Below are 72,089 nucleotides of genomic sequence, written 5' to 3'. Positions count from 1 at the left end.
TCCATAAGTAATGCCACAGTGTCCATATCTTTTATATTTGGCGTCACATTATGAAATACAATATACCAAAAGATGCACACATATAAATCTAATTAACATTGAAATTTTAATTCAACTAGTGCTAATTGTAACGGGGACCGTTACAGATGTTCCCCAAACGCTCCCCAATTCCCTTTTGGTGCCATATTCCTTGTAAGCTTCATTGAATAGGACAAACTCTATGCATTTGAGACTTTAACAACGTTTACACAGAAGTGTACCAAGTTCATTCAAATTTTAGCATTGCCATGCGCATGTGAATGCATGTGCGTAATGACCATATCATCTTGTCTACACAATCTATATATTTTAATTTACTAAATATTAAAGTATTTAATCCAAAAGTATTAAAAAAGACGCTCATTCAAAAGTATTTTTGATTTTACTCATTTCACGTGCACGCACGTGCATACATGAGCATGGTGACCATACCTTCTTGTAGAAGTCCATTACATCTATCCAAGTTCTAAATCCCACCCCGTTTGGTTGAAAACCAAGGGAGTTATAGCTGTTTAAAGTTTCAGCCAATCAGATTGCAGCGCACGTGCATGCACGTATTTTCATGATAATTGCTATAAATCATGTTGTAGGATATCCTAATGCATGGCTATTTTCAAAATATCAAAGGATTTCGTCAAAAAGCAAGGAAGATATTGAGACTTTAGTTTCAGCCAATCAGAGCGAAGCGCACGTGCATGCGCGTGAGATCTTGCTATTTTGACCAAGTCATATTGTCTATGCTACTAATATATCCTTATATTATGAGTTTCAAAGCATTTCATCAAAAAGGTAAAAAGTTACGCCTATATCAATTAAATCGATTATTTCAGGTATTGCACGTGCACGCTCTTGCAAGCACGTGCGCGCAAAATGACCTTCGTTCCGCAATTCTACATAACATGCCTACTGACCCTAAAAAGGTTGTACCTAAGTCGGATGTGTAGTTTGCAAGATCACTCCCGGACAAAAAAGTACCCAGGAAGAAGAAGAAGAAGAAGAAAAATAATAATAATAATAAGAAACAGAGTAAAAACAATATGTTCCCCAACTTCGTTTGGGGAACATAATAATGTTTATGAATTTATTTTATAGATGTTTAAAACATAGAGCATAGGGGATGTCGCCGCGTCACAACGGAACGTCACGTTTTAAAGTGTATTTTTTCTTAGAATAAAAAAATACAAACACATAAAAAAGATAATAAAAAAGTACCTAATCTCCCAATTTTTAAAAGACACAGTACTCGTCATTTTCTAGTCTTTAATTGAAATTAAATGACGGCATTGGTATTTGTGATCATAAACATTATTGTTTTACTCTGTTGAATTGAACAAATGGATTTTCGAAATGGGAAAAAAAGGCTCGACGAGTTGTAATGCATTTTTGCTTCAAAATATGGGAATCATCAAAATCGACAGATGCGTTAATTAATCAGATTTACAGAATAAGGAATGTAAACAAGAGACATCTTAATAGATGGTTTCAGCAATTTTGGGCGGGTGATTGGTCACTGAATGATCAGCAGAGGACAAGAAGACCGAAAGATAGGAGATCGGACGGAAAAGTTCAATAGTGTCTGACGTTGTCAAAAAGACAGACGTATAGAGTGACATGTGAATTTTTAAGTTTGTCTTATGCTTCAGTAAATACATTTTGACAGAGGGCTTACCTATGAAAAGAGTGAGTGTATTCTTAAAGGAAGAATTCTTAAAGAAAGTGGAATTGGTGCAGGGTTCGACACTAACATTTTTAGGCTTTGGTCCGACCGGACTAGTGCTTCTTTACTTTTACTAGTCCGCGGGCAATTTTATTAGTCCGTCAAAAATAAAAATAAATAAACAGAATTAATGTTTCGATGTACTTTTTTGAAATAAACAAAGCATGAAATGTTATACCAAGAATTTGTTGAAATCGCACAATCAGGAACTACGATCGTATTCCTACGATGGCCGATAGCGGCCGTCAGTTTGCACTAATGTCATGTGTGTAACGTGTACAGTATTTTCTACGAAACTAAATGACAAGTTAGACTTGAAACAAAAAGTGTACAAAGTGTACAGTGCCATTGCAAAATTCCATATACACTCTACACCAACTTTTGTGAGAAGTGTACATGGAAAGTTTCATGTACACTCTACATCGAAAGGTGGTATCAAGTAACAAAATAAAAAGAAAAATTCTTTTTCTTTCCCTTTTTCTTCCCCTACATTGGTACCACTCTCCTATTTTAATTGGTTCGTATAAAATATCTCTGTTTCAAGACATGCACGTGTTTCTTTTATTTTGCACTAAGCTTATGCGGCAAACTTGAAGATTCTGGAGGAAACACCGTAAGGGTAACATGTAAATTATAATAAATGATAAAATTTAATCAATATAATATCAAATTTATGCAGAATTGACAGGAAAGAAATAAATTGTCTTTTTGTTCTTTGTAGGTCCTTGTGCATTCCAATGCGTAATTCGGGGGATGATGTTGAAACAATTATTTTACTCGTAAAATTATTGGTGATTTGCTTAATTATACAAATGCTATTTTGCCACAATAGAAATTAAGGCGGGATCCCTGATGAAAGCAGGGCCATGATTTAGATTTTTAATACACCAATACGATAAACAAAATGTATATTCCCCATCTCATTCGTTTTTCTCTTTACATGATTACATCATCTAAACATCCAACATCTTTTTTTATTTATGTCATACTAAATCATGATCACTAAAATGTTTGATTTCATACCAATTAGTCCTAAAATTAAGGGCCGCCGAATTGACTCAGAATAACCTAACTTCCCGCCCAAAAGCTAGAAAGCTAAAAATAAATATGGGGTTTTCCAGAGAAAGTTGTCGAGAATTTGAACATCGGTAAATTCTTTTTTCTCCCAAGAAAACTTTATTAGTCCGTTCGGACTGATTAGCTACAATTTTTATAAGTCCGAATGAAAATGTATTAGTCTGAAACTAACGGACTAGTGTTAATGTCGAACCCTGTGGTGAAAATGATTTGCGATTCACATATATTTTTTTAATGAAATGAAGGGGAAATGCTTTATGTATACTTTCCAACATATCCGATACGTTGGAAAGTATACATCATATTAATTGGAATTTTTCTGGTCAGATTTGAAATAGATAGAGCTTCCATCATGTATAATTTTGTTGCTTTACGTCGATTTATAGCAATTTTATCAAAGTTGTGACATTACTTTTGGATCAACCCTCGTACATATGTGTAATTATAACTCCCCTGCTCTAACAGATATCATAATAATTATTTTTGATACTATTAGTGATTGATCTTTGTAACCGGTTAACCGATAACTCGGTCGGAACGATGGCAATCGATAAGAAAGTCTGCAATCGGTTAGTCGAAAAGAAATCAATTAACATGATTAAATTGAAAGCAAAATTCTTTAAAATACATTTTTACAAATAGAAAGTCCTCTTAAACATTCATATAATTCAGCGATCTGAAGGCGTGTGAACATATTTAAACCCCATGACCATTGCAAACTTATGCAAGAAGGTGACGCATCCCACTCTTATACGGAAGCGAACTATGATGTGACATCACCGGCAAAAGGATATAAAAGTTTTCTCAGCACTTTTCAGAATTTTATCTATGAAATCCAGCTATGCAAATGAAATCGCTAAACTCTGAACTCTTAGATATACTAAGTACCTGAAGATTCTTGTCTTATCTGCAACAGAACGTTCACAAACATTTAGGCCATCTGTCTTCATCAAGTGGGAAAATATTGATCTCGGACAGAACTCTCTGGTCTCCCTTAGCGAGACCTTTATATGTTCCCACTTGGAGCCCGATCTCTCTGCGTAAGAATCTCAACTTTTGATAATCCAGAATCTATACATGCTAAACTTCAAATATATTAGGGACGCAGCAGCGCACTTTTACAGCTATTCAATCTAAATAATCTGCTGGACTGCATTTTCATGCCTGATTTTTCACTTCAGTGTAACTTTTGTCCACGCAAATTAATCTCTTTTTAGCTCACCTGAGCCAAAGGCACATATTAAATCTTGACCCTTGACCGAGTTTTTTGGCCCGTTGGCATCATATGATATTGTAGATTATAAGAGCTAAAAGAAAATTTTGACTAAACTGTACATTTAACCGATGAGCAATTCTATATTCGATTGCCATCCCTAGCTACAAGATACTAGATCTTTTCCAGAGTTAGGGATATATATTAAATTCGGCATGTCTCACTGTTTTTCAGTCATCAAAACTTCTTCAGACCATAGTTTTCAAACCTCTTCTAGATTGATGCAATCTTTCAATGTTTAAAATTGTCATGTACGCTATACCCATTTTCATATCACAAACGTCAAAATTTTTTACTATACATAAAATGATTTCCGTCTGGTTCTTATGCAGACACATTGCAACAAAACGTGTTGGTACACGCATTATTTAAAACGATCGATTATTTTAAAAAATATATATATTTCTGTCGGAAATACCAAATGTCCTTCTAACAAGATTAGGTGTCAACCATAAGATATTCATTAGCAATGCAAGTATTTTATAAGCATTATATATTTCTGAAAATGGTAGATATACGAGGGTCGTTAAAAAATTAAGCGGACACTGCTATTATTTAATCTTACATACGTCATATAGTTTTGAAATTTCAATAGATTTTGGGCTAAAGAACCAGGGCGCTTTTGATTGGCATTCGGCAGGAATCTGGGCGTACTCGAAAAGTGAAAATTTTATCGACATGTCCCATGAAATTTAAACATAATTTTTATTTATCGGGTTCCTGTGCAATAGGAAAGGAAAATATTTTCCCGAAAGTGAATTTTGATTTGCTAAAAAATAACTTGAAAATCGGCTAGTTCAGACATTTGGTTAAAAATGGTACATTTTTAAACACGTTTGCTAAAATTTTTCTATCTCTGGGTCTTCTCTCCATGATTTTGAAACGTTATTTGTGTGCATTTTAATTCAAAGAAACGAATATACATGTGTAAAAAATGGAGAGAAGACCCAGAGACCATAAAAATGAACTTTTTCCAAAAAATGCAACTGTGTAAATCTCGTGCTTCTTTGTCTATATTTAAAGTCCATTTTATGTGAAACGGTGATAGCTCAGTAATATGCGTTACCTATTCAGTGCACTGGAAGTGAAATGTTTTTGGTTTGAACCTCGCATGGGGCGTTAATTATTTTTTTTTTAAATCCAAACAATCAATTATTTTTTCAGTCTCATTTTATGTATTGATATATTAAAATTTTGAATTAGATAAATTTTGGTTCAGTTTGATTCTAGAACGAAATCAATTCCAATCTTCTATTCTATGATGTACATGTTCACTTATCATCTATCCCTTAATCTAACAGGTGTTTAGTTTTTGGTGAAACATTACTGTGTAAATGTACCTTCTAAGAAAAACGGTCATAAATGTTACAAGAGCAAGAGCCACTTTGGGCCTTATTTGGCCCTGAGAATTTCTGAAAAATCAAAACCGCTAAGTTTAGGTTGTAAATGCAGTATTAATCACTTGGAGTGTTGGTGTCTACGTATCTATTAATCATGAAGTAATTTTCCCTCTAGTCAATGCATTATGACGTCCTAGAATGCGTCATTTTCCTCATATCCTGTAAATTCCTTTGAAATGGCCTAAAGTTTAAGTATTTTTTCAATATTTCATATAGAGCACAACTTCTGATCCAAATTATGCAAATACGTAATGAAAGATCTGTTTCTGAAGATTAAAGAACATTTTTTATTTTTTGGATCGAGAGCTGTGCTCATATTTTAATTCTTTGATGAAGGTAGTCAAATACGCATGTTTTCTGCAGATTTCGAGAACATTGCACTTTCTCAAAGCCTGTTTTCCAATATCTGGATTCTCAAAAAGAAATTTTATTATAGGAAATGAAAGCACCAAGCGTCTACTTTATTCTGATGTATGAAATGAGAAAAAGGGTGATAGTTAATTAATTGATATAAGTACAGGGCCATTTTATGCATAAAGTGAATCTAGCTCTTTGACGAGATATTTCAAACTAAATTTAAAAATCCTATGGTTGTGTTTGTAAAATCTGACCAGCTTTGTTCATCCAACCAAATCATGGACATTTAAACCATAAATATTGCGTACAAATGATTCCTGCAGATCATACGCCAAATACACCCATCTTCTTTCTGTTTTTTTAAAAACTTTCTCCTAAAATTATCGTTGTGTTGACATCGCTGATGGAGAGGTGCGGAGCACGACAAAAAATTTAAAACAAACGTATTCGGAATCCAAAATTTAACTCATTTATTTTCTATAATTTTCGACAATTTTCTCAAATGTATCTTTATATTGTTCTATTACTATGTATGTAGATTTCTGACGTGATATTTGAGGTACTCACAGAAATATAGTGCTTTTTTTCTCCGATGCGATTCCTGTGAAAACGACTGTGAAAATGACGTCTCCTGAATTGACGGAGCACCACAATTTTGTTAAATTCTGTGTAATGCTCGAGATATCGCCAACATAGATTCAAAATGTGCATAATAAGAGATGTAGTAAACTTGGGTATTAGTGACATTTGTCCACAAATAGCAAATTGGAATTTTAGACCGTTACACCTCTGTAAAAGGGCTATACGAGAGGGCGGAACGAATCTTATCGACGAAAACTTTATCTGGACTGTTAAGAACGTGATTGAGAGTGATCCATTGTCACACTATATCTCATAAGTACCTGTAGTCTTTGATTTAAAAACAAAAAGAATATGTTTTACATGTTTTGTAGATTGAAAAGAGAGAATAGGTAACTCAAACTGTACGTACAGGAACTCTTGGGAAAATGTTGAGAAAATGAAAGCTCATATTTTTTTTATAATGTTCGTAACGTCGAAGATTTTGCTGCTCCGTGATTTAATAATATGTCCTGATAAATCACCCAAAACTGATATCAATTTATAACATTTTGATATGAAATTTTGAAGACCATATAAGTAAAGATTCTTTTATATTATGTGTGACATTTTGCCCGAATATGCCGTCAAATATTTTTTCTGTCAAACATTTCCGTGTAATTTTTGAACGGTCCTCGTAGCTAGCATAGGTTTTTTTTTTTAGCTTTGTGAATGAAATACTTTGGAGACTAATATTATGCACACAGCAATATTGCACAGTTTTTTTACCTTTATATTATTAGGCAACAACACAATGTCTTTAGAAATGAAGTTGAAACGAGGTATTTTTACAGTTAAAAATGTTGTCTGTGTTGATACAAAATAACTCATAAACTTAAAATAATTCTTCATTTTATTGCGACAAAAAAATTTAAAATGATTTTACAGAAAAACGTCTTTTGCGTAAAGATATGCGCTGCCAAGGTTTTGTGTTTTGTTTTCTGACTTTCCCATGTTCCTTACATACTTCGTTTTCATCTGGCTTTGGTTCAGTTACAATATTAAGTTCTTTACATACAGCGCTATATACATCTGAAACATTTACATCACATTTGGCCGATGTTGTAAGATAGGTACAGCCCCAGTCAATAGAAACAACAGCATCAATGACTTTGTTATCGATACTGTCTTCTTGTACCAAGTCCGATTTGTTACCAACAACAATAATAGGAACTTCTTCTCGTTTCTCTTCAAGAATCAGTTGTCGTAAAGCTTCAATTTCTCTGAAAGTTTGCATGGCATTATCAAGGTCAAATACCAGTGCAAAAGCATGACTGGTCTTTACAACTTCTTTCAAGAGATCCAGGTACTCGAAGTCGCCTGCAGTGTCCAGAATCTCAAGTTTGGTGTATTTGTTCTTAGATGTGTGAATATCATACCGGAACATCCTCTCGGCGGTTGGGTCATCCTTTTCTCTGAAGCCTCTTTTCAGTATCTGCTTTATCAGGCATGTTTTACCGACCTTCCTGGCCCCGAGGACTGCAATGCGGAAACACTTCTCCATTATGGCTGGCATGTGCTATTGATTTTGTACAAGACAACCTTTTATTTCAGTTCAGCATGGATCTGGATTCTAGGAAAAGCTCTCTGTCTTTTATGCTGCCTTCCAATCTGTTTCTGCTTTCTTATTGGTTGAACTGTTCAGGAATCATTATCATCTTTTAGCACCTTTTGAAATTCATAGCGAATCAATTTAATAAAAGAAGTAACATTTTGAGATTTTTATTAGCTTGAAAATAATAATTAGCTTAGAAATCATTAATTAAATCCCTGAGAGATAGTCCAATGATATATTCTTTTTTTTTTTCATTTTTCAAAAATAATGAAAATATTTCATTTCAGTTTTTATATGAGCAATTTAGTCTGAAATGTATGAAGTCAAATTTTTGCACCAAAAACTTGTAATCTACTATTAAGGATATTTATACCCCCTGCTTGAAAAGTGGGAGGATATACATGCATAGTGATCGGGATGTCCTAACTTCTGTCTGTACGTCCGTCCGCCCGTCCGTCCGACTGTTAGCTTTGGGGTACCCATCTCTTATCTGCAATTCCTCTTATACCTCTGAATGAAATTTAATTAGACTTCCACAGAATCTTTATTACCTAAAGCCATTATATGCACTTCCTATTTAACTTTTTGATGATAACATAGTATGGGTTTCCCATAAGAAAACTTAGACACTGTCATTCTGTCTATAATATTGAAGGATACCCATCTCTTATCCGCAACTCCTTCGATGTGACTGAATAAAAATTTAATGATACTCTCGCAGCTTCTTTATTACATAATGCCATTGTACACCTCCTGTTGTACTTTTTGATCTGGCACTTTAATATTTCATGGTAAAAAGTATTGTAAAATAAACCATTGGTTAAGGAAGTTAAAGGAGTTTGAACACGTATTTGTGCTCAAGATCGCAATGAGCCATTATGAAGGCTCTTACATGGTAAAAACCCTGAGCTATAATATCAACATACCATCGAGTATTTTGTTTGACCTCTCACCTCTTTGATCAACTAAGAAAGTTCATGGCACATATTTTCTTTTTTAACCAACACTTAAAAGAAATTAATACATTTAATTTTAGAAAGTCCTACTGAATCCTGTGTGAACTACTAGTATTGGTCTTTTAAACGAAAAACGAGTCAAGAAATATTTTAAAAGTGAGAATCATGTCAGGAAAATTAGCGTTTCTTATTCTGGCCAGGGTTAGTATAATGCTAAAAAGATTGTCCTCTTTAGAGAAGATAAGGAAGCCATGAATATTGTAAAAGTCACTCAACTGACAAAATAACCTTGTCATTAAACTAGAGATACTTTATCACTGAGCTAAGAAAATGATACCACCCCCCCCCCCTCTCTTCCCATATGATTATAATGGCATAGTTCGTATTCTGCCAAGCGAGACACGAAATAAGTGTTAGATGAAAATGGATAAGAAGAGGTGCACAATGGCAATATGTAATAAAGAATTTTATTCAGTGGTATATATAGGAGGAGTTGCGGAAACCAGATGGGCACCATTCAATATTTAAGGAATCACTGTTTAGTTAGTACAGTATGTGATGTTCCTGGCATACTATACTAACTAGACAGTGATTCCGTACATTTCCATTTCATCGTGAAATAAAATTGTAGATTTAGATTTTAAAAATGTAGTCATAGATTTAAATTACTCGAGGACTCCCATGCCAATTTCAATAGTCCTCGTCCACTGACGTCAAACACAAAAACAGCTGCACGAGAATTACATGCATATTTGGCCTCCTTACCGTCAGACTCAGAGACAGATGCGCACGAGATTTGCTTGCTTATTATGCCTCCTTAGCTCCTGACCTATTGACTTGCCTAATTTACATTCCGGTAGAATTATCAAGAAATTAACTCCGCTAACTTTCAAATAGTTATCACAGAGAGAAAAATAGAAATGGAAATATTAAAGAAAAAATGACAGTGTCCAAGTTTGGCTATGGGAAACCCGAAATTATGTCCAATCAAAAAGTTAAAAAGGAAGTGCACAATGGCATTATGTAACAAAGATCCTGTGAAAGTCTCATCAAATTTCATTTTGTGGTAAAGGAGAAGTTGGGGATAAGAAATGGGTATTCCAAAGCGTACTTGACGGATGGACGTTCCCATCACTATAAATACCCCCTGCCTTTTCAAGTGGGGGTGCAATAACTATCTCTAGAAAAAAAAAACTGGCAGTGGAATTTCACATAAATAAGCTGCCCAATGTCTGTAAGTGCCGAGTATAGGACAAACTTTGTAGCCCTCCACTGGCAATTGGTAGCATCTCCATATGAGTGAAAAATTCTCGAGGGGGACGTTAAACAACTAACAAACAAACGCTGTGTCTCAAAAGAATACTAATATTCGCGAAAGAGAAACGAAACTTTAAGATATTATAAAGAAAGTCCTTTAAAATTAACATATTTGAAGAGTAAGATGTATTTTGAAACATACCTGTTTAGTTAATAAATAATATTGATTGTATTTTACACGAGTATTGTTCCTCTCATATTACTTTACAATCAGAATGATGCTGTATAACAACTAGCAAAAACAAAATGTACGAAATTAACATACAGAATCTTTAAAGTTTGAAAGATAAGTACATGTAGTTTTATTAATTGTCTAAATTGGTATTCCTTTTAAAGGGTTTATGGAATTTATTAATTTTTTATTTCCTTTTGTGGATTTGTGGAAATAAAAACTCGAAAAACGAACGTATATCTTTATGAAAATTTTCTATATTTAAAGTACAAGAAAGCTTTCCCATTGTAAACTTTAGACTTTTATTGCAATCTCAACCTGCTTCCAACGATTAATTTCTGCTGGAACATGGGTCTACACTCTGCACTGGAAAGCCCGCGTATTCGTCGGTTATTGCATTTTCTTGAGATTATAAAAACCTTATCTGTTATTGTACCGAGATTAAAGTTTATTTTTTTACTGGGTGTTTTGATATTTGTTTTGATATCTTTGAGTTTATACCGAGGTCTCATTCTCGTCCCATAAATAATGAGCTCTTGCCATTGATCTTTTTGAAGTTTCAACTGTTTTTCTCTTTAATTTCGAGGAGATGTCCATTTTAAGAAATCTTTCAACATTTGATAAGTAACGTCCCTGGATTGCATTAACGGTTTAGACTTTTGACTGATAACTTTAAACCTGTAAAATTTGAATCATAGAAAACAATCTTGTAATTCTTGCCACTACTCGTATTTCACTTTCAAAGACTTAACAAGATTTTACACCAAATATATACAATAAACTGTTTGTCAGTTGTGAACTTAGCCAGTACAAAATTATAAAAACACGACAAATTATACTAGTATCTGAAATAAATTCAGTTAGTCATTGCATATTTACATGAGTTTTAAACACGTATTGTTCAGTAAATGAATATCAAATATTTTTCATTAATAAAAATGAAGTTTTTTTTTTTTTTTAGGTATTTTCAATTGAAATAAAACCTTGTTAGTTACTACCAGTATTTATTATTAATGAAATGTGTATAATTGTGTTGATAGTAGAGAAAACGTTTCCAGAGTAAAGCACCTGAAGGACACTTTCAAGACGAGCAATGCAATGATTTGCAGATACATCTAACATTCCTTTAAGTATCCTCTTTATGAACCGTATTCATTTACCCCTGTGTGTTTTACTCCTTACCCAGTGATTTTGAATGATTTACAGAGTGTATTGGTCATCTTTATTCATAAAGGTATTTAAGGTTAGACATATTAAAGTTGGATATTTTAGTTCTTTACCTGAATAACGTGAAGTACGAATTATATCACGTGCAATTAATTTGGTCACACGTTAATTATTATATGATGAATAACATGCAATGTATCCGAGTGAAGAATTTCTATTGTTCCTTTTTGTTTTACTAGATAGACCAAGATTTTAAAACAGAATTTCTTTAAAATCAATGATGAAGAAATGATAACATATTTATTTTTTTCTAATATCTCTCTGGAGAGTGTTTTCTTGACACATGTAATTAATTCTTAATGATTGATTTGTTTATGTTGGCAAACAAATAAGCTTCATGTCCTAGATAACATTCGCTAATTTTTCTATTACCAGGTTTTTTTTGTCGAATGAGATTCTTGCTTCATGTTTTTTAATTAGATAGATCAATGAACATGATTTGTTTCTTGTTATCATTTGCTAGAAAACAAGGAAAGAAAATCAAAATTTCATTCTCAAGTTATTTTATACAAACTGTGAAAGGAAATAGAAAAATATATATCTTATTTTGCACCCCCTGGAATGTATTTATTTTTTATGTTATTTAGTTTATTACGGTATTAGTTTAAGTAAGACTACAGGTAAATAATTAGAAGATATTTAGCCATAAACATCAAAAGTCTTATTGCTTATATCATCATTTCTGATGAAAAATTTGCAAATACTTACCCTTTTGAAGCATAATTAGTAAAACAAAACATGAATTGATTATTGCCTACATGTATTTATGTGACAATATTCTGGGATTCTTGATTGGGAAAATAAATATTTATAACCATTTCAATCTTTATCATAATATTTTCCTCTCTGGGTCGAAACTGGAATATATGTTATAAATGTATTCTAGTTTCATCCTGATTTAGTATTTGACCTATTTTAGCGATATATTTATCTTAATTCCAAAAGCTATAATTATGATTATAAGAAAGCATATTCTGTAATTGAATACTTTCACCAGGGGGATACTTAGATTTAATAGATTTGATGGAATAACAGATTTTCTTAATTTTTATGATATAATTATCACCTTTTCATTAATTCTCAATTGCCATTCGTTTCTCATACTAATCATATATAAGAATTATGTTTTACAAAATTGAGTAGGTTGTTTGTAAATGAAGTAAACATATACAATATATAAGGTGTTAACAAAGATAGTATTGGTTTAAACATGTCACTTAATATAGAAAGTAGATTAATAATCACTTATTGTGCTATTAAGGGTTATCTGATGATTCACTGCGTTAATTGAGATGTCTTTTTTTCTTCAAGTTTTTATGTATGTCTTAAGTAAACAATTTCATTTCACGTTAAGCATTCATTCATTCATCTTTTATTTCCTCTGTTACAGAGATTTTTGACATGACAATGACATATAAATTATAACTCAATCACAATGTGAGAAAAAAAGAAATACATATTGTAAGTAATAAAAAAAATAGAACAAAAATACACAAAACTGAAAAAAGTAGAAAATATTACACATATGATACACTATTTTATGTAAAGGATAGCCATCCAAGCAGGGAGTGGGGACGGTGGGGGGTTATCCATTTACAAATCTGAGATTGCACTGTCTATTGTAGAGTGCACAAGAGGAGACGGTGTGTACGTAATTCAGTTTTCTAAACTGGATTTCTTTTTCTGCTGACAATATTGTAAGCGTTGGTCTTCCAAGAAGAATGTTGAATAACTCATCTTCAGGAAGACCACATAGTTCAGCTTCAAGGTGAACGTCAAACGATTCCGAGAGAGAGTTCCACCATATGTTATGTTGTGTGGACAGGATATTGTCGCATGTGAAAAAACGTCTGTAATAGGGTAACTGCATAACATACATGTAAACGGATTTTGAGCGGGTTTTGATGCAATAAGTTTGCAGATGAATTTAAAGCTTCGAATTTCGTTGAAAGAATCTGCAATTTTCCACATGTTGAAAGGTTTCGATGTACAAAATACAGCATTAAATCTGAGAAAATCTGGGTCAAACTCAGTTCGATCGTTGCGTTGGAGAGTGTGGCTTTTGTGAACAGCTGAACGCACTACAGATTTCCATGATGATTTTGATGGGAACGATCCAGAAGAGAGCCAGGTATTCAAGTAATGTGAGAGTTCATACGTCTGAAGAAGGAACAATGCATCCGGAATGAATCCCATTTGGTCTCCAGTTCCAGTTAGTTGATAGAGGAAGGAGAAAAGGCGTGATGTAAAGATAGTTGAGATCTAGTCTACAAAGTCTGCCAAAGAAAAGAAGTTTCCTGGTATCAATTTCCGCAGTGATTGGTAGAAGACCCATGAGTTGTTCACAAATATCTGATCTGGTAAGTTTAGGAAGGTTCAAAACTTGTTTGCATATTCCGTGTTGGAGTGTGTTGAGGCGTCTTATATCTTGGTTCACCATGTGGTTCCACAGTTCACAACCATAAAGCACCTGAAGGACACTTTCAAGACGAGCAATGCAATGATTTGCAGATACATCTAACATTCCTTTAAGTATCCTCTTTATGAACCGTATTCATTTACCCCTGTGTGTTTTACTCCTTACCCAGTGATTTTGAATGATTTACAGTGTATTGGTCATCTTTATTCATAAAGGTATTTAAGGTTAGACATATTAAAGTTGGATATTTTAGTTCTTTACCTGAATAATGTGAAGTACGAATTATATCACGTGCAATTAATTTGGTCACACGTTAATTATTATATGATGAATAACATGCAATGTATCCGAGTGAAGAATTTCTATTGTTCCTTTTTGTTTTACTAGATAGACCAAGATTTTAAAACAGAATTTCTTTAAAATCAATGATGAAGAAATGATAACATATTTATTTTTTTCTAATATCTCTCTGGAGAGTGTTTTCTTGACACATGTAATTAATTCTTAATGATGTTTGTTTATGTTGGCAAACAAATAAGCTTCATGTCCTAGATAACATTCGCTAATTTTTCTATTACCAGGTTTTTTTTGTCGAATGAGATTCTTGCTTCATGTTTTTTAATTAGATAGATCAATGAACATGATTTGTTTCTTGTTATCATTTGCTAGAAAACAAGGAAAGAAAATCAAAATTTCATTCTCAAGTTATTTTATACAAACTGTGAAAGGAAATAGAAAAATATATATCTTATTTTGCACCCCCTGGAATGTATTTATTTTTTATGTTATTTAGTTTATTACGGTATTAGTTTAAGTAAGACTACAGGTAAATAATTAGAAGATATTTAGCCATAAACATCAAAAGTCTTATTGCTTATATCATCATTTCTGATGAAAAATTTGCAAATACTTACTCTTTTGAAGCATAATTAGTAAAACAAAACATGAATTGATTATTGCCTACATGTATTTATGTGACAATATTCTGGGATTCTTGATTGGGAAAATAAATATTTATAACCATTTCAATCTTTATCATAATATTTTCCTCTCTGGGTTACACTGGAATATATGTTATAAATGTATTCTAGTTTCATCCTGATTTAGTATTTGACCTATTTTAGCGATATATTAATCTTAATTCCAAAAGCTATAATTATGATTATAAGAAAGCATATTCTGTAATTGAATACTTTCACCAGGGGGATACTTAGATTTAATAGATTTGATGGAATAACAGATTTTCTTAATTTTTATGATATAATTATCACCTTTTCATTAATTCTCAATTGCCATTCGTTTCTCATACTAATCATATATAAGAATTATGTTTTACAAAATTGAGTAGGTTGTTTGTAAATGAAGTAAACATATACAATATATAAGGTGTTAACAAAGATAGTATTGGTTTAAACATGTCACTTAATATAGAAAGTAGATTAATAATCACTTATTGTGCTATTAAGGGTTATCTGATGATTCACTGCGTTAATTGAGATGTCTTTTTTTCTTCAAGTTTTTATGTATGTCTTAAGTAAACAATTTCATTTCACGTTAAGCAGAAGTTGGCTTTTGTATAAAGGACTGCTACATATTTACTGAACCTAATTTTTAATTGTTTCATCTAAAATTCATAACCAAAAGAAATCTAATTTCACACTAAAATGATGTTTTGAAACTTTTAATCCCAGAATATTTTTTCCCAAGAAATTCAGTAATTTAGCAGACCTTTATTTATTTGTCCACACTTTTTGTGTGTGCTTTTAAGCATGTTGAAGTGTTTGGAGTAGGTAATCAAATTCCATTTGCCTTACGTCGCGGGTTCGAATATAACTGTGGGACGTGGAGACCGGTCCTTCGGATGAGACCGTATAGTTCCGTGTCGCAGTAGGTGCTGGCACTAAAAAAGATCACTCCCTGCTCAATGGCCCTAAGTGGCGAGTGTAGAACAAAATTTTCAGCTCTTCTACGGCAAGTGGTTGCGTCTCCATATGAGTAAAAATTCTCTAGAGGGACGTTAAACAACGATTAATCAATCAATCAAACGATATTTCTTGACCAAACCTTTTGGTCCCGAGGACTGCTATGCGAAAACACCTTTGCATTGAGACCGATGACGTAATGTTTTTTCGTCCCTTATATTTGTGTTTTCTTGTCAAATAATTTAGATCTAATTATGACATTTTAGCACCCTTTGAGAATAGCAGAAGCGTATCGATAGAAGTGACATTTTGAGATTTCTTTCAGGAAACCAAACAAATATGCAAATATCATGGTAGGTAAATAAATAATGTAATTTATTTTTCAGAACTAATAAAAATTCTGTGTGTTTTTCTTTTGAACAATTAGTCAAATACAAATCACAACTGTTGTAAATTACTGTAAACCAACTTTTATTGGCGACGACTTTATTTCGCGATTTACCGGAAGTAAACTAGTTCGCGGAGATTAATTTTCGCGACCAAGCCTCTTTTGAACTGTTTTAACAGAAAAAAGGCTTTAAAGACGGCGAGAAATATTCGCGATGACGAGGCTCTCGTGAACCTCGCGAAAATTTCTCGCATGCGAATAAAAGTTGGTTTACAGTATTACAATTTTTTTAAAGTTACATGTATATATTATATACATGCATGTGTTTTAGCCTTAGCATTCTATGAATTTTAAAAAATGCAATTTTCTGCGAATTCCAGGATACCTTAAGTTTTTAAAAAATCTTTTGGCTAAATTTTATTCGGTGGTAAATTTTTAATTTTAAAAATATACAAATGGTGCTTTTATTCGCATTTACGTTACGTAATATGATTTTAATATATGATGGATTATAAGGGAAAAAAACATGCAAATATTCATTTCTTTGTGAATTCAGAGCACAGGGACTTGTTTCTGCAATTATTTTTTTTAATCCCGAGCATAATAATAACACAAAGTATCCAACTTCAAATTACATAGAGTACCCCATCCTCTCCCCGGAATCTCAATTATTTACACTTTCACAGAACATTCTCCGGCATGTTGTTTATTACTTCACGATAATTTATCTACACATATATAGCATGCTCGTCTTTATGTTCTCTTATCACTATAGACAGAATCAAAACTCTTCTATCCGACGGAAAAAATTCGTCTCACAACACGAAACAGGGAACACTATTTATGCCATTTTATATTTACTATATGACTGATTTATGTAAAAATTACTGGTAAAAAAAAAATGTCCATTCTGTGAGACGGCCGTTAATTTTTAGCTCACCTGAGCCGAGTGCTCAAGTGAGCTTTTCTGATCACATTTTGTCCAGCGTCCGTCTGTCAGTCTAGCTGTCCTCTTTGTAAACTTTTCACATTTTTGACTTCTTCTCAAGAACCACTGGGCCAATTTCAACCAAACTTGCCACAAAGCATCCTTGGATAAAGGGCTTTCAAGTTTGTTCAAATGAAGGGACACGCCCTCATTCAAGGGGAGATAATTAGGGAATTAGTGAAAATTTGGTGACATGTTTTAAAAATCTTTTTCGCAAGAACCACTATGCCAGGAAAAATGAAACTTATGGGGAAACATCCTCAGGTAGTGTAGATTCAAATTTGCTCAAATCATTACCCACGGGGGTAGGGCGGGGCCACAATGGCCGATCAAAGTTTTACATAGAAATATATTGGAAAATTCTTTTAAAATCTTCTTCTCAAGAATAACAAAGCCACAGTTGATTATATTTAAATGGAAGCATCCTCAGGTATTATAGATTAAAGTTTTTTTCAAATCATGACCCCCAGGGGTAAGGACGGGGCCACAATGGCCGATCAAAGTTTTACATAGAAATATATAGGAAAATTCTTTTAAAATCTTCTTCTCAAGAATAGCAAAGCCATAATTGATTATATTTATATGGAAGCATCCTCAGGTAGTGTAGATTCAAGTTTGTTCAAATCATGACCCCCGGCGGTAGGGCGGAGCCACAATGGCAGATCAAAGTTTTACATAGAAATATATAGGAAAATTATTTAAAAATCTTCTTCTCAAGAATAGCAAAGGCATAATTGATCATATTTATATGGAAGCATCCTCATGTATTGTAGATTCAAGTTTGTTCATATAATGACCCCCGGTGGTAAGGCGGGGCCACAATGGCTGATCAAAATTTTACATAGAAATATATAGGAAAATTCTTTAAAATCTTCTTCTCAAGAATAGCAAAGCCATAATTGATCATATTTATATGGAAGCATCCTCAGGTAGTGTAGATTCAAGTTTGTTCAAATCATGATCCCCGGGGGTAAGGCTGGGCCACAATGGCCGATCAAAGTTTTACACAGACATATATAGGAAAATTCTTTGCCGATCAAAGTTTAACGTAGACATATATAGGAAAATTCTTTAAAAATCATCTTCTCAAGAATAACAAAGCCATGATAGGTCATGGGAATACTTTTGGATTTAAACTTTTCAATAATAAACCAATTTCTACTTTTTCTAAGCCACAATGCTCAGGTGAGCGATGTGGCCTATGGGCCTCTTGTTTTTTTCTTCTCACAGAATGGACAGTTTGAGGCCTATGACCTGTTGAAAACATATTCTCCATCATATTCTCTCTCAGAACCGTTTCACATTCATTGTTTTAATTGCAAATTGTCTACTAATTGGTCACTCTCAAGTAAGGATTGCTTAAAATCAAAATAGACTTACATTCATTTTAATTGTTTTAACCAAGTAGACAATTATAGGTAAGAGCTATTTTTAAGTAACTGAATAAAGAATATTTAACGTATCCCAAAGCACTGAACATCCCAAAGCATGAAATTGGAAGACCATTTCCTCTTGATTGTGGTAATTGAAAGCATGTCAGTGTCTTCTTCCGAGGGAGAAAGCATACCCGGTATTTCTGGCAGAAATGTAAGTTTACTTTTTATTAGCGCTACTGGTCCGAAGAGCTTATGCGATAGTAAGGTATCCGTCGTCCGTCTGTCTGTCTAGCTGTCCGTCTGTCTGTAAACAATTTTTCAAAATGCTACTCCTCCTATTTTGGTCCGATTTCAATATAATTTGGCTCACAAGAAGACTACACTAAGATACATGATTTAATGCATCAGTTTTTGATTTCGATGAACTATGTTGCCATGGTTGCTAAAAATAGAAATTTCTGTGAAATTCCTTTAAAACGCTACTCCTCCTACAGTTTTGGTCTGATTTCAATATAACCTGGCACACAAGTAGACCACATTAACATAATTTAGTGCATCGGTTTTTGATTTCGTTGTACGGTGTTGCCATGGTTACTAAAGATAGAATTTTTTGTGTAATTCCTTTAAAATGCTACTTCTCCTACAGTTTTGGTCTTATTTCAATTGAATTTGGCACACAAGTTGCTTCAAAAAGAGACGTAATCAAGGATCATTATTATATTTATTGCTGTTGTAAAGTCCAAATGGCTATTTTTCTTTTCCTTTGTTATAAGTACAAACCAGTAGAGCTACAGTCTCGACAGAGACTTCTGGTGTTCTCAACCGACAGAGAGAATGTTAGACGGTATTCAACACCTAACATTCTTACATTCCTTTAATAGAAGAAACAATGGATGGAAGAAACAACTGCTATAGTCAGAAAGAACCAAAGATTGATTCTCTGTAAGGAAGAAGGCATTAAAAGGAAGTGACATATCAACGTGTATAGTTTGTGCAAATTACAGTTTATGGGATTTAACCAATCAAGGTTAAAGCCATTTATCAAAGTGAAATACATGTACCTTATTTTTTATTTTGATCGGGTTCGGCTGACAGTGTATGTTAGCCAACCCGTATAGAATTATTCCTCTCTTTCCCGGGGTTATTAGTGTTACCTTAATAGAACATTTGACGTCACACCACGTTGTGTCATCAGTCGACGCTGAAAACTTTGAAAGGTAAGGGTGTGGTTTTGAATCAGCAAATCATTTTCATTGTTTTAGCTGGTCTATCTTATAAAAAAATATTTATCTTAGTTTTATAAGTTTTGGAAAAGGTTCTTAGCACATTTTTACGCTTCGATGCATAGATATTTGTTATAGTTTCAACGGATTGGTTCAAACAAAAAAAAAAAAAACAAAAAATCTAGGCAAACCATGCCGCCATGCGGCCATGCGGAGCAGCACGTGTTTATGTATATAATTTCTTAATAGCCTAATAATAACAGTCTTGATTCTAAACAGAATTATAATTACGGATGACTTGAGCTTTTGCTGTTTTGTAAAGGATATTTTCTATATTTTTAATGCGAGACGACTACAGATAGACAGAATGCCGAAGCGCAAAGCAGACAGCAATAGTCAGCTCACGCCAAGGAAAGGACAAAGGAGAGGACGGGGTCCTTGATCGGCGAATGCTGTTGCTGCAGCATCGGCTGTCCCCTCATTGCTGTTGGATCCTTCAGCACATGACCATTCTCAGCTACCAGTTAGCAGCCTTCCAGCATCTCCGCAACCAGCGGTGTTGACAGCAGACCAAATGAGACAGGTCATTGAAAGCGTAGCAGCTTTGTTAAAGGAATCACAGGGGGGTGTAGTAGAACCAGCATCCTCTCCTATTTTGGATGAAACCTCAGGTGATACAATTATTTCTAGTGCATGTAGGGCAGCTGTACCCAGCTATGACAATGAGTTAGGACATAACGTCCCAAATAATGTAAAAATAAAGATTGTCAATGGGGAGTACATAAATTAAGGTATACTGCTTAATAAAGTCCCAGAAATTGACCCCAATGATGACACCAAATATTTTTCGCTAAAAGACGGGAAACTTGCAGTCACGACTAAGCCTAAAGCAAAACCAATTACGGACATGCAAGTATGGACTGACGCTTTCCTTATCTTTTCTACGATTTATGCATCTGCTCATCCCCAAGCAGCAGTATCTTTGTTAAAATATATGCACACAATACGGTTAGGCGCCAGTCGTATTATGGGGTTAGGCTGGCGGGACTATGACATCCAGTTTCGACTTAAAAAAGAGCGTAATCCTGTATTATCATTTGCAGTAGTTGACCAAGAGTTGTGGTTGCTCTATATGTACAACAGACCTATGGCGGTGCAGACTGTGCAGGGATCAGAACCCAATCCCCCTACTCTCAAGTGTTATGATTTTAATTATAAAGGTGCATGTCCAAGACAACAATGTCAATACAGTCACACTTGTATCCTTTGCTCACAGCCACATCCTCACACTAAGCACAAAAATATAACTCGCTCTCCTTCAAATCTTATGTTGGCAAACACGCAGTCAGCAAGGTGCTCCTTGCCCTCAGAAACTCAAGCAGCCCCAAATACCTATAACAGACCCGCATCGAGTTCAACCCAGTCTTTTAGACCAATAGTATAGCTCACCCCCCCTTTAAAATTGCGAGCCTTGCAAAATGCTAAACAAATTATCCTCTCGACACATTTTGCACCTGAATTACTTGGAAGGTTTTCATTTTGCTTTTAAGCTCTGTTACAACTTAAAAGGGCCCTAGACAGTAGACAAGCAATCGATTATGAGAATTCTGAGTCTTTAAGGTATTTTATTGACGAAGCCATTCAGCTAGTTACATGTAATAAAGAAATAACCCTGGGAAGAGTGGCTGCCCCTTTTTGAAACCCCCCCCCCCCCGCTTAACCTAAAATTTGTCCAAAGATCAGGGCAGTGTCGCGAATTTCTTAATAAAGGCCGGGGGAGATTTATTCGGTACCCTGAGATCCGCCCCGATTGTCCGAAGTGGTTTTTAGGTGACAAGGTACAGTAACACCTTTTAGAATTAGGTAACAACTTTATATAGGTTACAGCAAGGGTTTCAGGCTTTCCTTTCATACCCGGAATTAAAGGTTTCACCTGCACAGGGAGAGTTTGGGCCATGGGTGCGCTATGACTAGTTATGGGGTCATAGTAGTCAGGCGGCATAGGCAACCTATTGTGCATTTTGTGATAAAAGCACCAAGTTTTGTACAAATATAGACATTTATTGTCTGAACAAATCTGGATATTGGGCCATCGCGGAATCATGTCATGGCGGACATGACGGCCATTTTACAAAATGGCCGCCATAATTTTTCGTTATATTTGAAATTTACTTAAATCTCTCTCAATATAAGTGATTAATCATGGTATACAGAAAACAAAAACACTCTCTTTGTCTTCAAAAAGAAAAAGTAAAAGTTTTAAATGAAATAAAATGGTTATAACATTTCTTTAAAACAAACAAAACCACTTTTTCCTCATTATTTAACATTAAAAGAACATATACTATCTGATTTTGATGTGCATACTCCCTATGATTTAAATATGTTTATTTGTGAGCATTATGTCCCTTTGAGAATTTTTCATTCGTATTATGATGTCATCAGGTGCTGCTGGGCGTGAGGTGTGAGGGGTGTGTGTGCAAAATTATACCTATACTTTGTACAATCTATTTATAAGTGTTGGATCTTTTTTCACAACAGCGCCTTCTTAGACACAAAACTTATATCTATTTTGTCTCATCGTCCACTGGATTGGGAACTTACTTCGTTATTAATTCCTTAATTCACAACTTTTGACTTTAAAACACTCGATCTAACCACGTGACTTACCCTATGGTTAATATTAAATGCATGTACTACTAAGTAATGAAACAGTTAAAAAGACAACATGTTTATATATGTAAGACATATATTAGGTCCTGGTGACAACAATAAAAGCTTTGACAAAGATGTCGTTTGTCCTGACTTTCAGTAATAAGCTCCTTCACATCCACATATGCTATTGCACTTGAGATCTGAAAGCTTGCAACTACACTTTTCAATTACATCCTTTATTTTTAAGTCACAGTTGCATCTTATTAGTTCATAACAGACTTTTGAGGCTTCAAGCAGTGTTGTCCATTGGGGCTCATACAGACCATCTGTCATAATCCAACCCCACCTGATAGGAGAGGGTAATAATGGATTTAGTTGCAGTACCTGTCCTCATACATGTCCTCCCTGGTAAGTTGCTCGTTTTACGTGCTCTAGGGCAGCCTTTATTGGCGGAATTTGTTTCACATCTGGTTTACTTGCGAAGATCTTTTGCCGAGCTTGGTTTATGTCAAAGCATGTACTGGTCCTGTCATAGAGAAGGATGACAAATCTTCAATGGTTTGCATAACAGCGCTTGGTATATAAGTTTGTGGACAAACTAATTTAACAAGTGCGTCAGTGAGCCAAGGTAGGGCCTTCCAAGTTTTCCGTGCAGTTTTTTGCCACGCCCACCAAAGCCGGAAACAGTGTCTCATCCAGTCAGCGTATGAAACATTGGAAGTGTCAAAGCTTTTCTGTGTCCAAGGCCACGTCCAATTACTAGTATATGGACTGCCACGCGACGGAAATTTTTTCCAGTTCCAAGGGCTATCCAAAGTTCCGTCTCTGGGTTCAAAGTTTCCACCACGGACACACCAGGACCACAACATTGGTGTCAACAGTGGGGATCAGTATTCTGTTATGGCCTTGGCGAGATGCATGTGCTGTGTGTAACAGCATTCGGCTATCTGCTTCCTCGTGATTACATGGAGAAATCGAAAGGATATCTTGCATTTGGAGCTATGAAAGAACATTTTTACTATCGGTGATAACTATTTGGTTTACACCTTCATCAAAAGTCGTAATCAGAGGAATCTGTAAAGTACTGTCTTGTTTCTATCTACTCGAGGAAACCTTGCCAATCTCTAGGTACTGTTGACTCGGCAGTCACACGTATTCGTTTTCTCTTGCCTCATTTTGCTCAAGCGGTACCTTTTAATGAATTGTCTTTATATTTGTCCCATACCAGTCCTCAAGACCATAAACTGAGAACAATCTTAAGTCGAAAATTTGATTTTTGATATCTTCAGCTCTATTAAAAGTATTTTATTGAATCTAAATTTGCAATTTTCTGACATTAAAATTTAAATACTGAGTATTTCCTGAAATTTTGTTTCATTATCAAAATTATTTCAAAAGTTATACTGGTTTGAAATTTTGACTTAAGCCTGTTCTCAGTTTATGGTTTTGGGGCCAGGTCTATACGCGAAGCTCTTAGAAACTGAGGAAATACTGTATATGGAATGAAGTTCTGATGAGCATAATTTTCTGAGGTCTTAGCAGTACCTGACCTAAGCATTTGAACAACAACTGAACCATTCAGAATTACACAGCTTGTCAATTGAAGGCTCAGACCGCTCCTCGTCAAATTCCTCTAAGCACTGAAGAAGGTCACTCTTGGTTCCAAGATGGATGTTACATGCATCAGAAAGTGAAGGCGGGCATAGTGGATTCTCATGTCGAAAGAATTCTCTAAGGTTACCTTGTCTGTTTTGAAAAAAAGAGAGTCACATCACATTTGAGCTAAGTTACATCCTCTTTCTTTTCACTGAATTTTGAACTGCTTGTAATTTTGGATAAGTTTACTCTACTACGATGAATGATATCGATGATTAGCCTTCACCTGTTAATGAGACATTCTTTGCAAAACTGTGTAAATTTATCAATTCCAACTCTCATTACACATATCACAGCTCTTACTGCAGATTGGTCTGAAAGTTCCTTTGTATGTAGAACTAGAAGATCTTTACATAATTCATAGAAAGGATTGCCAAGGTCATTGATCAGACAAACAAGAGAGTGAACATCTTTAGCAAACGAAGCCTGTATACTAGGTGTTTGATCATGATGACGGGTATCTTTTGACCCTCTCTTGTCAGATTGTTCATCTTGAAGCTCCTGTATCAATCTTGCAATCTCTGGCCCAGATATCATCCATTGAAGAAGGATTGGATGGTTATTAGTAAGTCCTATTGCTCCTCCGTCGTCCTTGATATACGCATTGTTTTGTTCATGTGCCTGGTCGATGGGAATAGCAGAGAAAACCCGTTTGGTGTTTTGCACTGTGGAATTTCCATCATTAAATTCCTGATTTATTTCAGGGTGTTTTGTACGGAGTTCCGCCATGTCCCTGAGATGAACAGGAATCCATCTTGCATAATTTGTGTGATCTAAGGCATTGAACAACGTTGCAAGCTCTGTAAGAACTTCCAGATAAATCGGAAGTCAAAGAGATTGGCAAAAGTCAATACATACAATTCAAGTTCCATAACAATTATATACCAGTAACTAGTAACTAGAGTTTTTTAAGCGTTAAATGTTTAACACAATTAATTTTGCGATGATAGTGTTTTATGTTTCTTTTCATTCAATTTGCATGGCCGTCCTCTGACTGAAGTAGAGGTACTGTGAGCAATGAGCTCACTAAATGATACCCCCGCCTCTCAAATGATTATAATGGAAAAGTTTATGTTATGCTGTGGCGGGGAAACCCAAAATATGTGTCGGATCAAAAAGTAAATAAGAGGTGCACAATGGCAATATGTAATAAAGATTCTGTGAAAGTTTCATTAAATTTCAATTAGTGGTAAAAGAGGAGTTGCAGATTAGAGATGGGTATCCCAAAGCGTAACAGACGGGCGTACAGACGAACGGACGGACAAACCAATATACCCTTTCACTTTTCAAGCGGGGGTATGATAAGTATTGCTTATGATAGTTAAATTTTACTATATTTAGTAACAATAGTTACAATTTGAACTATACTATAAGTTACTATAAATAGTAACAACAGTTACAAGTGAACTCTGCAAGTTAAACAATAAGGTAGTCAATTTTAAGGGTTGGTATTTTGTCTCTATCACGGCAAAAATTAGTTAAAGATATGTCGTAAATGTCTGTTTTAAAGCATATGCTTTAATTTTAATCATAGATTTTTAATTTTGTCAATTTAGAAAAAATATTACTATAAATAGCATCAGCTGGCACATACTTAACCCCGATGAGATGAAGTAACATTTTTTTTAAATCATAGAGCATGTGCAAATGTAGGAACATTTATAAATATTGCAAAGTTGTTTTTATTTTAAACACGCAAAAAAAAAATGTTCTTGTAAACGCTTGCGTTTGTCAGCCATTTTGAAAATCGGCCACCAAGGTCATACAAGGTACCGAATGAAGTGGCCCAATATCCAGATATGTTTGTATAGAACTACTCTACTTGCATACAAAATTCTATGCTTTTATCACAAATTGCACAATTGTCTCAAAAAAATTAGGTATGCCGCCTGACTATAGTGCTAGTCATTTACTTGAATGTAATTTGGCGCCATTTTTGTGAATTTGCATTTGCTTGTGACTAGTCCTTTGATTGGCGATATATTTTCGCTTACGCAGTATTTGGGCAGTGATATTGCCGCATTGCATTGCTGACAACAATTTTGCTTATTTGGGCAATACTTTGCCCCCAAGTTATTTGCATATTAATGGTATTTTAGGACCAGTAATGAATTTATTTTAGACATATCGCAGTTCAAAGTAAGTTTTTCTTGGGGAGGGGGTGGTTTACTTAAGTTCTGTCACGCTTTCCCTACTGGTGGCGCAGACCATGTCTGACATGGTCTCGTGGCGGCTATTAGGCTCACCAGTAGGCTTTCGGAACTTATTGTCATTTAATTGAATATTTTGTGTGCATTTTGGACTAGTCACGAAAGGTGAACATCTGTTCCCAGGGTTCCCTTTGCATTTTTAGGGATGCCATTACAAGGCATAATATTGATGCCTCGGCTCCCTCATTTAAGCGGCCGTGGCCCATTCAGCCAAATAAAACAGTTTCTAAATTTTCCTTTGCTTGTTTGTCATTGAATGCTACGAGGTAATGTGTGCATTGGGCAATCCCTGTTATTTTCAAGTGTTTTTCATCTTTGATAAATAGAATTCTGAGATATTTACATAATATATTTAAAGTGTTGACATTCGTTGTTATTTGTAATATACATTTTTCTATTTATTGAAAAAAAACAAATTTTCAGTTTTAGTTTCTATGATTAGGAATAAATTTTTTCGTTATATTGTGAAGCATATGATTCATTGCTTAAATATATTCATGTTATCTTTGTTGTGTACTCTGAATTCAAAAACTTACCTGTAGCATTTCAATTCGTCATTAAATACTGCCCATTATTTTTTAAAATGGACAGATTTCTAAACTTATTGGTTTAACATCACTTTACACAAATATGCAATTGGAGAAGCTAATGGCTGCTGTTGATAGGGGTTACAGAGAAATTCTAAGTCTAAGCCCGACCTACAGCACATCTAGATTATTTACTCAGATTTATTCCAAAAAGTAATACGTATATTTGAATTCCATGCAAATAAATATGACCAAAAATATCGGGAACACTTACTGAATTTTTTCATTTAAAAAAAAAATTTAAAATCTGAAATCAACAAATTTAAGTAGAAAGCAAATCTGGCGCTGATGTTAGGGGTTTTCTACAGTTCAAGTGAGTATTCATTATTTATGTGAAGATTCTTCGCCGCTTTATTTTATTTTCTGATATCAAGAAATATATTTTGTGTTATCAAGAAATCAATTTAATTTGAATTTCTGATATCAAAAATTCATTTTCTGATATCAGAAAATGATTTTTTGATATCGGAAAATGATTTCTTGATATCAGAAATTCAAATTTTTGATATCAGGAATTCGATATAAAAAATTACGTTTTTTGATATCATAAATCCGGAAGATTTGTTGATATTAGAATTTTTTTTTTATATCAGAAATTCGAATTCTTGATATCAAAAAATGATTTTCTGATATCAGAAATTCGAATTTTTAATATAAAAAAATCTTGTTTATTTTATAATATCAAAAAATATATTTTCTGATATCAGAATTTTTTGATATCAAAAAGTCGAATTTCTGATATCACAAAATGATTTTTTGATATCAAGAAATACCTTAAAATATTGAAACGACGCCCCATACTTTTTAATCCTCTTCTAGATTAATGCAATCTTTCAAGGTTTAAAAGTGTTACATACTCTATACTCATTTTTTTTTCTTATCACAAACGTCAATATTTTTGACGATACATTAAATGATTTACGGCTGGTTCTTATGCAGATACTTTGCAACAACACGTGTCGGTACACGCATTCTTCAGCACAATCGATTATGTATTTTTTAAAATATTTCTGTCAGAAATACCAAATGTTCTTCTAACAAGATTAGGTGTCAACTATATGATATTCATTAGCAATGAAAGTAATTATAAAAGCATTATATGAAATTCTGAAACTCGTAATTAAGTTTCTCTTACTCTTTGTGAAAGGAATACTTCGGAGACTAACATAGTACACATAGCAATAATGGACAGTCTTTTTTTAGTATACCAAAAGGCAACAACACAATGTCTTTAGGTATGAATTTAAAATGAGGCACTTTCACAATTTAAAATTTTGTTTTGGTACAAAATAACTCATATGCTTATTTTTAAAAAAAATTTATTGCGACAAAAATTTTAAAATGATTTTACAGAAAAACGTCTTCTGCGTAAAGATATGCGCTGCCAAGGTTTTGCATTCTGTTTTTTGACTTCCCTACAAACTTCGTTTTCATCTGGCCTTGGTTCAATTACAATATTAAGTTCTTTACATACAGCGCTATATACATCTGAAACGTTTACATCACATTTGGCTGATGTTGTAAGATAGGTACAGCCCCAGTCAATAGAAACAATAGCATCAATAACTTTGTTATCGATAGTGTCTTCTTGTATCAAGTCCGATTTGTTACCAACAACAATAATAGGAACTTGTTCTCGCTTCTCTTCAAGAATCAGTTGTCGTAAAGCTTCGATCTCTCTGAAAGTCTGCATGGCATTATCAAGGTCAAATACCAGTGCAAAAGCATGGCTGGTCTTTACCGCTTCTTTGAGGAGGTCCAGGTACTCGAAGTCGCCTGCCGTGTCCAGAATCTCCAATTTGGTGTATTTGTTCTTAGATGTGTGAATGTCATACCTGAACATTCTCTCTGTGTTTGGGTCATCCTTTTCTCTGAAGCCTCTTTTCAGTATCTGCTTTATCAGGCATGTTTTACCGACCTTCCGGGCCCCAAGGACTGCTATACGGGAACACTTCTCCATTGTGGCTGGCATTTTCTATTGATCTTGTCAAAGACAACCTTTTTTATTTCACTTCAGCATGAAACTGGATTCAAAGAAATGTTCTTTGTCTTTTATGCTGCCTTCCCACCTGTTTCTGCTTTCTTATTGGTTGAACTGTGCAGGAATCATTATCATCTGTCAGCACCTCCTCCTATACCACTAGATAAAATTTAATAATACTTTCGCATATTCTTTCTTATACAATGCCATGGTACACCTTTTATTTTACTTTTTCATTTGACAATTATATCATGGTAAAAATATTTGTGAAATAATCATTGATTAAGGAATTCAAAGGCTCTGAACACGTATTTGTGATCAAGATCACAATGAGCCATCGTGCAGGCTCCTACATGGTAAATTTTCAGATGGAACAACCCCGAGCTGTAATATCAACATACCATAAATAGTATACCATTTCATGAATATATAAAATTCAATGTAATGAGTATTGAATTACAACAAATGCACTATAGATATCACATAAACTGTCGAATTTTATTCACAAAATTTTATGGACAATGAAAGGAACACGACAAAATGAGTTCACTTTGAAAAATGCTAATTGTTTTTAACAAATGTCCTCTTAATGACATCCAATCTGGGAATGTTCATGTCCTGACATTGCACAAAATTCCATAACTTAAGACATCAATGCGTTCTTCTTTAGTTATAATCTAGATTTTCATTGGATATATACCTTTTTAGATAAATTAAAGATTTAGATCTAGGTTTAGTAATAATATCTTAAGACTGGATTTGATAATTACAGTTTTGAAATGAGGGTACCCAGCTTAATTGATAAATCAATTTAAGCAATTTCTAGACGTAATTATGTGACTACATTACTCCAACTATGTGAAAATTTTTAACTGAAATTATTTGTGCTAAAATTGTATTTACTCAAATATTCAATAAGACAGATTTCAAAAAAATTGGTCAAGACCTGCGTTTCTGACAATAATTTAAAATGGTATCATATATTATGGGACACCCTGTACCATCTGAGTACGTTATTTGACCTCTTATTCCCTTTGCTCAACCTAGAAAGTTCATGGCACAGATTTTCTTTTTAACCAATACTTAAAAAACACAGTTTTGAAATTTATACATTTCAATTCAGAAAGTCTCACTTAATCCCGTGTGAACTACAAGTATTGGTTTATTATCAAGTAAACAGGTAAGAAAGTTCATGGCACATATTTTCTTTTTAACCAACATTTTAAAAAAAAAAACATGGTTACAAATTATCACATTTCCTTTTAGAAAGTCTTACTGAATTCTGTGAACTACTTGTATTGGTCTTTTATACAAAAAATGATCATCAAGAAACATTTTAAAAGTGATAATAGCGTCGGAAAAATGAGCGTTTCTTATTCTGGTCAGTGATAGTTTTAGGCTCAAAAGAATGTCATGTTTAGAGAAGTTAAGGAGGCAATGAAGATTGTTTAAATTTTTTAACGGACAAAATATCCCTGTAATTAAACGAGAGGTACTGTAAGCAATGACCACAGAAACTGAAACACCACCGTTCCTGTGATTCCCACATGATCATAATGGCATAGTCCGTACTTTTCTCTGCGAGACACGAAATCAGTGTCAGATAAAAACGTAAAAGAAAAGGTGCACAATGGCAATATGTAATAAAGAATCTGGGAAAGTATTTGTAAATTTTATTCAGTGATATATAGGAGGAGTTGCGAATAAGACATGGGCACCATTCAATATTAACGAAAAGTGACAGTATCCAAGTTTTGCTGTGGGAAACCCGACATTGTGTCCGATGAAAAAGTTTAAAAGGAAGTGCACAACTGCACTATGTAACAAAGATTCTGTATAAGTCATATTAATTTTCATTATCAGTAAAGGAGAAGTCGCGGAAAAGAGATCGGTATCCTAAAGCGTAATAGACGCATGGACGTTACCATCACTATATATAGGACGTTACCATCACTATATATAGGACGTTACCATCACTATATATACTTTCTGCTTTTCAAGCGGGAGTACAATACCTATCACGTGAAAAACAAGGCGTGTTTGTGAAACACTGATGCCCCTGTATGACAACATAGCAAAGAATAAACTTTTCTTAAATGCAAACTCACTGGAAACACAATTCTGAAATATGAAAGTAGGCCAAGGTTATAGTTTTTTCATATGTACGGAAATCTCCAAGGTCAAAAGTGGGTCAAACTCCAAGGTCAAAAGGTCAAATTTGGTGGAACCCAAAGAAAGGTCTTGTCACAAGGAATACACATGTGAAATATGGAAGTCGTCATAGCTCCACTATATCAAAAGTTATGGCAAGGTTAAAGTTTTTGCGGACAAACAGAGACAGAGAGATAGACTGACGGACATGACAAAAACTATATACCCCCGAAACTTTGTTTACGGGGGCATAAAAAACTGGAAGTGGAATTTTGTTAAAATAAATCCGAATATAGGACAAAATTTGTAGCCGTCAACCGGCAAGTGGTGGCATCTCCATATGAGTGAAAAATTCTCCACAGGGACGTTAAACAAGAAACAAACAAACCAACAAACACTGTATCTCAAACGGATATTCGCCGTAGAAAAACGAAATTTTAAGAAACGATTTAGGAAATCTTTTTTTAATAAATTGTTTTTAACTTAAGAAAAAACATCTTAAAAAAGTAAGATGTATTTTGAACAATACCTGTTTAGTAAATAAACAATACTGATTGGATTTTACACGAATTCCCTATTGTTCCACTCATATTTCTTTTTAATCAGAATGCTGCTGTATAACAACTAGCAAAAACAAAATGTACGAAATTAACGTACAGAAACTTTATGGGATGAAAGATAAATGCATGTTGTTTTGTAAATTGTGTAAATGGGCATTCGGCTAAAAGGGGTTTTGAAATTTTTTTTCTTCAGTGGATTTGTGGGAACAAAAGCTCGAAAAACAAGCTTTCATTTTTATGAAGATTTTGTATAATTAGTTTAAATGTAAGAAAGCTTTCCCATTGTAATCTTCGGAGTTTTATTGCAATCTCAACCTGCTACATGTACCAAGGATTAATTCATTCTGGCTGGAACACGAGTCTACGTTCTGCATTGGAAAGACTGCATATTCGTCGGTTATTAGTCCCCTACCGGTGAAACCGGAGGGGACTATTGGTTTCCTCTGCGTCTGTCCGTCCGTCCGTCCGTCCGTCTGTCTGTCTGTCTGTCCGTCCGTCTGTCTAGCTGTCTGTCCCCGACTGTCTGTCAGTCTGTCCCACTTGGTTTTCCGCACTTTTTTTTCTAAACGCTAGCAGATACTGAGCTGATTTTTGGTACGTGGGTGTATCTTGATGAGTTATAGACCAAGTTTGAATATCGTTCCGATTCAATGATTTTTTACGGAATTACGGCCTTTTAAATTTTTCAGGGTTTTCCGCACTTTTCTCCTAAACGCTTGCATATATTGAGCTGGTTTTTAGTTTGAGACTTTACCTTAATAAGTTATAGATCAAGTTTGCATTTTGTTCTGCTTAATTGATTTTTTGAAAGAATTGTGGTATTTTTATTTTTTTAATTTTATAATTGGGTTAAATATAGGGTTCGTGATGCACTACATTTATGTCGTGATGCACTCAATTTATGTTCTTAACGAGATTGTCATGAATTGAAACTTGCTGGATAGCTTTTATAAATTGATTAGTTATAGATCAGTTTTGCATTTCATTCTACTTAATTGATTTCTGAAGGAATTGTGGTATTTTTATTTTTTTAATTTTATAATTTGGTTAAATATAGGGTTCGTGATGCACTACATTTATGTCGTGATGCACTCAATTTATGTTCTTAACGAGATTGTCATGAATTGAAACTTGCTGGATAGCCTTTATAAATTGATTAGTTATAGATCAGTTTTGCATTTCATTCTACTTAATTGATTTCTGAAGGAATTGTGGTATTTTTATTTTCTATTTTTTAATAATTGGGTTCACAATAGGGTTCGTGATGCACTAAATTAATGTCGTGATGCACTACTGGATTCATGTTCTAAACGAGATTCTATCAAATCAAAGTACTGAGGGATCATATGAGATGACTTAGGTCACGTGATTCCATTCAACCAATCAGTGCTTAGTGTAACGCGATTCCAAACAAGACACGTTATATTTTCGACAAGGATTTTCAGTCAAATTTGGATTGTTTATAGTGTTTATCGAACTGATATTGCTGTATTTTCAGCTATAGCAATACGAAGTTTTTGTTTATTTTGACACTTCGTGTCATTCACCTTCGTTTGCTTGTGTTTTGGGTCAAAATCTTTGACCCTTAACGAGTGCATTGTTTACAAATAATGGCGAACTTGGCCAATGAACCTAATCGTTTGAATAGCGATGCTGTCTTCGACAGTTTGGTTGCGGGAGTTCAATCCCATAATGACAGAAATCAATTCTTGTCCATTAATTGTTGTGCCTGAAGCTGCAAGAGAAGAAACAGTTCAAACTGTTCAGAGTGATTGTGTAGTGGGCGGAGCTTCGCCTGCTTTCCCGCCATCGATGTTGATGGACGCCCAGAAGACCCAGAATGCTCTGCGCCAAACAAATATGGCTGCGCCCATGGACGAAGACGATGATGATGATCATGTGCAATGGAAAAAAACTGTTTTTTCAAAACCAAAGTATACTTAATCATCTCATGCGGCAAAGACCATTGGTTAATACCACTGAACAGCCTGTTTCTAAGAAACGCAAGGCACGTATTACCATTCTGACATAAAACAATAATTTCAGCAGTAGTTGTGCAGCTAAAAAATTTCATAATTAAAATAGAAAGGCAATATTCAAAACAATATTATAAATAAAATCAGATTAAAAACTCTGTTATTGAGAGATCTAACACTTCAAGATAATATGATGTAGTTTACATGGATAATTGTGTTTTCAGGTCGCAAATGAGCCTGATGAACTAACGTCGGACAATGATGTCGAAGAAACTCTTGATGACCTGATATCCAAAGTGCAAAAGGATAAAGACGAGGACAAGGATGAAGAGGATTTCTTAGAATCATTAGAAGAGTTTATGGTAAAAGATGACAAAACAGGACCAGCTCTAAGTGCTGAGTTAGCAAAAGTTATCAACACAAATTTCCAAGTAAGACCATCTGAAGACAAGGCAAAAAACTTGTGTGAAAAACACAACAGACTCGAAAACTGCTCTAACATGACGGTGCCCCGTATCAATGAAGAAATATGGCCATCGTTAAAGAAAAAGGCACAGTCAATAGATTTTAAAATTCAGAAGTCCCAAACAATTGTGTTAAAAGCTTTGAGCCCCGCTTGCAGCCTTTTAGACAAATTGATTTCGGCAAGAAAATCAAAAACATCGGAAGTCACAGATATGAAGGAATGCCTTGAACTAGCACAGGATACAGTAAAATTGTTGCAATTAGCTTTTACAGATTTATCTCACAAACGGAGATATTTAATCCGGCCAGAATGGAAACAGAGTTATAAACCTCTGTGCAATGATTCGAACAAGGTCACAGAATTCCTCTTCGGGGACAACGTAGATGAAAAGATCAAGAAAATTGATACCTCAAAGAAAGTGAGCAAAAAACTCCAAGGATACAGTTTTCAAGGGTCATCTGCAGGAAAAAATCAGGGAAGCCATCAGAAATCTTATGGATCTGGCTACAGATTTAGTGGAAAACCTCAGACACATGGCACCTACTCCCATTCCTACAAATACGACCAAAACAACAATGGGTCTTTTTTAGGGAAAGGCAGGGGCAGGAGACCACCTCAAACCCAACAGAAGAAGTAGACAATTCTACTCAACCAACAATCACAGACATAGCTCATCTTGACCATTCTGTAAGTACAGTTAATAGTGAGGAAAAATGCAACATTCTTGAAAAATTTCATAATACACCTGATAATTTCTATGGTGGAAAAATTTGTTCTTATTTTGACAAATGGAAGGAGTTAACATCAGATAGGAAAATTCTTAAAACTGTACTAGGATATCAACTTGACTTAATACAGTCTCCTTTGCAAGATAGGGTTCCTCATCAAATAAGGTTCTCTCCAGAAGAAATGATTGTCATTGATACAGAAATTCAAAAACTCCTTGACAAAAAAGTGATTGAAAAGACAGAAAGAATGGAAAATGACTTCATTTCAAACATTTTCACTAGGAAAAAACATGATGGAACTTTTAGATTAATTCTAAATTTACAAGATTTGAACAAGGATGTTGAATATCACCACTTCAAAATGGAAACAATAAAAAGTGCTTTGTGTTTAGTAAAGCAAGATTGTTGGTTGGCTTCGGTAGACTTAAAAGATGCCTACTATTCTGTACCAATATATTCCGCAGACAGAAAATTCTTAAAATTCATATGGAGAAATCAGTGTTTTCAATACACTTCTTTACCTAATGGATTATCTTCTGCCCCACGTGTGTTTACAAAACTTTTAAAACCAGTTTTTTAGTACATTGAGAAAACAAGGATTTGAAAGTGTACCATATATAGATGACATTTTATTGTTAGGTGATAGTTTTGAACATTGTGCTCAAAATATAGGAAGTACATCAACATTACTTGACAATTTAGGATTTACTATTCATCCTACCAAATCTGTTGTTGAGCCTGTGCAAGAAATAGCATTTTTAGGATTTCTCATAAATTCTAAGAAAATGATCGTTTCTTTATTGCAAGACAAAGCAAAAGATATAAAGGATCTAGGGTCTAAATTAATTATCAAACATGAAATCCAGATAAGAGAGTTGGCGCAGCTTATTGGGAAAATGGTTGCAGCTTCACCAGCTGTCCAACATGCACCTCTACGATACAGAAATCTTGAAATTTTCAAAGATAATATGTTACGACAAAATAGAGGAGATTTTGACAAAAAGATTCTTTTGACCGTTGAATCTATTAAGGACATTTCATGGTGGTGTGATAATATTTGCACAAGTTCAAAGGCCATCCTAATTCCTACATTATTTTAGAAACAGATAGTTCTCAAAAAGGATGGGGAGGTTGTGAAATCAAGTCTGGCAAGAAGACTGGTGGAAATTGGTCATATGAAGAAAGGCTTTATCACATTAACTATCTAGAACTTAAAGCGGTGTTTCTGAGCATTAAGACATTTTTTAGCACATCAGAAAACACACATATACAAGTTAGATTGGACAACATGGTGGCTATGCATTATATAAACAAAATGGGGGGCAGAATTCCTGAACTCAATTTGTTAGCTAGGGATATCTGGTTTTGGTGTATAGCAAGAAACATTTTTATAAGCGCCTCTCATATTTCTGGCATTGACAATGTAGAAGCAGATAGACTGTCACGCACTATTAATGATGATTTAGAGTGGAAACTGAACGAGACTGTTTTTGACAGTATATGTCAAATATTTAACTTAAAAAATGGAATTGACTTGTTTGCATCCAGATTAAATCATCAACTTGATAGATATGTGTCTTTTCTCCCAGACCCCGAAGCTATTGGTGTTGATGCATTTTCTTTTCCTTGGAAAAATGACAAATTTTATATTCTTCCTCCTTTCAGTATGCTGGGGAAAGTATTGCAGAAAATTCAGCAGGACAAAACAAATGCAGTAGTAATAGCACCACTGTGGCACACACAAGCGTGGTTTCCAGCACTTCTGAAAATGATTTATCTGCAACCTTACCTTCTGAACAACAAAAACATCCTTACAATGCCAACAGATCCGAACAGACAACACAGGATTCCAAAGCTGAAGATGGGATGTTTTCCATTGTCCGGAAACTTCTTCAGGACAGAGGAATATCGGAAGACCTTGCCGTGGTCATTTTCAACTCCTGGAGGAAATCTTCTCAAGGACAATACTGGAGTTATATCAAACGATGGTTGCAATTTTGTGATTCAGGGAAAATTGATTCATTTAATCCAACTGTAAATGATTTTCTTTGTTTTTTACAAACTTTGTTTGACCAAAAATTGTCATATAGTGCAATCAATACAGCAAGATCTGCTGTCTCATCATTACTTTCACTGTGTGGTAAAGAAAATTTTGGATCTCATACTCTAATTAAAAGATATTTAAAAGGTGTTTTTGTCAAACGACCAACATTACCAAAGTATAGCTGCACATGGGATGTGTCAATAGTTATAAATTATTTGAAAACATTATATCCACTTTCAGAATTGTCTTTGAAACTTCTGTCATGTAAAACTCTTATGTTATTAGCTTTATTGACTTGTCAAAGAGGTCAAACATTACATTTGTTAACTGTTGATGATGTAGTTGTAGGAAATGATTATGTAGAAATTAGATATAGTTCTTTGTTAAAAACTTCCAAACCAGGAAAGCATGTAAATAATGTTAAGTTTCCAATGTATGTAGAAAAGGAATTGTGTATTGTGAGGACACTATGTGAGTATTTAGAAAGAACAAAATTTATAAGACAAAATAAGAAATTGTTTGTCAGTACTATGAAACCTCACAAGGGTGTTAGCAGAGATACCATAAGTAGATGGATACCTGATACAATGGAAATGTCGGGGATAGACATATCTAAGTTTTGCCCACATTCAACACGGGCAGCTGCTACTAGTGCCGCTCATAAAGCAGGAGTACCAATAGACATTATCATGGAGAAAGCTGGCTGGTCGAACGCTAGTACTTTTCAAAGGTTTTATAACAAACCGATACAGACATCTGCACAGTTTAATGAAAGTATTTTAAAAAGTGTTACTTGATTAAATTTGATATGAAGAATGTAAATAAATGGAATGTTCTTTAGTTCTACTCTTAATTTATTTATTTATGCATAGACAAATACATCAGCTCTGAAATCTCATATGATCCCTCAGTACTTTGATTTGATAGAATTCTTAAATTAAACGAATATAACTTGTTAGATGAAGTTTGATTGTAATTCTATCAAATCAAATAGTACTGAGGGATCAGATGCCCGCCACAATTTTAATGTATTGTCATTAGTAAATAATAAACCCACCCTTGGGCATTTAGGTTTCAGTAGATGTAATTGTCTATGGTATCTGAAGTCTGATTGGTTGAATGGAATCACGTGACCTAAGTCATCTCATCTGATCCCTCAGTACTATTTGATTTGATAGAATTACAATCAAACTTCATCTAACAAGTTATATTCGTTTAATTTAAGAATTATCATGATTTGAAACTTGCTGGATACCTTTATAGTGACAAATATAGATCAAGTTTGATTTTTCCTGGTATAAAATTATTGTTCAACCATGTAAAATAAGCTGTTCTGATCAAAGCATTTGTGTGTGTCAAATGGCATTCAAAGACGTCACGAGTCTTTCTAAACGTAAGGCAGATCTAATACATTTCATTCATATTCAAGTAATAACCGAAACGTCCATATTTAAGTAACAATTTTTCATACACAGGCTCTAGTAAAATGACACCCCAAAGAGAAAAGGGGAACCCGGTAGGGGACATGTATTGCTTATGCAATACTCTCAGAATGCTTGTTATAATTGCATTTCTTGAGATTAAAGTTGTTTTTCTTCCTATTTGTTTTTATATCTTTGTGTCTATAACGACGTCTCATTCTGGCCCCATACATAATGAGCTCTTGCTACTGTTCTTTTTGAAGTTTCAGCTTCTTTCTCTTTAATTTGGAGGCCATGTCCATTTTAAGAAATCTTTCAACATTTGATAAGTACCTTCCCTGGATTCGATTAACGGTTTAGACTTTTAACTCATAACTTGGTAAAAATTGAATCTAGGAAAATAATCTTTAGTAAAGTAATTTTTGCCACTACTCGTATTTTACTTCCAAAGACTAAACAAGATTTTATACCAAATACAATAAACTGTTTGTCAATTGTGAACTTAGCCAGTACAAAATTATCAAAACACGACAAAACATGTCTGAAATGCTAGTAAATTCATTTGCATTTGTGTATGAGTTTTCAACACATATTGTCCAGTACATGAATTTCAAATAATTTTTATTAATAAAATGAAGTTTTTTAAGGTCTTTTCAATTGAAATACTAGTAAAATCCCGTAAGTTACTACCAGCATTTATTATTAATGAAATGTGTAAAATTGTGTTGATAGTAGGGAAAAACGTTTCTAAAGGAAAGCAACAGAAGAACATTTTCAAGACTATGAAGGCAATGATTTGCAGATATATCTATCAAATCTGTATCTTTAACTATCCTCTTTATGAACCCTTTTCATTTACTCCTGAATGTTTTACTCTTTTCCTAGTTATTTTGAGTGATTTACAAAATGTACCGGTCATCTTTATTTGTAAAGGTATTTAAGGTAGACATATTTATAAGATATACTTTTTAAAAATACTTTACCTGAATAATTTGAAGTAAGAATTCTATCACGTGCAATTAATTTGGTCACACGTTAATTATTATATGATGACTAATATGTAACTTGTGTCCAAGTGAAGGATTTCTTTGTCTACTGTTCCTTATTGTGTTATTAGATAGACTTTTTAAAAAGATTTTAAACCATTATTTCTTTAAAATTAATGATCAATAAATAATAACATGTTTATTTTTTTCTAATATCTCTTTGGAATTAAAATTAATGATCAATAGATGATAACATGCTTTATTTTTTTTCTAATATCTCTCTGGAGAGTGTTTCTTGTAACACCTGTAATTAATTTTTAATGATTGATTCGTTTATGTTAGCAAACAAATAAGCTCCCTGCCCTAGAAAACATCCGCTTATTTTTCTATTACCAGATTTTTCGTCGAATGAGATTCTCGCGTCATGTTTTTTTGATTAGATAGATCAATGAGTATGATTTGTTTCTTGCTATCATTTGCTAGAAAACGAGGAAAGTTAATTTTAACAAACTGTGAATGAACATAGAAAAATATATTCATTAATTTGCACCCCTCTGGAAAGTATTTTTGATATTTGTTGGAATAACAGATTTTCTTAAATTTAATGATACAATTATCACTTTTTTTGATGAATTCTTAAGTGCCATTCGTTTCTCATACTAATTATATATAAGAATTATGTTTTACAAAATTGAGTAGGTGGTTTGTAAATGAAGAAAACATATACATGTAGTAGGTGTTAACAAAGACAGTATTGGTTTTAAACATGTCACTTCATATAAAAAGTAGATAAGTAATCACTTTTGTTTAAGGGCCAAGACTTATATTTCTCTCATTTTTAGAGCTGTTTTAGATTTTTCCCTAACATATAATTTATAATATGGATATATCTTTCCAACCATTTAAAAAAAAAAATTATAAATTCTCTGAATGACTGTCAAAAAAAAACACAAACAAGTATACAAAAATCCTAGCAGCTTGTCAATGTTTACCAGCAGGTGATATACATGGTAAGTTCCTTTTGTCCATTTTTTTTTCTTTTTCTATGAGTCAAAGCATTTGACCCACATTATATCCAGATTTGTGTAAATATGAAACATTTCTACACGAGTACCCAGTTTGCTTATTGCTCATTAATTTGTAGCAAGGTGTAGCAAGAAGATAAATGATCCAATCAAATCTTTCTAATAAATTAACAAACGAACTGCATGAAGAGTGATAATTTTGCAATTATTCCAATCCTTTTGCTACATTTATTAATATCCCTACATGATTAACACATTTTTTTTTTCATTTTTAAACCAACAATGAACCTATTTGTTAACTAAAAACCAATTTGTTTTTCTCCTCGAAAGGGATTTAAACAAGGAAAATTAAGCAATTTAGACTTCCTTTTGAAACAGAAGATATACATGAAATTGGTTAAGGTATATAATGTTGAGTAAAATAAATAACTTCCTTCTATTATTAAGTGTGCGAGGGTCATTCAAATAGTTTTGTCCTTAGTGGAAGGAATGAAAAAAAAATAAGGACATAAAATAATTTGCATTTCTTTATTTCATTCCTTCAAAGTACTCCCCTTTAACATGTATACACTGTTTTAGTCGAGAGATCCTCTCCTGAAAAGCTTTCCCATATTCCTCTTTAGGCAGACCCTTCACAAACTGATGAATTGCGGAGCCAAGTGATGACCCAGATTATAGCGTCTTCCAGATAAATGTCTTTTAAGTTTTGGGAAAAGAAAAAAGTCACAGGGGGAAAGATCTGGAGAGTAAGCAGGATGAGGGATGACATTAACCCCTTCTTTACTGGGGAAATCTGTGACTAATTTGGACTTGTGGGCTGGATCATTATCGTGCAACAAGAAGAGATCATTAATACCAGTTTTTGGACATTTGTTTTTGTATTGCTGTTTAAGTTTATGCAAAATTTCACATTTGTACACCTTTCCAGTAACACTTTTCTTCTTGGGAATTGGAAATTGCAACACAACACCCTCCCTATCAAAGAAAATGGCTTGAAGAATCTTCTTTGTGCTCTGACAGCGTTTGGCAATAACTGGACGCTTTCCATGTTTTGTCATCCATACTTTATTATCAAACTTTCTCTGCGGCTGAAAATAATGCTCCCACGTTTCATCTCCTGTTACTACCGGTATGTCTGAAAATAGTCGATTTTTCCTCTTTTTGAATAGTGTGATCATGCAACGCGACTAGCTTTCTGTTCCTCATTCAGTAAATGTAGTATCCACCTTGCAGAGATCTTCCTGTAACCGAGATCTATTGTAAGAATTCTATGAACTGCTCCCATTGATATCCCTACTATTCGAGCTAAGACCTTAACAGTGTATCTTCCCTCTCTCTCCACTAAATCTTTGATTTTCAGCAAGTATTTTGCTTTACTAACCGTTTTTGGTCTTCCGGATCGTACATCATCTTTAACAGTTTCTCTCCCATCTTTGAATTTTTTCTAGCTATCTGGAAACGGTTCTGTATGACGGCTGTTGGTCTCCATAAATATTGTGCACCTCTTCGAATGTTTCCTTTGCTGATTTTTTAAGTTTAGCACATGCTTTTATGTAGCTTCTCATTTCTACTGTTGTATTTACTTTCTTTCCCATAATGAAACAATAGAGTATCACGTGTAGGGTATTTTCCAAACATGATAAATCTTCAAAAACTGAAGCAATTCTTTTTCTGCAAGGACGGTGTGGTTGATAATGAATTCAATGAACCATAACAAGTGTGTTTGAAGTGATCTACGTTCATTTTTATGGAGGACTTGGGAGGACAAAACTTCTTGAATGACCCTCGTAATATATAGAGAACAAATCGGTAATAAGTTTTGAGTAAGCAAATAGGTTCAATTCTGTTTTGAAAAGGAAATATTAAAAAAGTGGTAATCATATAGGGATAGTAATTAATATAAAACAAAATTTAAAAATGGTGGACAGTTAATGATCTCAAATAACTACATTGACGAAAATTATAAAATTATTGGAAAAAAACAAGGGTTTTTTTTTCTTAAGTCTTATTTTAGTTACATATATACTTACTTAAAGGAAAAAGAATCTCTTGATTTTTTTTTAGTAAAACAGTTTAATAAGTTAAAAGGAAACTTAAGGCTCTCTGAGCTTTGAGATCACAAAACTCTAAAAATATCAAGCTTCCTTTACTCTATTCTTAAGTAGAGGATACATCCCAGATAGCATGACTATGTTGGGCCAACATTTGTAAAAGGTTGTATGGTTGGCGTTGGGGGAACAACGTTGGGCCAACTTTGGACCAATGTTACCAAGTCAACCTTCTTGACAATGACAGAATTCCTATGTTGGCCCAATGTTGGTCCAACGTAAGCAACTTCCAATCACTTTAGTTCCCAAGGAAGGAAGGATCCTGGTGTTGGTCCAACGTTGGACCAATGTTTATAATACACCCTTAAAGAAAAGTGTATTTACAAGTTGGTAGTAGTATGTTGGCTCAACGTTGGCCCGATGTTTGTAAAACACCCTTAAAGAATGTGTCTTATCAATTCGGTAGTAATATGTTGGCCCAACGTTGGCCAATTGTTAGTAATACACCCTTAAAGAAAATGTCTTTTCAAGTTGGTAGTATTATGTTGGTCCAACGTTGGCCCATTGTTTGTAATACACCCTTTAAGAAAGTGCCTTATCAAGTTCAAGTGGTATGTTGGCCCAACGTTGGCCCGATGTTTCTAATACACCCTTAAACAAAATGTCTTATCAAGTTGATAGTATTATGTTGGTCCAACGTTGGCCCATTGTTTCTAATACACCCTTAAAGAACGTGTCTTATCAAGTTGGTAGTAGTATGTTGGCTCAACATTGGCACAATGTTTGTAATACACACAAGTGTTGTTTAAAAGATGGGATATTTATATAGGGCCAACGTCGGCCCAATTATTATATTGCCAATTAATTGATGGTGTCAACTTTATAATTAGCTGCTGAGCTTTACGTTGGGACAACGTTGGCACATTCTGAAATAATTAAGAGGACTTTCTATGTCCATGCCTATCATTGGATGACTGCTCTTGTTTAGATATGATATTTTCAATATTTTAACTTTGCACTTAAGTGATCACAGCACCAAAGAGTGTTTTATTATATTTTTTGAATTTTGTTTATGCTTATATTTATTTGTAATAAACCAGATAGCAGAACATGGTTGGTCGAATCTTACATTATGGTTGTATTATCTATGTTGGATTACCTTTATTGGGCCAACAATGGCCCAACATGGAATATCGATAGCTGGTTATGTATAATGGTGCGCTAATGTTGGGCTAACTGTTCGCATTATATCATAAAATTATTATCATGAGAGAAAATATTGGTTTGGGGATTGGCATCGGCCCAACGTTGGCCCAATATACCATGAATCTGACTGAGCATCATGGGTAGACAACAACCGGGCTACTTGTAATATCCGCGCCATTTTTAATCTGACACGAGCGAGCGTAATGAGACTGATACCTTGCATATATGCATCCACTTTGTAAGTATTTATAATATGTTTTCCTCGGCACAGCTGAATTAACGTTTAGTTTTTAAACGATATCATGTACAAATCTGCGCAAAGCAGACACGGGCAAGTGCAGAGGCCAGGTGCTGTTGGGTCAACACTGTACCCCCGATGGCATGCTAACATTGGGCCAACGTTAGACCAATGTAATCGGTTACATCGGGCCAACGTTGGCAAATGATATTGACCCAATTTAAGTTTGCTCATCGGCCCAATGTTGGCACGATATGTTGGGCCAACGTTGGCCCACTGTAGAGTGTTATTTCTACAGATATTTGCCCAACGTTGCGCCAACATTGGCCCAATGAATGCGACATTGTTTGACCAACGTCAATAGGAACATTGGGCCGATGTTGGTAAATGACGTTGGCCCTGTGTCATTTTGCTCCTTGGCCCAATGTTGGCCCGATATATTGGACCAACATTGGGCCAATGTGTATAAATATTTAATTGTTACAGATCTGTTTATTAACAAATCTCTGATCGTCTCTACAATTAAAAATAAATCTACAACCAATCCTACTTGAAAGTACAAGCTAGCTAAAATGAATTTACAAGGCTTGTTAAAATTCTTATTATTTATCAAAACAAAATAAATTATCAGTGATTAAATGTTTTGTTTTTATACAAGAAAAATAAATTAAATTATAAAATAACAAATGTGTTTTGATACAGTTAAAACAATAAATAATTTGCCCCTTATTTAGATTGAAATGTGTGACTAGTAAAATACATTTCCGAAGTCTACCACTTAATTTAATTATATACACTTAACTTAGAGCACATGAACAAACATTTTGAAAATGTTGAACTTGTTGAAGTTAAAACTAAATTTATTCACTACTAAACATAAATTGGGTTCTTTCAATTAAAATTTGTTCAGTGTAACGACTTTTCTATACATGTATTTTATGTAACATTGAATCAAAATCGTTGTGATGATGATGATGATCAAGCGTAGAAATGTTATGCATAAATGCCTTCATCATGCAAGCTAATCACTTAATCACACCATGAAACAAAAAAGACGGTTATTCCTTAATTGACAGCTTAAACATATAGTGATATACTTGTAAATTGTAAATCGTATGTTTACTCTTTACTGAGAAAAGTAACAAATGTATTAAGTACCAAATACTACAATTTTAGTGCTACTGGAGATTCTAAAAAGACATTCAGAACACAATCAAAGAATAGCTAAGGTATGCCAAGGACAGGGATGGGGGAGGAAGAAACGGACAGAGAAGAAAAGAAGGGGGAGGAAGAGACTCGGGAGAGAGAGAAGAGAAGACTTAAGAGAGGGATCAGATGGAAAGTGGCAGTGCCTAGCTTTTTTCTGTTATATACTGTGACAAATCTGTAGTTCTACCCTTTTCTGTGTCTGTTTGTCGGTTACAAACACGATGCAGGTGCCAGAAACATTTTTTTGTGTAAGTAAACAAAATGACCGGATTCATTTTAGTATTATTTTAAGAACAGGGGGGCTTTGTTTATTTGTTGGACCTGCTTATTGATACCTGCAATTTACTGAACTTGTGCATAAATTTACATCAGAGAGGGAGTATACAGTCATGTAACCCTACATGTATCACTTGAAGTGAGCATCAACTTTTATTTCTTTATAAATGTTTTCTTCATGTCCTGAGCAATAAAATACTAGCATGTTATAATTTAATTTTATATTTTGATTTCTTTTTCCTCAGTTTTTTAATTAATGCTATGAGATATATATTGAGAATATGTATTAAACTATTAATCTAGCATATATATATAGTATTAAAGGGCTTTTACCAGTAAACTGTACTACAAAACTAGTATAACCTTAATATATGTATTTGTTTGTCAATTTTGAGGACAAATGGCCAACCAGTGAAGAGCAAATGAGTTGTCATGATGGAGAGCCAATCAGATACAAACCAACGTTGGCCCAAAAATGATGTTTGCCTAATATTGAAAGAATAAGTGGCCCAACAATGGCTCAATAATATCCGTTCGTTGGTCCAGCAATAAGCCAACAAGTTGGTCTGATTAAGGGCCGATGAGCAAATTACCGTTGGCCCAACATTAATTGCTTACAATGGCCCAAATGTACAAAAATGACGTTTGCCCAACATTGAAAAAATACATTGGCCCGACAGTGGCCCAATATTTACTGTTACATTGGCCCAACAATAAGCCAACAAGTTGGTTTGATTAAGGGCCGATGAGCAAATTACCGTTGGCCCAACATTAACTACTTACAATGGCCCAATTGTACAAAAATGACGTTTGCCCAATATTGGAATAATACATTGGCCCAACAGTGGCCCAATATTAACTGTTACATTGGCCCAACAATAAGCCAACACGTTGGTTTGATTAAGGGCCGATGAGCAAATTACCGATGGCCCAATGTTGAATACAAACGGTGGCCCAACATAAGGAGCATTGTTGGCCCAACAAAGGTCCAATAACATCCTGCTATCTGGGATGTACACGTGAAAATGTAAGATAAATCTATGTATAATGTTAAACTTGGTACTATCAATTAAGTGTGAATAAAAACAAATCCCAGCTGGCGAATGAAGAAAAGAAAATTATTCATCTATTTAGAAAAAGGTTCATAAATTCACAAATGTTTGGAAAAAGAAAATATGTTAAGAAAAATATATGTTAATTATGGAAGGAAATCTTTACGTAAATAAATAACAAAGTTAAAAGGGGTGATGACAAATAGTGATCAAATTCAATCTCAAAAAAAAACAACTTAAAGCAATCAAGATCTGTAATTAGGGCGTGAAACACGGACTAACTCCCCCCCCCCCCTCCTTCCTCCGATACCAAGAGGCTAAATTCTTCTTGTTTTCTTTTTTTCAAATTTTAATTTAAGAGTTTATCAAAAAATTTGAACAGAGTAGGAATATCAAAGAAAAGTGAAAAGTTCCAGTTCCATGCAAAGAAAAAAATCTTCATTTCATTCCTGTTTGATTAAGAATTTTCAATAGGTGAAAATAACGAACAGTATTCGTTTAAAAAAAGCAACAACAACAAAGAAAAAATTGAAAATTCCAATGCTAGTGGTTTGGTCAGTCGCCTAGGAGGAGGAAACACCCCCTGCCTGGTCTCTTCTTCAGTGAGTCCTTGTTCTGAAAAAAATCTCTAAAGGGAAAAAAATAAAATCTATTTACATAAAAAAAAACAATTATCATTTTCATAAAGGATTGGGAATAGTTGCAAAATACCGTCTTAATACAGAAAATGTTTGTTATTAATTAGAAGGATTTGATTGGAGCTTTCCTCGTTTTGCCACAACTGGTCAGGTAATAATGAAATATCATAACTGAGTACTCATGTCAAAGTATTTATAACTAGTATTCCCTTAATGACATTAACTTTGTTATTCTTATTTATGCAATCATTTTCAGTTTAAATTACAGTTGGGATGGAAGCAAAATATCGATGGTGGTAATGAATTACGAATGTAATTGTTTCAACTAATTGGAAAATTGTTTATTTTAATTACGAGCAATTATCAGTCCAATACAACACATCTTGTAATGTTTGTATGTTTATAATGTTCATTTGATTCAACTTGATACACAACCATTCCCCACGATAAATCAAAGTCAAGGCTTTTTAAATTTCATGGACAGCTGCCTTTTCAATAAAAATGGAACTCGTTAATTAACTTACCTTTTCATTGGTCATTTGCAAAAGATTTTATTAAAAAACATTCTTATTGTACACAAAAGTATTCTGATGTTGACATTTAAAAATGTTTGAGTTTCTGATTGACAATATCTAATGAGTTTTTGGAGACCAGGCCTTGCAACAATCCCATGGGTACTAATTGCGCTCCGTTTTAGCAGACCTATTTTTATACTCATATGAAGCGAAATTTGTCCAAAATCTTATACGTGAAAAGAAGAAAGCACTTGCTGTGGCCTTCAACTCGACATTTAGATATATCGACGACGTATTGTCAATTAACAATGCTATTTCCATTCTTATAATTATGTCAATACGATATATTTATTAATGGTAATCTAACAACAAAGCCTTATGATTATCGTGCTGACTTTAGCTTTTCATTCGTCAACTTCTCTTACTTATGTAGCAATATGCCCCTATCTCTTGCTCTGCTCCTATTACTAGTATATATCAATAAAAAAATATCCATATGTTTCATTGTATTCGCGGTTTATATCACTCAGTTGATTCGATACGCAAGAAAATGCTGTACGTATGAACAATATCTAAAAAGAAGTAGGTTATTTTCAAACAAGCTATCGAAACAAGAATATTAGCAGTCTCGTTTAAAGTAATCATTTGGTAAGTTATATAGTCGGTACAATGACCTTGTTAGCAAATACAATTTATCATTAAGTGAAATGCTAACTGAATTTTTCATACGAATTGCTAGGCCATTATTTACACACTGAATTGTCGACAGATTTTCCCGTTATTTCCCAATCATTGACAAGGAGCAAACGGCGGGTGTTACCGATCTGCAGGGAATGCTCACTCCTCCATGACACCTGATTCCAGCTCTTGGGTCCTGTTTGGTCTACTCCTTATTTATATTGATTAATGGACTTTTGAGCTCGAAAACTGTTCATTATCTCCAACAATCTTTTGAATAAAATTACAAACTTTTATTAGTCATATTTTGTCTTCTGCATTTCCTTGTTACTCCAAGCATTTCTCTTGTTTCTTTGTCATAAAATTCCTAGTGTTCATATTTAATTATATCCCTTTACAAAATGTGATACCAAGATATCTTAGCACATTAAATGCCTCTTATGGTGTATCAATGAAACTCATGGAGATAACTAACAGTATTCAAGCTCAAAAAGTCCATAAAACAGTACAAAATAGGAGCACAGCAAACACGGACCTCCAAAACATCAGAGGTGGTGGAATCAGATGCCATGGAGGACTGAGTATCCTCTGCCAAACGGTCACACCCGCCGTGTGCTCCGTTTTTCTAATAATACTAGGATTTACTCTAATTTCGATGTGTATTGAATTTGTAAAGTACTTACCTTGTCATTTAAAAAAAATAAAAACATTCTGAAAATATTCTTGAGTTTCTGATTGATAATACCTGTGTAGTTTATCGTGATTGGGTCTCCAAATAATCGGCCGGAATCCCCATAGGTACCAATTGCGCCCCCTATTAAAAGAACTATTTTTGAATTTATATTAAGCATAATTCACTCAAAAACCATAAATGAGAAGAAGATATCACTTGCTGTGGTCTTTATTTCCACATTCAGATATATCGACTTAGTATTATCAGTTAATAATTGTTATTTCCATTCATATATCCCAGTGAGCTTGAAATAAAAGATACTATAGAGTTTTACACATTTCATTGTTTATGTCTCTAAATTGGTTAGATGCGCAAAAGCATGTTCAACGTATGAATACTTTCTAAAAATATATATTTTATAATTTAAATATCGTCACTCAGAAACTTATGCATCTTTTAATATCATCGTTGGAGTAATTGTGTGCACAATCAGAATGCTTTTTAACAAAATGATTTTGAAAGTAAATTTAAATAAGAAACGACAAGGTAAGTAAATTTACGAGTTCTATTTTCATTGAAAAGCTGCTGTCTATATAAAAAAAAAATACTTTAAATTTTCGCGGGTAATAGTTGGATTAAATTTTATTTGTAAAATCTTAAATATGGATGGCCTTCATTTTGGTAAAATTTTGTGGTTTGATAATCGGCCGGATTTGATTTCATTTATACCACTTCTTAATTTTTTTGTTGTTTCTGCGTCACCGCTGTAAATTTTAAAGAAAGGAATAAAGAAAGAAGCTTGATAGAACATTTACTGAAACCAGCTTTGTATTTTTTATTTTTATTTTTCGCTAAAAATACATATTGAAAATATTTAAAACTGACGTATGTGTTTGAGAAAATTCCTCCTTTCAAAATAAGTTGGATTCCTATTTGCAGAAAAAAAAACCCGGGTCATCTGAAATATAATTACGATAACGAGACTTACAAACAATGTTGTGCATATCACGTTTCAATGACTTGTCCATTTTATGCCATATGACATTTTGATCCTAGTTGCTGCATGTTACCGGTATGAAATGCATGTAAATACGATTAAAACAGATTTGATAGTTGCTGCATATTATGAAATGCATGTAAATGCGATTAAAACAGATTTTCATCTTGCATTATAATAATAATTCATACAAAAGGAAATATTGCAACGAATGAAAAACAGTTTTCAGTTTTTATTAAAGAGGCAGTTTCGCGTGACGTCATATTTAACATTTGTCTTGCTTCTTTGCAAAGGAAAAGAAAGGTTACCTCTCTTGTGCAGTGCGTCATAAGTTACTGGTTATTTACCACATTGTCCTGACTTTGTGACTGTTCTGTATCATGCAACTATCATGTGACATATACTTTTGTCTTTCATTTTGTTTTAGATAACAGTAAGCAAAGAAAACCTTAGCCCTAACTATACATGTATACCGGTGTTGTAGAGTAGGATTTCCCCCATAGCCAGCTTTCCCCTGGAAATCATACTCTAGAGTAGGATTTCCCCATGCACTAAGTGCCAAATGTCCACTCTTTCTTTCTCAGAGTAGGATTTCTCCCCTTGTTATAAAGTCAATATAGACTACAGCCGCAATATTTTTGTGGAAAAAAAGCACAGGCACTTGGGGTATGGACCCCTCTTCCAGTCGTTTAGGAAAACGTGGAAAATCCTTAAAAGTGAAACATTCCGTGTAGTCTTTACAAGAGCATGTACCGTGTAGTCTTTACAGGAGCATGTACCGTGTAGTCTTTACAGGAGCATGTACCGTGTAGTCTTGGCAAGAGCATGTACCGTGTAGTCTTTACAGGAGCATGTACCGTGTAGTCTTGGCAAGAGCATGTACCGTGTAGTCTTTACAAAAGCATGTACCGTGTAGTCTTTACAAGAGCATGTTCCGTGAACTCTAAAACAAGAGCATGTTCTGTGCACTGTTTACAGGAGCATGTTCTTTGTATCCTTTACCTTAATAGCACGTTCCGTGTAGTCTTTGCAAGAGCATGTACCGTGTAGTCTTTGCTAGAGCATTCCCGGTGTATCGTGTTTTGTGAAGTCCTTTGAAGAGCATGTTTTAAGAACATTCTTTAAAAACGTATTTTTAACCCACCTGAGCCGAAGGCTCAAGTGAGCTTTTCTGATCAAAATTTGTCCGTTGTCTGTTGTCGTCGTTGTCGTCGTCGTCGTAAACTTTTCACATTTTCATCTTCTTCTCAAGAACTACTGGGCCAATTTTAACCAAACTTGACACAAAGTATCCTTAGGTAAATGGGATTCAAGTTTGTTCACATGAAGGGCCACACCCTATTCCAAGGGGAGATAATTATGAATTAGTGAAAAATTAATGGCATTTTAAAAAAATCTTCTCCTCAAGAACCACTGGGCCAAGAAAGGTGAAACTCATATGGGAGTATCCTCAGGTAGTGAAGATTCAAGTTTGTTCAAATCATGACCCCCGGGAGTAGGGTGGGGCCACAATGGCTGATTAAATTTTACATAGGAGTATATAGGAAAAATCTTTAAAAATCTTCTTCTCAAGAACCACTGGGCCAGGAAAGATGAAACTCATGTGGAATCATCTTTATGTAATGTAGATTCAAGATTGTTCAAATCATGACCCCCGGGGGTAGGGTGGGGCCAAAATGGCCGATCAAAGTTTTACATAGGAATATATAGGAAAAATCTTTAAAAATCTTCTTCTCAAGAACCACTGGGCCGGGAAAAAGAAACTCATGTGGAATCATCTTTATGTAATGTAGATTCAAGTTTATTCAAATCATGACCCCCGGGGGTAGGGTGGGGCCAAAATGGCCGATCAAAGTTTTACATAGGAATATATAGGAAAAATCTTTAAAAATCTTCTTCTCAAGAACCACTAGGCCAGGAAAGATGAAACTCATGTGGAATCATCCTCAGGTAGTGTAGATTCAAATTTGTTCAAATCATGACCCCCGGGGTTAGGGTGGGGCCATAATGGTTGATCAAATTTTTACATAGGAGTATATAGGGAAATCTTTTAAATTCGTCTTCTCAAGTACTTCAAAGCCATGATTAGTGATATTTATATGGAATCATCCTCATGTAGTGTAGATTCAAGTTTGTTCAAATCATAAACCCCAGGGATTGGGTGTGGTCGCAATTGGGGATCCAAGTTTTACATTAAAATATATTTTTAAAAAATCTCCTTCTCAAGAAAAGCAAAGCCATGATTAGTGATAGTAGTATTTATATGGAAGCATTTTCAGGTAGTGTAGAAAAATAAAGCCAATTAAAGGGAAAAATCCCAAGGACATAAAAGCTTTGTTTAGTCATATTGATATGTAAGCCACCTCATGCATTGACAGAAGATTTAAATTATTCAAATCATGGCCCTTTGGGGTAGGGACGGAAACAATGGGGAATCAAATTCAAATTATTATGAAGTTATATATAGGAAGAAAATGTTTTTAAAAAATCTTTTTATCAAGAAAAGCAAAGCTATATGCTGTATTAATATAAAGGCATTCTCAAGTAGTATTAAAATTCAAGCTCCCCCCTCCCCCTTCAGTAAACTTTTCAGTTATGATCTGATTTGTGCTTTTTCCTAGCCAATTTGCTCAGGTGAGCGATGTGGCCCCTGGGCCTCTTGTTTACACTTTACAAAAGGCTAGACAAGGACTCCATTCAAAAGTATGTTCTGTGAAGTCTTTAAAAGAGCATGTTCTGTCTACTTAATACAAGAGCATGTTTTGTTCTCTTTACACGAGCATGTTCCATGTACTTTTTAGCAGAGCAAGTACTGTTTAGTCTTTACAAGAGCATGTTGTGTGTATTCTTTGTAAGGACTTTTTATCTGTGCTCTTTACGGGATTTTGAGATTGATTACAAATCTTTTTCTTTTACTTTTTTGTCCGTAGCATCTTGATGTGATGAATATATTTTTTTTTCAATATAAGCCTAGATTTCATTTGACACATTCGCCCCCTCCCCACTTTTCCGGAAATATAACGTTTTGCTGTTATAAGCGTTAATAATTAAATACTGGTTGCCCCCTCATCTACTTTTGGTTGCAGTATAGTAATAAAGTCAAGTGGGAAGGGTGGGAATATGCACGTGTGAATAAAATTTAGGGGTGAAAAAAAGGTTAGAACCTACCCCACACTCCCTCCCTATCCCAATCCTTTCAATTGGATTTTCAATTTTGAACAAATTTCCCTTTTCTTGTTAAGCTTTTCATACGTTATTCAGATAAAATGTCAAAACTTCTCAGACTACATGAATTAGACGTTTATAGCATGAAAAGTTACATGTGACGTCTCAAAATGTTTCCAAATTTTTTTGTCATGAAGAAATTCCGTGACTTGACTGACTGCATCAAAGCAATGATTTTCCAAACTTGAACTTCAACTCATCAAGATACACTCCCATACGAAAAATCAGCTCAGTATCTTTAAACATTTAGAAAAAAAGGTGCGGAAACCAATTTGGACAGTCAGAGGGACAGCTAGATAAACAGACGGACGGAGAGACGCAGAGTAAAACCTATAGTCCCTCTGGTTTCATAGATTTATTTCATATAAAAATAAATGATTTGACAGTTTCTGAGAAAAATGATATTTAAAATTTTCATTTTCATTCTTCCTATTTAATACACCTTGTCACCATAATAAAGGAGGGACACTTGTTACACTTGTACCACCCCTCTTTCCTTCAAAACATAAATATGTAGCAATTATAGTTTTTTTCGGGTGGGATTGGTCCGGGGGAAATCGCACTCTATAACTACTTTACATAGTAGGATTTCCACCCGAAAAATTGACTCTGGTATGGGATTTCTGTACGGGAAATCCTGCTCTAGAGTCAGTTTTCCTTAGGGGAAATCCTTCTCTAGAGTCAGTTTTCCGTAGGGAAAATCCTTCTCTAGAGCCAGCTTTCCGGGGGGGGGGGAAGATTTTAGGGGGGAAACCTATTCTAAAAGACCTGTATATTTCGCAGTTGCCTCTAACCATAATCCGTGTTTTCTTCACAAGAGCATGTTCTGTGTAATCTTTACAAAAGTATGTCCGTGTAGCATGTTTTGTGAAGTCCTTTGAAGAGTATAGTACACTCTATACAAAAGCATGACATGTGTACGCCTTTCAAAGGAACGTCCTGTGTATCTTTACAGGAGCACATTCTGTGTTCTCTTTACAAGAGCATGTTCCGTGATCTTTATACAAGAGCATGCTCCATGTATTCTTCACAAGAGCATCTTCTGTGAACTCTTTACAAGAGCATGCATGTTCTGTGCACTGTTTACAAGAGCATGTTCTTTGTATTCTTTACCTTAATAGCACGTTCCGTGTAGTCTTTACAAGAGCATTCCCTGTGTGGCATGTTTTGTGAAGTCCTTTGAAGAGCATGTTTCAAGAACATTCTTTACAAAACGTGCTTTTTGCACTATACAAAAGGCTAGACAAGGACTCCATTCAAAGGTATGTTTTGCGAAGTCTTTAAAAGAGCGTGTTCTGTCTACTTATTACAAGAGCATGTTTTGTTCTCTTTACACGAGCATGTTCCATGTACTTTTTAGCAGAGCAAGTGCTGTTTAGTTTTTACAAGAGCATGTTGTGTGTATTCTTTGTAAGGACTTTTTATCTGTGCTCTTTACGGGATTTTGAGATTGATTACAAATCTTTTTCTTTTACTTTTTTGTCCGTAGCATCTTGATGTGATGAATATATATATATTTTTTTCAATACAAGCCTAGATTTCATTTGACACATCACCCCCTCCCCACTTTTCCCGAAATATAACTTTTTGCTGTTATAAGTGTTAATAATTAAATACTGGTTGCCCCCTCATCTACTTTTGGTTGCAGTATAGTAATAAAGTCAAGTGGGGGAGGTGGGAATATGCACGTGTGAATAAAATTTAGGGATGAAAAAAAGGTTAGAACCTACCCCACACTCCCTCCCTATCCCAATCCCTTTCAATTGAATTAATTTCCCTTTTCTTCTTGAGCTTTTCATACGTTATTCAGAAAAAATGTCAAAACTTCCCAGACTACATTAATTATAGACATAGTATGATAAGTTACAAGTGACGTCTCAAAAAGTTTCCAATTTTTTTTGTCATGAAGAAATTCCGTCACTACACTGACTGCATCAAAGCAATGATTTTTCGATCAAATCAAAAGGTCTTATTTAAATTTTGACATTTAATAAACTTGCTGCGATAAGTACTGTGCTTATCATGGTATCAATCGTATGGTACCATTTTTATACCTTGTATCAGTGGAGTTTTTTTATGTTGATTGCTTTATGAAACAAGCAAATTCAAAGAATTGTGGTCCCCCGCTTTTGGTGTCTTTTTGGGTGAGATGTCATTTTTTATGACATTTTGTGTCAAATATGAACGCCCTATCATAAGTCATCTATTTAGAAATTATCATTGAACTCCAAGGTCGAGGTCAAAGGGTTAACGTTCTTGGTATCCAATTAAAAGTCTTCTCAAAATGATTACATATGTGAAGTATGAAAGCCCTAGCCCTTACTATTCAAAAGTTATGGTCAAGGTTAAAGTTTTCTCATAAGTACAAAAAATCTCCAAGGTCAAGGTCAAAAGGTCAAGGTTTTTGGTATCAAAGGAAAGGTCTTGCCACAAAAAATACATATGTGAAATATGAAAGTCCTGGTATCTACTGTTCAAAAGTTGTGGCCAAAGTCAATGTTTTTGAAAAGTAGGTCAAACTCCAAGGTCAGGGTCCAAGGGGCAAAGTTCTTGGTATTCAATGAAAGGTCTTCTCACAAGAATTATATACTGTATATGAAGTATGAAAGCCCTAGCCCTTACCATTCAAAAGTTATGGTCAAGGTTAAAGTTTTTTTCATAAGTACGGAAATCTTCAAGGTCAAGGTCAAAAGGTCAAAGTTGTTAGTATCCTATAAAAGGTCTTGCTACAAAAAATACATAAGTAAAATATGAAAGTCTTAGTCCCTTCCATTCAAAAGTTATGGCCAAAGTAAAAGTTAAGAATTTTTGTGTAAAAGTGGATCAAACTCCAAGGTCAAGGTCTAAAGGTCAAATTTGGTGGTACCCAAAGAAAGGTCTTGTCAAAAGGAATACATGTGTGAAATATGAAAGTCACAACTCCACTTAATCAAAAGTTATGGGCAAGGTTAATGTTTTTGTGACGGACGGACAGACGGATAGACTGACGGATAGACGGACAGACGAATGAGATTTAATGTCCCCTCGCTTTCGCGAAAGCGGGGGACAAAAAGAAGTTATTATCTCTGGATAGACCCGTCCTTTCTGGATTCAGAATATCTACATATGGCGGGCATTTTCTATTCACTATTCACGAGATTTGCCCGTGATTTCTGACATTTACACCTACATACTCTGACACGTACTCCTATTTAATCAAATTCATAGTACAAGTTTTAAATGTCAAGATATGTTCAAAAAAACTAAGATGTTATGATTACGTAGTTTGTTCATAATTTTAGATATTTAGATTTGTTTCCAACTTTCATCCACAGGGTTCTAACTTTGAGTGAAAAATTTGGCAGTTTTTGAAGTCGAAGACACATATCCATTCAAATATCAGTTGACTTGCGTATCAACTTTTGTAGCAAATGCATTTTTGTTATGATTTAATATTATTTGGAAAGGAGAAAGAAATTAAAGGAGAGGGAACTGTCCTCAGGGACCTATACTCGATCTAGAGTACAAATTTGGGGGGGGGGGAAGCTGGCTATTGGCAAAGTCCTTTTTACGACATCGGTTGCTAGAGAAATCAAGCCTCTAAGAGATATCTCACTTGGAAAGTAAACAGACAAAAGGTAAATATTTGTACAAACATGAAAATACTTCTTTTGAAATAAACGGAAAAAAACCACTTTCTTTTTCTTATTTCTAATCTAATGATTTTCAATACAGTCTTCTAGATCTGTTTGGATGTATAAATGGGCCGATGGAAAATAAAAAAGCATATGAAAAATGTTATGGAAACATTCTGCAAGGCGTCAGTTTGTTAAAATTGGGTAAAGATTAAGTCATTTCGCAATGCTATAACTAGATGTATGTTGCTTAGTAGTATATGTAAGCTAAAAAATGTCATGTATGACCATGTTGTAAGTTAATCCTTGTAGAGTGAATATAATCTGTAACAAGTTGTTAATCTTTCGTATACATTGAAAGGTATTTTTTGATTAATGACGGCATTTTGAATGTTCTTTACAAGTTATTTGGCAAATTACAATTTTTACTGAAGATTTATGTAATAAACGGTGACGTTTTAGCCTTTTGAGATTAAATTTAAAGAAAGAGGGCGTATAAGGCGTGGACAATACCCCGCTTTGAGACAGAATGTTTCTCAATTTTCAAATTCACAGAAAAGTTAAAACCATGTTCTCTGTAATGTCATCTTCAAACCATTTTTATCAATTTATTTTACTGAACGACTTATTGTTTGGAAAAAACAAGTACAGTAAAAGCTTTCCTATATTCCTCTTTAGGCAGACCCTTCACAAACTAATGAATTGCGGAGCTAAGTGGTGACCTAGAGTTATAGCGTCTTCCAGCTAAATGTCTTTTAAGTTTTGGGAAGAGAAAAAGGTCACAGGGGGAAAGATCTGGAGAGTAAGCAGGATGAGGGATGACATTAACCCCTTCTTTACTGGGAAAATCTGTGACTAATTTGGACTTGTGGGCTGGATCATTATCGTGCAACAAGAAGAGATCATTAATACCAGTTTTGGACGTCTGTTTTTGTATTGCTGTTTAAGTTTATGCAAAATTTCACATTTGTAAATCTTTCCCGTGACACTTCTCTTCTTGGAAATTGGAAATTGCAACACAACACCCTCCCTATCAAAGAAAATGGCTTGAAGAGTCTTCTTTGTGCTCTGACAGCGTTTGACAATAACTGGACGCTTTCCTTGTTTTGTCATCCATATTTTATTATCAAACTTTCTCTGCGGCTGAAAATAATGCACCCACGTTTCATCTCCTGTTACAACCGGTATGTCTGAAAATAGTCGATTTTTCCTCTTTTTGAATAGTGTGATTATTTTTTTCGCACATGCAACGCGACTAGCTTTCTGTTCCTCATTCAGTAAATGTGGTATCCACCTTGCAGAGATCTTCCTGTAACCGAGATCTATTGTAAGAATTTCATGAACTGCTCCTATTGATATCCCTACTATTCGAGCTAAGACCTTAACAGTGTATCTTCCCTCTTTCTCCACTAAATCTTTGATTTTCAGCAAGTACTTTGCATTACTAACCGTTTTTGGTCTTCCGGATCGTACATCATCTTTAACAGTTTCTCTCCCGTCTTTGAATTTTTTCAGCCTTCTGGAAACGGTTCTGTATGATGGCTGTTGGTCTCCATAAATATTGTGTACCTCTTCGAATGTTTCCTTTGCTGATTTTTTAAGTTTAGCACATGCTTTTATGTAGCTTCTCATTTCTACTCTGTTGTATTTACTTTCTTTCCCATGATGAAACAACAGAGTATCACGTGTAGGATATTTTCCAAACTTGATAAATCTTCAAAAACTGAAGCAATTCTTTTTCTGCAAGGACGGTGTGGTTGATAATGAATTCAATGAACCATAACAAGTGTGTTTGAAGTTATCTACGTTCATTTTTATGGAGGACTTGGGAGGACAAAACTTCTTGAATGACCCTCGTAATATAAAAAAAAATGAGTCAGCAAATAGGTTCAATTCTGTTTTGAAAAGGAAATATTAAAAAAGTGTTAATCATATAGGGATAGAAATTAATATAAAACAAAATTTAAAAATGGTGGACAGTTAATGATCTCTAAGAACTACAATGACAAAAAGTTATAAAATTATTGGAAAAAAAGACAAGTTTTTTTCCTTAAGTTTTATTTGAGTTACATATATACGTACTTACTTAAAGGAAAAAGAATCTCTTGATTTTTTTTTTTTAGTAAAACAGTTTAATAAGTTAAAAGGAAAGTTAAGGCTCTCTGAGCTTTGAGATCACAAAACTCTAAAAATATCAAGCTTCTTTTACTCTATTCTTAAATAGAGGATATATGTACACGTGAAAATATAAGATAAATCTATGTATAATGTTGAACTTGGTACTATCAATTAAGTGTGAATAAAACAAATCCCAGCTGGCGAATGAAGAAAAGAAAATTATTTATCTATTTAGAAAAAGGTTCATAAATTCACAAGTGTTTGGAAAAAAAAATATGTTAAAAAAATATATGTTAATTATGGAAGGAAATCTTTACGTAAATAAATAACAAAATTAAAAGCCGTGATAACAAATAGTGATCAAATTCAATCTCAAAAAAACCTTAAAGCAATCAAGATCTGTAATTAGGGCGTAAGACACAGACTAACCCCCCCCCCCTTTCTCCAATACCAAGAGGCTAAATTCTTCTTGTTTTCTTTTTTTCAAATTTTAATTTAAGAGTTTATCAAAAAATTTGAACAGAGTAGGAATATCAAAGAAAAGTGAAAAGTTCCAGTTCCATGCAAAGAAAAAAAAATCTTCATTTCATTCCTGCTTGACCTTAGGAATTTTCAATAGGTGAAAATAACGAACAGTATTCATTGAAAAAAAGGCAACAACAACAAACAAAAAATTGAAAATTCCAATGCTAGTGGTCTGGTCATTGGATTAGGAGGAGTAAACACCCCCTGTCTAGTCTCTTTTTCAGTGAGCCCTTGTTCTGGAAAACATCTGTAAAGGGAAAAAAATAAAATCTATTTACATAAAAAAAAACAATTATCATCTTCATAAAGGATTGGGGATAGTTGCAAAATACCGTCTTAATACAGAAAATGTTTGTTAATTAATTAGAAGGATTTGGTTGGAGCTTTCCTCGTTTTGCCACAACTGGTCAGGTAATAATGAAATTTCATAACTGAGTACTCATGTCAAAGTATTTATAACTAGTATTCCCTTAATGACATTAACTTTGTTATTCTTATTTATGCAATCATTTTCAGTTTAATTTACAGTTGGGATGGAAGCAAAATATCGATGGTGGTAATGCATTACGAATGTAATTGTTTCAACTAATTGGAAAATTGTTTATTTTAATTACGAGCAATTATCAGTCCAATACAACACATCTTGTAATGTTTGTATGTTTATAATGTTCATTTGATTCAACTTGATACACAACCATTCCCCACGATAAATCAAAGTCAAGGCTTTTTAAATTTCATGGACAGCTGCCTTTTCAATAAAAATGGAACTCGTTAATTAACCCTTTTCATTGGTCATTTGCAAAAGATTTTATTAAAAAACATTCTTATTGTACACAAAAGTATTCTGATGTTGACATTTAAAAATGTTTGAGTTTCTGATTGACAATATCTAATGAGTTTTTGGAGACCAGGCCTTGCAACAATCCCATGGGTACTAATTGCGCTCCGTTTTAGCAGACCTATTTTTATACTCATATGAAGCAAAATTTGTCCAAAATCTTATACGTGAAAAGAAGAAAGCACTTGCTGTGGCCTTCAACTCGACATTTAGATATATCGACGACGTATTGTCAATTAACAATGCTATTTCCATTCTTATAATTATGTCGATACGATATATTTATTAATGGTAATCTAACAACAAAGCCTTATGATTATCGTGCTGACTTTAACTTTTCATTCGTCAACTTCTCTTACTTATAGCAATATGCCCCTATCTCTTGCTCTGCTCCTATTACTAGTACATATCAATAAAAAAAAATATCCATATGTTTCATTGTATTCGGGGTTTATATCACTCAGTTGATTCGATACGCAAGAAAGTGCTGTACGTATGAACAATATCTAAAAAGAAGTAGGTTATTTTCAAACAAGCTATTGAAACAAGAATATTAGCAGTCTCGTTTAAAGTAATCATTTGGTAAGTTATATAGTCGGTACAATGACCTTGTTAGCAAATACAATTTATCATTAAGTGAAATGCTAACTGAATTTTTCATACGAATTGCTAGGCCATTATTTACACACTGAATTGTCGACAGATTTTCCCGTTATTTCCCAATCATTGACAAGGGAGCAAACGGCGGGTGTTACCGATCTGCAGGGAATGCTCACTCCTCCATGACACCTGATTCCAGCTCTTGGGTCCTGTTTGGTCTACTCCTTATTTATATTGATTAATGGACTTTTGAGCTCGAAAACTGTTCATTATCTCCAACAATCTTTTGAATAAATTTACAAACTTTTATTAGTCATATTTTATCTTCTGCATTTCCTTGTTACTCCAAGCATTTCTCTTGTTTCTTTGTCATAAAATTCCTAGTGTTCATATTTAATTATATCCCTTTACAAAATGTGATACCAAGATATCTTAGCACATTAAATGCCTCTTATGGTGTATCAATGAAACTCATGGAGATAACTAACAGTATTCAAGCTCAAAAAGTCCATAAAACAGTACAAAATAGGAGCACAGCAAACACGGACCTCCAAAACATCAGAGGTGGAATCAGATGCCATGGAGGACTGAGTATCCTCTGCCAAACGGTCACACCCGCCGTGTGCTCCGTTTTTCTAATAATACTAGGATTTACTCTAATTTCGATGTGTATTGAATTTGTAAAGTACTTACCTTGTCATTAAAAAAAAATAAAAACATTCTGAAAATATTCTTGAGTTTCTGATTGATAATAGCTGTGTAGTTTATCGTGATTGGGTCTCCAAATAATCGGCCGGAATCCCCATAGGTACCAATTGCGCCCCCTATTAAAAGAACTATTTTTGAATTTATATTAAGCATAATTCACTCAAAAACCATAAATGAGAAGAAGATATCACTTGCTGTGGTCTTTATTTCAACATTCAGATATATCGACTTAGTATTATCAGTTAATAATTGTTATTTCCATTCATATATCCCAGTGAGCTTGAAATAAAAGATACTATAGAGTTTTACACATTTCATTGTTTATGTCTCTAAATTGGTTAGATGCGCAAAAGCATGTTCAACGTATGAATACTTTCTAAAAAAATATATTTTATAATTTAAATATCGTCACTCAGAAACTTATGCATCTTTTAATATCATCGTTGGAGTAATTGTGTGCACAATCAGAATGCTTTTTAACAAAATGATTTTGAAAGTAAATTTAAATAAGAAACGACAAGGTAAGTAAATTTACGAGTTTTATTTTCATTGAAAAGCTGCTGTCTATATAAAAAAAATACTTTAAATTTTCGCGGGTAATAGTTGGATTAAATTTTATTTGTAAAATCTTAAATATGGATGGCCTTCATTTTGGTAAAATTTTGTGGTTTGAATTCTAAGTCTTTGATTTCATTTATACCGCTTCTTAATTTTTTTATTGTTTCTTCGTCACCGCTGTAAATTTTAAAGAAAGGAATAAAGAAAGAAGCTTGAGAGAACATTTACTGAAACCAGCTTTGTATTTTTTATTTTTATTTTTCGCTAAAAATACATATTAAAAATATTTAAAACTAACGTATGTGTTTGAGAAAATTCCTCCTTTCAAAATAAGTTGGATTCCTATTTGCAGAAAAAAAACCCGGGTCATCTGAAATATAATTACGATAACGAGACTTACAAACAATGTTGTGCATATCACGTTTCAATGACTTGTCCATTTTATGCCATATGACATTTTGATCCTAGTTGCTGCATATTACCGGTATGAAATGCATGTAAATACGATTAAAACAGATCTGATAGTTGCTGCATATTATGAAATGCATGTAAATGCGATTAAAACAGATTTTCATCTTGCATTATAATAATAATTCATACAAAAGGAAATACTGCAACGAATGAAAAACAGTTTTCAGTTTTTATTAAAGAGGCAGTTTCGCGTGACGTCATATTTTACATTTGTCTTGCTTCTTTGCAAAGGAAAAGAAAGGTTACCTCTCTTGTGCAGTGCGTCACAAGTTACTTGTTATTTACCACATTGTCCTGACTGTGACTGTTCTGTATCATGCAACTATCATGTGACATATACTTTTGTCTTTCATTTTGTTTTAGATTACTAGTAAGCAAAGAAAACCTTAGCCCTAACTATACATGTATACCGGTGTTGTACAGTAGGATTTCCCCCATAGCCAGCTTTCCCCTGGAAATCATACTCTAGAGTAGGATTTCCCCATGCACTAAGTGCCAAATGTCCACTCTTTCTTTCTCAGAGTAGGATTTCTCCCCTTGTTATAAAGTCAATATAGACTACAGCCGCAATATTTTTGTGGAAAAAAAGCACAGGCACTTGGGGTATGGACCCCTCTTCCAGTCGTTTAGGAAAACGTGGAAAATCCTTAAAAGTGAAACATTCCGTGTAGTCTTTACAAGAGCATGTACCGTGTAGTCTTTACAGGAGCATGTACCGTGTAGTCTTTACAGGAGCATGTACCGTGTAGTCTTTACAGGAGCATGTACCGTGTAGTCTTGGCAAGAGCATGTACCGTGTAGTCTTTACAGGAGCATGTACCGTGTAGTCTTGGCAAGAGCATGTACCGTGTAGTCTTTACAAAAGCATGTACCGTGTAGTCTTTACAAGAGCATGTTCCGTGAACTCTAAAACAAGAGCATGCTCTGTGCACTGTTTACAGGAGCATGTTCTTTGTATCCTTTACCTTAATAGCACGTTCCGTGTAGTCTTTGCAAGAGCATGTACCGTGTAGTCTTTGCAAGAGCATTCCCGGTGTATCGTGTTTTGTGAAGTCCTTTGAAGAGCATGTTTTAAGAACATTCTTTAAAAACGTATTTTTTAACCCACCTGAGCCGAAGGCTCAAGTGAGCTTTTCTGATCAAAATTTGTCCGTTGTCTGTTGTCGTCGTTGTCGTCGTCGTCGTAAACTTTTCACATTTTCATCTTCTTCTCAAGAACCACTGGGCCAATTTTAACCAAACTTGACACAAAGTATCCTTAGGTAAAGGGAATTCAAGTTTGTTCACATGAAGGGCCACACCCTTTTCCAAGGGGAGATAATTATGAATAAGTGAAAAATTAATGGCATTTTAAAAAAATCTTCTCCTCAAGAACCACTGGGCCAAGAAAGGTGAAACTCATATGGGAGTATCCTCAGGTAGTGAAGATTCAAGTTTGTTCAAATCATGACCCCCGGGAGTAGGGTGGGGCCAAAATGGCCGATCAAAGTTTTACATAGGAGTATATAGTGAAAATCTTTAAAAATCTTCTTCTCAAGAACCACTGGGCCAGGAAAGATGAAACTCATGTGGAATCATCTTTATGTAATGTAGATTCAAGTTTGTTCAAATCATGACCCCCGGGGGTAGGGTGGGGCCAAAATGGCCGATCAAAGTTTTACATAGGAATATATAGGAAAAATCTTTAAAAATCTTCTTCTCAAGAACCACTGGGCCAGGAAAGATGAAACTCATGTGGAATCATCTTTATGTAATGTAGATTCAAGTTTGTTCAAATCATGACCCCCGGGGGTAGGGTGGGGCCAAAATGGCCGATCAAAGTTTTACATAGGAATATATAGGGAAATCTTTTAAAATCGTCTTCTCAAGTACTTCAAAGCCATGATTAGTGATATTTATATGGAATCATCCTCATGTAGTGTAGATTCAAGTTTGTTCAAATCATAAACCCCAGGGATTGGGTGTGGTCGCAATTGGGGATCCAAGTTTTACATTAAAATATATTTTTAAAAAATCTCCTTCTCAAGAATAGCAAAGCCATGATTAGTGATAGTAGTATTTATATGGAAGCATTTTCAGGTAGTGTAGAAAAATAAAGCCAATTAAAGGGAAAAATCCCAAGAACAGAAAAGCTTTGTTTAGTCATATTGATATGTAAGCCACCTCATGCATTGACAGAAGATTTAAATTATTCAAATCATGGCCCTTTGGGGTAGGGACGGAAACAATGGGGAATCAAATTCCAATTATTATGAAGTTATATATAGGAAGAAAATGTTTTAAAAAAATCTTTTTATCAAGAAAAGCAAAGCTATATGCTGTATTAATATAAAGGCATTCTCAAGTAGTATTAAAATTCAAGCTCCCCCCCTCCCCCTTCAGTAAACTTTTCAGTTATGATCTGATTTGTGCTTTTTCCTAGCCAATTTGCTCAGGTGAGCGATGTGGCCCCTGGGCCTCTTGTTTACACTTTACAAAAGGCTAGACAAGGACTCCATTCAAAAGTATGTTCTGTGAAGTCTTTAAAAGAGCATGTTCTGTCTACTTAATACAAGAGCATGTTTTGTTCTCTCTACACGAGCATGTTCCATGTACTTTTAAGCAGAGCAAGTACTGTTTAGTCTTTACAGGAGCATGTTGTGTGTATTCTTTGTAAGGACTTTTTATCTGTGCTCTTTACGGGATTTTGAGATTGATTACAAATCTTTTTCTTTTACTTTTTTGTTCGTAGCATCTTGATGTGATGAATATATATTTTTTTCAATATAAGCCTAGATTTCATTTGAAACACTCGCCCCCTCCCCACTTTTCCGGAAATATAACGTTTTGCTGTTATAAGCGTTAATAATTAAATACTGGTTGCCCCCTCATCTACTTTTGGTTGCAGTACAGTAATAAAGTCAAGTGGGTGAAGGGTGGGAATGTGCACGTGTGAATAAAATCTAGGGGTGAAAAAAAGGTTAGAACCTACCCCACACTCCCTCCCTATCCCAATCCCTTTCAATTGGATTAATTTCCCTTTTTTTGTTAAGTTTTCACACGTTATTCAGATAAAATGTCAAAACTTCCCAGACTACATTAATTAGACATAGTATGATAAGTTACAAGTGACGTCTCAAAATGTTTCCAAATTCTTTTGTCATGAAGAAATTCCGTGACTAGACTGACTGCATCAAAGCAGTGATTTTTCGATCAAATCAAAAGGTCTTATTTAAATTTTGACATTTAATGAACTTCTCTTATGAACTTTGACAATTGCCAGTAAAATTATTTAAATGTATACCTTCTATGCAGTTGCTGCGATAAGTATTGTTCTCATCATGGTATCAATCGTATGGTATCAATTCTATACCATTGTATCAGTAGAGTTTTTTATGTTCAAGCTTTATGAAAAAAAAGAAGTTAATTATCTCTGGATAGACCCGTCCTTTCTGGATTCAGAATATCTACATATGGCGGGCATTCTCTACTCAATATTCTCGAGATCTGCCCGTGATTTCTGACATTTACACCTACATACTCTGACACGTACTCCTTTTTAATCAAACTCATAGTACAAGTTTGAAATGTCAAAATATGTTCAAAACAACTAAACCTTTTCCTTTTTGTTTTCATATATCTTAAAAACATGAGTGAAAAATAAATTATTAATAAAATATTAAAACAATGAAATACAGAATTTATTTTGTAAAAGATGATATAAACAATTTAATTTTGAAAAATGTAACTTTTAGAATGGAGAAATGTCTGTTCTTTGAGAGGGGGATTCTCCTCGTCTTGTACGCTTCCATTCTTTTATAATATTTTGCCACAATACATACTTATTTTCGATACAAAATTACAGTTGTATAATATACGAGGGCCGTTCAAAAATTACGCGGACTTGTTGCACAGAAAAAATATTTGACGACATAATCGGGCAAAATAACACACATTATGTTAAAGAATCTTTACTTATATGGTCTTCAAAATTTCATATCAAAATGTTGTAAATTGGTATCAATTTTGAGTGATTTTTCTGGACATATCATTAAGTCACGGAGCAGCAAAATCTTCGACGTCACAGGCATTATAAAAAAATATGTGACTAAGCTTTCTTTTTCGCAACATTTTCCCAAGAGTACCTGTATAGTTTGAGTTATCTTATCTACTCAACATCCAAACACCATTTCTTGTCAAGCTTAAAATCTATTAAACAAGTAAAGAATATTCTTTTTTTGTTTTAAAACCAAAAACTACAGGTATTTATGAGATATAGTGTGATACTGGTGACTCTCAATCACGTTCTTTACAGTCTGGATAAAGTTTTCGTCGATAATCTTCTACCCGTCCTCCTGTATAGCCTTTTTACAGAGGTCTAACGGTCTATAATTTCAATTTGCTATTTGTGGACGAATGTCACGAATACCATAGTATACTACAAGCTCTATACAAGATACAAGATATTTTATTTACCAATCAAGGTACAACATGTTTCATTATGCATATTTTGGATCTATGTTGGCGATATCTCGAGCATTAGTGTGGTGCGCCGTTGTAACGACTAAAAGTGACCACCGTAGAATATTGACCAGGGGGTCATTTTTCTACATAGAAAAATGACCCAGTGTCAACATTCTACGACAGGTAGGGTCATTTTTCGACCGTAGAAAAACATTCCAGACCCAGGAATTTAACGACTCCACACACGTTGAAAAATGACCCCTATAGAAATTTGACCCCCTACTTTATATACAATAAAACCTTATATCTGTGTCACCTGATATTTTTTTTATACTTTCAAATGTGAGGAGGGGGATTTTTTAAAATGTATTTTACTCCTTTCCAACATACATTGTATATTTGATTGCATATCTTTTAATAGTAGCATCATAATCAATGTATCTGGTATATGGATGGATTTTTTTTTTGGCTTGCAGAATCCAAATTACATTTATACTAGATGGTACCATTAGTTTATATATATACATATATTTGTATGTAAATCATTATTTTTGTATGCTTGGATATGTGTAACAGTAAGTGTATGTTTGTGTATGTGGGTATACATATATTCAGATTAGAATTTTAAATATCTATTGAACTAACTCCAAGAGATTAGTTTGCATCAAGTTTATAATTATATGCTAAGTACTTATTCATTGAAATTATTATTTCTGTTAATACTTAAATGATTTTTTTTAATGACCGTCTTCAATACTTAAGGTACAGGTTTGCCTGACTTGGTGTATAGAGGTATCATCCCCTGGTGCCCTTTGTATTCAAGATGCACTAGTTATATATCAGAGTACTGCCATTATTACAAGAATTTTTTTTTATCTTATATTTATTATTTTTCATTTAATTGTTTTTTTTTTATCATCCTATGGTTTTTCTATGCTTTTGATCCAGTAAATCCTACATTTTCATGATGATACATCTTGTGGTGATGCACTTCTCAATGTCAAACTTAATCACTAGTCATATTACATTATACACCTATGATATAGAATTGTAATCTGTGTAATCATATTGTAATAATTTGTTCATGCCCCCCGAGGGCCCTTGATTGGTGAATAAACATATCTATCTATTACCAGGGCAATTCATTGAGGAGCATAAATTTATGATTATATTTTGGGATTTTTTTTTTAATCATTTAAATGTTTTATTCCGAAAATGGCATGATATGTTTCTGGTAACCATAAACTTGTTGGGAGGCCCCCGAAATTAGCACTTTTAACCAATTTTTTTTTTCCGGGTTAGGGTTAGATAGGGTTACAATTTTTACAAATCCAAAAACATAGCATAGAAGCGAGAAAAGCAATGTGATTTAACTATATAAAATCAATTCCCTTAGTTCTTACATTTAAATTTACATATATGTATGCATTCTGCTTTAAAATACATATTTTTTAACTACCTTATATAATGTACTATACTTTTTCCTGTATATAAGGCCAATGTACACAATATATAAATACTTTATCAAAATTTTGTCATTAAGGAAATATTCTTATAATGATATAAAAAAAATAATAACTCAAAACGGACAAAAATCACATCTGAGTGAATAACAGTTCACAGATTTCATAAATTCATTAAAAGAAACTTCCTTTTTCTAAACTTTTTAGCCCAGACACCCGACAAATGGTTGCTGTAACATCCCCTTTCTTCTGAGATTGTCTTAGACACTAAATTTGCAATTATATGTACAAATGAAATCTTAGTCTATGCCATAACTTCGATATTCAAAGTCCTATAGCACATACCTATGGTAAGCCCTTTTACTATTTATTCATGAAATAAAAAAAATCTTTCAATAACATAGTTATCTCTCTAGCATAGAGATATATCTCTTTAACTTATAGAGATATCTCTTTGACTTATAGAGATATCTTTATACCGTAGCATGCTTAGAGAGATGTCTCTTTTTGTAAGATAGATATCTCTTTTACAAAAAGAGATATCTTTATAAGCTAGATAGATATCTCTTCAAACAAGAGAGATATCTCTTTAAGCGAGAGAGATACATTTATATGTTAAAGTTAGAGAGACATCTCTTTCACAAGGTCAAAAGTGATATCTCTCTTAGTTAGAGACACATCTCTTTTGATTTTCAAAAAGAGATATCTTTCTAAGTAAAGAGATATCTCTTTTCCAGTTATCCTTTTAAAAAATTAAAGAATTAATTCTTCCCTTTAAAACGAAAGCGAAACAGGAAGTAAAGTCTCTGGAAAAATGTCGCTGCATAAGAAAAAGACTGAACATGATTTACCCAGAATGATATATGTACTATGTAAACGATAATGCTATAAACCCATTGTTTTAAACAACAAACAATAAAAAATACTAAGGAAACGAAGAAAGTAAGCATAAATTCTCAAATGCAATGGACCGAATTTTCTCAGCTTATGAAAGCATCAACTATTATTACTAACTTAAAATCTAGACAACACTTAATTACCTGTCATGTTTAGTAAAGCTATAATGTAGAATATCATGAATATGTCGAAATTAAAAAAATACTTTCGTGTACTTCCGTGAATAAAAAAGCTTACTTCCGGTAAAGGGAGAAGTCATTTGAAATGGAATAAAATATAAATAATGAAGAGAGATATCTCTTGCAAGATATCTTTGTTAAGAGATATCTCTTTTTAAACTAAGAGAGGTATATCTTTTATTTACTTTAAGCTCTTTAACTTGAAAGAGATATCTTTGTTATATCTCTTTATATAACGACACTTTTGAAAGATATTTTTTGAACTTTGAGAGATATCTCTTAAGACTGATAAACTAAAAGAGGTATAAATAACGTCCAAAAGTTAAGGCCAAAGTAAAAAATTGGAATTTTGTGTAAGAGTGTATCAAACTCCAAGGTAAAGGTCAAAAGGTCAAATTTGGTTGTTCCCAAAGAAAGGTCTTGTCACAAAAAATACACCTGTGATCATGAAAAATGAAAGCCGTAGTCAGTCAGTCAAAAGGTATGAGTAGGGTTAAAGTTTTTGCGGACAAACAGACGGACGGACGGACAGTTAAAAAACTATATACCACCGAAACTTCGTTTACATGCAGGGGCATAAATATTATGTGTAAACTGACAGCTCTTTCATAATTCAACGTTATTTTATTGGTAGAAAAATCCTAACATCATCACACGTAAGTACATGTAGAAAGGGGAAAACGATATTACATGTGCCAATTTTGGGTATTACGAAAACTTTTTTTAGCTAATCATTTTTTATGCTTCAACCCTCATTTTGTTAAGGTTTTAATGACACTAGCAAACGACAAAAGACATTTTAAAGGTTTTGAGCAAACCACATTTTTTGTTTCCCTGGTATCATAGGTGAGAGGCAATTGAAATTAGTATTTATTTTTACAAATTAACCTTCCCATTCTCATGAGAAGTTTGAATGTTCGTTCATAGAAAACCAAATAAGATCAAATTTTCTAAGCAAGCACCCTTCTTCGCGCCAGTTTTAAAAGTAGAGATCAAAAATTTATTAAGGGTAAAATCAAAGAGATTTACAATTATGGAACTTTTTAAAAAATTTTCTGACACCAGCTAGAAAATTATATTTTTAAAGATTAAAATGACAATTGTGGAAATGTAATAAACAAATCTATGAATGCGCGTATCTTTGCTCTAATAGCCTTAGAACATTTAAATAGATATTGTTCTCATTTGATAAAGATTAAACGGTTTGTATTATTAATGTTAGGTATAGTATAGCTTTGATTTTGTTATTCAAGCTTAAAAGCTTTCAGAAATGAACACTTCACATCATAAGGCTGCTTGATATTACTGGTATGCATTCGACTAACAAGGATATACCTAGCAAAACGAATGTTTTTGCATCAAAAAATGACAAGGGGTCAATATTCTACGGGGTCATTTTTCTACAATGCACACGGAGAAAAACGACCCCTAGGCATAATTTCTACAAAAAAGTGGGTCATTTTTCTACGTAGAATATTGACCAGGGGGTCAAGTTTCTACACGTAGAAAATATTCTACGGGGGTCACTTTTCGTCGTCACACCACAGGCACCTGAAGTATGGATAGTACCCGCCCCCTTTTTTTTTTAAATGAAAAAAAGTGTAAGAGTGTAAAATACCTCGTAAATATAAAATTTCCCCGTCAAACACATCTATATGTCGTCATATGCAAGCAGATTGTTATTTTTCTAATATTGTTTACATATATACTGGCCCTATTCGGTAGTGTATTTTTATTATACCGAATAGGGCCATGTTTTTCAAACGTGAGAAAAATGTACAAATGTACCCTTGCATATAACGACATATAGATGTGTTTGACGGGGAAATTTTATATTTACGAGGTATTATACACTCTTACACTTTTTTTCATTTAAAAAAAAGGGGGGGGTACTATCCATACTTCAGGTGCCTGTGGTTACACCGTCAATTCAGGAGACGTCATTTTCACAGTCGTTTTCACGGGAATCGCATCGGAGAAAAATCACTATATTTCTGTTCGTACTTAAATATCACGTCAGAAATCTTAATACATAATAACAGAACAATTTAAAGATACATTTGAGAACATTGTCGAAAAATATCTCGAATTTTAGAAAATCAATGAGTTAAATTTTTGATTCCGCATAATTTTGCTTCAAATTTTTTGTCGCTCTCCGTACCTCTCCATCAGTGATATCAACATACCGATAATTTTAGTTTAATAGTAGAATTTTTTTAAAATACAGAAATTTTGCCCAAAATTTATTGGAATCTTTACGATACACATTTCTGTGAAATTTCATATATCTGTAAGAGTATAAAATAGCACAGTCCGCGTAATTTTTGAACGGCCCTCGTACATGCACGATGTGTGTGGTTATTTGTGATATTAGATTATGGTTCATAAGCTATCTAGACCTAACTTCTAACAAAAGTAACTAAACACGGTATATCTGCGTGATGGTTTTA

General features: G+C 33.9%; 4 protein-coding genes, 1 long non-coding RNA gene and 1 pseudogene across 6 annotated transcripts; 2 read left to right on the top strand and 4 right to left on the bottom strand.

Moving 5' to 3' along the window:
* Nucleotides 1-7,352: 7,352 nt before the first annotated feature.
* On the bottom strand, nt 7,353-7,985 carry LOC134245155 (ras-related protein Rap-2a-like). The gene has a single exon (XM_062727412.1). It carries the CDS (start codon nt 7,983-7,985, stop codon nt 7,353-7,355), a length of 633 nt encoding a protein of 210 aa, XP_062583396.1.
* Nucleotides 7,986-20,598: 12,613 nt separating this feature from the next.
* LOC134245154 (uncharacterized) lies at nt 20,599-21,468 on the top strand (annotated as a pseudogene).
* Nucleotides 21,469-28,468: 7,000 nt separating this feature from the next.
* LOC134245152 (ras-related protein Rap-2a-like) lies at nt 28,469-29,104 on the bottom strand. Its single transcript, XM_062727411.1, has one exon. The coding sequence runs from the start codon at nt 29,102-29,104 to the stop codon at nt 28,469-28,471; it is 636 nt and encodes a 211-aa protein (XP_062583395.1).
* Nucleotides 29,105-33,559: 4,455 nt separating this feature from the next.
* LOC134245185 (uncharacterized) lies at nt 33,560-37,899 on the top strand. 2 transcript variants are annotated; one of them, XM_062727444.1, is made up of 2 exons: nt 33,560-34,953; nt 36,660-37,899. In XM_062727444.1, the coding sequence occupies exon 1, from the start codon at nt 34,160-34,162 to the stop codon at nt 34,901-34,903; it is 744 nt and encodes a 247-aa protein (XP_062583428.1). In that variant the 5' UTR covers nt 33,560-34,159; the 3' UTR covers nt 34,904-34,953; nt 36,660-37,899. The 2 variants fall into 2 exon arrangements, with proteins under 2 accessions (XP_062583428.1, XP_062583427.1); XM_062727443.1 differs by having other exon boundaries at nt 34,291-34,953.
* Nucleotides 37,900-41,208: 3,309 nt separating this feature from the next.
* LOC134245165 (uncharacterized) lies at nt 41,209-41,901 on the bottom strand. Its single transcript, XR_009987363.1, has 3 exons — nt 41,852-41,901; nt 41,391-41,558; nt 41,209-41,354 (listed from the first exon to the last, which is right to left on the bottom strand). It is a non-coding gene; the product is annotated as an uncharacterized LOC134245165 (long non-coding RNA).
* A 15,793-nt stretch (nt 41,902-57,694) lies between these two features.
* On the bottom strand, nt 57,695-58,471 carry LOC134245195 (uncharacterized). The gene has a single exon (XM_062727468.1). It carries the CDS (start codon nt 58,469-58,471, stop codon nt 57,695-57,697), a length of 777 nt encoding a protein of 258 aa, XP_062583452.1.
* Between the last annotated feature and the right edge of the window lie 13,618 nt (nt 58,472-72,089).

This window comes from Saccostrea cucullata, unplaced genomic scaffold (genome assembly GCF_032062105.1).
Source record: "Saccostrea cucullata isolate Sc308-1 unplaced genomic scaffold, CSIRO_AGI_Scuc_v1 ctg180, whole genome shotgun sequence".
Lineage (NCBI taxonomy): Eukaryota > Metazoa > Mollusca > Bivalvia > Ostreida > Ostreidae > Saccostrea > Saccostrea cuccullata.
The sequence above is the reverse complement of the archived record's forward strand: the minus strand, read 5'-3'. Positions and strand labels throughout refer to the sequence as shown.

What these genes read in the sequence shown, in the direction of transcription:
- LOC134245195 (XM_062727468.1), bottom strand. Translation starts at nt 58,471, where the DNA reads ATGAGAAGCTACATAAAAGCATGTGCTAAACTTAAAAAATCAGCAAAG.
- LOC134245185 (XM_062727443.1), top strand. Translation starts at nt 36,861, where the DNA reads ATGTTTTCCATTGTCCGGAAACTTCTTCAGGACAGAGGAATATCGGAA.
- LOC134245155 (XM_062727412.1), bottom strand. Translation starts at nt 7,985, where the DNA reads ATGGAGAAGTGTTTCCGCATTGCAGTCCTCGGGGCCAGGAAGGTCGGT.
- LOC134245152 (XM_062727411.1), bottom strand. Translation starts at nt 29,104, where the DNA reads ATGCCAGCCACAATGGAGAAGTGTTCCCGTATAGCAGTCCTTGGGGCC.